The sequence below is a fragment of the Erinaceus europaeus genome, chromosome 2, assembly GCF_950295315.1.
Source record: "Erinaceus europaeus chromosome 2, mEriEur2.1, whole genome shotgun sequence".
NCBI classification, from domain to species: Eukaryota; Metazoa; Chordata; class Mammalia; order Eulipotyphla; family Erinaceidae; genus Erinaceus; species Erinaceus europaeus.
Genome location: NC_080163.1, coordinates 186972694 through 187044782, shown reverse-complemented (window position 1 = coordinate 187044782; position 72089 = coordinate 186972694). Strand labels below are relative to the sequence as shown.

At 42.0% G+C, this 72089-nt stretch overlaps 4 protein-coding genes across 4 annotated transcripts; 3 read left to right on the top strand and 1 right to left on the bottom strand.

The window, feature by feature from the left end:
• Positions 1-302: 302 nt before the first annotated feature.
• On the top strand, positions 303-2339 carry LOC103127895 (vomeronasal type-1 receptor 4-like). The gene is made up of 3 exons (XM_007538786.2): positions 303-315; positions 1064-2136; positions 2268-2339. Exons 1-3 carry the CDS (start codon positions 303-305, stop codon positions 2337-2339), a joined length of 1158 nt encoding a protein of 385 aa, XP_007538848.2.
• An 11627-nt stretch (positions 2340-13966) lies between these two features.
• On the bottom strand, positions 13967-14968 carry LOC103127894 (vomeronasal type-1 receptor 4-like). The gene has a single exon (XM_007538785.2). It carries the CDS (start codon positions 14966-14968, stop codon positions 13967-13969), a length of 1002 nt encoding a protein of 333 aa, XP_007538847.2.
• Positions 14969-29702: 14734 nt separating this feature from the next.
• LOC103127893 (vomeronasal type-1 receptor 4-like) lies at positions 29703-30986 on the top strand. Its single transcript, XM_060172269.1, has 2 exons — positions 29703-29721; positions 29929-30986. The coding sequence occupies exons 1-2, from the start codon at positions 29703-29705 to the stop codon at positions 30984-30986; spliced, it is 1077 nt and encodes a 358-aa protein (XP_060028252.1).
• Positions 30987-44845: 13859 nt separating this feature from the next.
• Positions 44846-48505, top strand: LOC103127892 (vomeronasal type-1 receptor 4-like). The gene is made up of 2 exons (XM_016195098.2): positions 44846-44892; positions 47371-48505. Exons 1-2 carry the CDS (start codon positions 44846-44848, stop codon positions 48503-48505), a joined length of 1182 nt encoding a protein of 393 aa, XP_016050584.2.
• The last annotated feature ends 23584 nt before the right edge of the window (positions 48506-72089 follow it).

The window sequence follows — 72089 nt, the reverse complement described above, 5'->3', positions numbered from 1 at the left end:
ATATAAATAACATTATAAGCAACTCTTTATACTAAAAATAAAAAAGGCATTTCCTGTTCTTCATGTTAATTTCCTGACTGGTTTATGATGCTACCAAACATGTAATTGTTTATTTTATTTTTGCAATGACAAAGTTGATTATTTTCACTGAAAACTTCATTGAAACTCTGGGGTGGCAATAGATAGCATAATGGATAGCATTATGCAAAGAGACTCTCATGCCTTAGGCTCCAAAGTCCCAGGTTCAGTCATAAGCCAGAGTTTATCAGTTCTCAGGTAAAAAAAAAAAAAGGAGCCCGGTGATGGTACACATGGGTGAGTGTACATGTTAAAGTGCACAAGGACCCAGGATCAACCTGGTCCCCCCCCCCCTGCTTTGCGAATGGTGAATCGGGGCTGCAGGTGTCTCTCTGCCTCTCTTCCTCTCTATCAATTTCTGACCATCTCTATTAAATAACTAATGATAATAAAAAAAATCAAAGAAAAATCTGATGAGAAGCATAGCCAGTTTTCCCATCGGGGACAAAGTTCTCTCTTCCTGTCCTCTTATTCTTGCTCATCTTTCTCTACTTCCTTCTCTCTTCATTCCATCAACTCGCCCTGCCTCCATTTCTCTTCCCTTCTCTCTCTCTCACTCTTTGTTTCCTTCTCTCCTAGTGTATGCATATCTTTTGATGAGTAATAGCTCTTTATTTTAAAATAACTCAATTTATCATTTCAACCATATTGTTAGTAATCCTGGCTGAGAAGTTAATGAAATATTTTCATATTCTAAGGACCCAGAATTATTCCCTTCTTTCTCTTCAAAGTAAGTCAACATTTATATTTAGTTAGAGAAGAAATCTATTTAATATTGATGGATCATCTGATGTAAGAACTGGAGTGTTTCTTTTTCTCATTATGACTACCATTCAGGAGAATTTTCTTAAAATGACAGCTCCTGCCTTCTTTCATTTTGCTTTTGCTTGTCATGACTTAACCCTGCTAAGATCACTTCACCATAGAACTGACATTGCCATGATATTCACTGGGATAATTCTCCATCTCTTCCTGTCTCTGCCAGTCTTTGGTGACCCCACAGGATCAAGGAACCAAAGCAACCACTGGTGTCAGAAATCTATAGTGAGACTTCTTACTGTGAAATATGATTGCTACAGTAACTTAAAGGAAAGCACAATAAACAACAGGATATCTCTCTGGGCTATGTCAATAGGAGCACTCTTCCTAGCACAGATTGTCACTGGAATCATGGGAAATTTCTCTCTTCTTTACCATTACCTCTTCCTTTACTGCATTCAGTCCAGGTTGAAGGCCACAGACTTGATACTCTCGCACCTGACACTAGCCAACTTCTTCCTCATTCTCTCCAAAGCTGTCCCCAAGACAATGGCAGGATTGGGGCTGACAGACTTCATGAGTGGTTTTACATGCCAATTTCATTTGTATGTCTACAGAGTGGCCAGGGGGGTGTCCATTGGCACCACCTGCCTCTTGAGTGTCTACCAGACCATCACGATCAGCCCCATGAACTCCTGCTGGAAAGAGCTGAAAGTCAGAGCTCCAAAGTGTGTTGGCTGCTCCCTTTCCTTCTGCTGGATTCTGTACATCTTGGTCAATTTGATTTTTCCTACATATGTGTCCTATGTATCTGGCCAATGGAGCAACATAGACACTGTGAAGAAAATGGATTTGCAAGACTGTTTTTCTGTAGATCATGAGAAAATACTAGGCTCAATCTATTCAGCAGTAATAGTATTTCCTGAGGTTTTGTTTTCTGTGCTCATCATCTGGTCCAGTGGTTTCATGGTTTTCATCCTGTTCAGGCACAAACACCGGGTCCAGCACATTCACAGGACTAACCTTTCCCCCAGACCCTCAGCTGAGTCCAGAGCCACACAAAGCATCCTCCTTCTGCTGAGCACCTTTATATGTTTTCACACCCTTTTCACCATGTTTAGTATTTGCTTGTCTCTTTATCAAAATACAAATGAATGGCTGGTAAAGATCACAGATCTAATTTCTCTGGGTTTTCCCACTGTGAGCCCCTTTCTTCTCATGAGCCGTGAGTCCACTCTATGCAGGGTCTTCTCTGCCTACATCAGGACTAGGAAATCCCCTGTTCTTATGAGAAACATGGTAGGTTTATGCACAACTTCAGTTGAAAGCCACACTTCATTCTCAATGTATAGAGTGTGAAGAGTAAGTGAGTCATTCTAAAAGTAGATCCCATAGTGAATGAGGTTTTGTCACCTTGTGGAATGTTGAAGCTCCCAGGTCATACAGGTCAGGAGCAACAGCCTGAGCTCATCTTGATGACACTCATCTTTGTCAAATGTTAGCTGAAGAAATCTAAAAAGAAGGAATCCTAGTTCCCATATCTATGATGTGCGTGGGTACCAAATGGTGTAGTCCTGGGGAAATGATCCAGAAATGAGTGCAGTGTGAAATAATGACTATGTTGTCCTGGACGTTGTTGGAAGACAATTTTTTGTGAGTTTTCTTATGACCATTTAATTATGACCATCATTTTCTTATTTTCTTTTTCTTTATTGGAAGGATTAATGGTTTGTAGTCAGCAGTAAAATACAATCGGTTGTATATGTGTAACATTTCTCAGTTTTCCACATAACAATTCAGTTGCCTCTAGGTCCTCCTCTGTCATCACGTTCCAGGACCTGAACTCTCCCCCACCACTACCCCAGAGTCTTTTACTTTGATGCAATACACCAAACCCAGTCTAAGTTCTGCTTTGTGTTTTCTTATTTTTCAACTTCTTTTTTATTATTATTAGTGCTTTAATAATGATAGACAAGATTGTGGGATAAGAGGGGTACAATTCATACAATGACCACCACACCAGAGTGCCATATCCCATGCCCCCAATGGAAGATTCCCTATTATCTTTTTCATAGTTTCTTTTTTTAATTTTTATATTACAGAATTACATGTCAACAGGAGTTTGAATCTACACCAATCCCACCACCAGAGTTCTGAATCTTCATTCTCCCCACTGCAATCTACCATAGTTCCCCTAAAGTTTTAGACATGGGCCAACCATCATCTCTACAACTGTCCACATTTATACATAGTTGGCCCTTCTTTTACTGATTCAATCCTCTCTTCCCCTCTAAGCCACTTATAACATCATAGCTACCTCCATATGTCCCTCTCCTTTTCCTTCTCTCTCTCTGGGTGCTGATAGAGCTGGAGTGCAGAGTCCTCTTATCTTCGTCCTATCACTTCTCCCCCATTGAGAGTATGGATCAGGGTTGTTTATGGGGAGCAGAAGGCAGGAGTTCTGGCTTCTGTAGCTGCCTCTCCTCTAAGCATGGGTGTTGACAGGTCAATCCATACCCCCAGACTGTGTATATATATATATATTACTTATAAAAAGGAAACATCGACAAAACCATAGGATAAGAGGGGTACAACTCCACACAGTTCTCACCACCACCAGAACTCCATATCCCATCCTCTCCCCTGATAGCTTTCCTATTCTTTAGCCCTCTGGAAGTATGGACCCAAGGTCATTGTGGGATGCAGAAGGTCTGGCTTCTGTAATTGCTTCCCCACTGAACATGGGGGTTGACAGGTCAGTCCACACTCCCAGCCTGCCTCTCTTTCTATAGTGGGTCAGGGCTCTGGAGAAGCAGAGCTCCAGGACACATTAGTGGGGTTGTCTGTCCAGGGATGTCTGGCTGGCATCATGCTAGCATCTGAAACCTGGTGGCTGAAAAGAGAGTTAACATATAAAGCCAAATAAGTTGTTGACTAATCATGAACCTAAAGACTGGAGTAGTGCAGATGAAGAGTTGTGGGGGGTCTCCATTTTGTAGATGGCTAGTAGGCATGTTTTAGTTATATTCCAAAGGGCCTGTGGCTATACTAGTTTTTTCCCCTGAGCCTAAAATCTTATATGTAGGTGAATCCAAGTTATTGTCTGAGAAGATGATGTCATAGCTGGGAAAAGGGCCTGAAAGCTGGATCAGGAAATAGATAGAGTAGCTCCCTAATATGGGAAAGGTGTATAGATATTGTTGACTGTAAACCCCATCAACTTGATGTGATTTGGGGCCCATATTCAGCATAGGAGCCTATGTGACCTCTGCATCCCTGTAGATCTGAGTTCACATTCTGTGGTCATAAGTAGGAACATTCCAAGCTGCCCAATATTGGGACCCATCTTCCTCAAGTGTAGCATAGAGTATGTTGTTCATCCTCCCTTTGGAGGATGGAACATTCTTACCATTGTTGATCCAAGTTGAGGGCAAGGTCCAGTGGGGGCCACAAAGAGGTCTATTTTGTTGTTCCTGATAGAGATGACCTGTTACAATGGAGAAAAGGATTTACTTGAGGTCCAAGCCCATTATGTCTGTTTGGGAATCTCAGGACTCCCCGAATAGAGCCCCAGTTGATAGAGTGGCCTGATAGTGACTAAAGAGTCATCGTTAAAGTATGCCAGTCTCTTGCCCTTATTCAGCTTTTGCAGTCCTTGCTTTGATAAGGTTAGCTTTGGAGTGAGTGAGGGAAGTGTAATAGGAAGCAGGTGAGGAAGGTATCTAAGTAGACACTATTTCATTATGAACTTTATACTGACTCACTACAGACAATTGTGTACTTTTGCTTTCAGGTATATATATATATTGCCCTAATTTATGATACATATGAATCTCTGCTCTGTCTCATGGAACCTGGTCTATATCTAGGTTTTGGGACTTTGTTAGGAAGTGAGCCACCTGGAATGGAACTAAAGAATACTATGAAAGGAAAGATCTCACCTGAGTAATGAGGGTGAAGGGTTGACATTCCATGCCTGATGTCTCTGGACACAGTCTGAAGTGAAGTATGCTGAGGTGGTGCTCATTGTGTTGATTAGGTTGGGATTGGCGGATGCAATATTATTTGGTATGAACTGAGAGAAGCATGCAGGAAAGTGAGCCTCACCCTAGAGGTTCTAGGCCACCCAGCCTGTTACTATCTTTCCCTAGTGGACCAAGCTCTGGAGATGTGAAGGTACAGGATACACTGGTGAGGTCATCTGCCCAGAGAAGTTGGGGTGGAGTCATGGTAGCATCTGTACCTTTGTGTCTAGAAGGTCACATGACCTAAGCTGAGACAATATGGTTAATGAACAGGAACAAAAAAGTAGGATTAGAGCCCATGAGATTATGGATTTTAGGTAGGAGAAAGCTAGGAAAACCATATTAGGCATGTTCCTGGGGGCACCCAACTTATGGTAGTTTTGCTTGAGTTTGGTAGCTAGTCTGAGGTTGGATAAGAATGTTGTCTGAGAGTGGTATCAGAGTAGAGAAAAGGGGCTACAAAGTTGAATTAGGGCAGGAAGTAGGCCCTGTTCTTATAGAAAAAAATCTGTGGCTAAAATTGACTGTTTACCTGCTCCAGGGCCTATATATATTTAGCACCAGAGCCTGTGTAACCTCGAAGTCCCTATTGGAAGCTTCCTCATTCTTTATCCCTCTCTGGGAATATGGATCAAAATTCTTTTTGGGGTGCAGAAGGCAAAAGATCTGAATTCTGTAATTTCTTCTCAGCTGGACATGGACTTTGGCAGGTCGATCCATATCCTTAGCCTGTTTCTATCTTTCCCTAGTGGGGTAGGTTCTGGAGAGCAGAGGTTCTGGGACACATTGGTGAGGCTGTCTGCCCTGGGAGGTCAGGATAACATCATGGTAGCATCTGCAAATTGGTGGCTGAAAGGCGGTAAGATATGTTTAGTAAACAGGAACCCAAAGATAGTAATAGAGCAAATAAAACTAGGGATCTTCATGTGGGAAGTTCAGCAAGCAGGTAGAAAGAACTAAAAACACCATAAAGTACCTAATCAAATACTTAGTACTTAGGGCTAGATACCCTCCTCTCCTATCCCCTACTTCACTTCTCTCAGTCACTTTAAGTCTAACCTTGTCAGATAAAATAAGGACTACAAAAGCTGGCTATAGACAAGAGACTAACAGACTTTAATGATGGCCTTTTTTGTCACTACCAGGCTGTCATCTGAGGCTCTAATCAGGGAATCCTTGAATTCCCACAGAGATATGATTAGCCTAGAGCTGTAATATATATATATCTCTCTCCACCAACATTGGTCACTTCCATGAGGAACATTATTATAAGCCCTCTTGTGGGCCTATCCAGGACATTGCCCTCAATGTAGAACAACAAAGGTATGAACTGGCCCCATTATCCAAAGAGGGATTGGGTCAACCTACTCTTCCACTTGAGGAAGACTGGTCCTGAAATGAGTGCAGCCTAGAATGTTCCCAGATGTGACCATGGAATGTAAGCTTAGATTGACAGGGATTCACAAGTTACAAAGGCTCCTGTGCTAAATATAAATAGATAGGGACTGTAGGTCATATCAATAGAGTTCACAGTTTGTGGTATTTGTATACTTTCCTCATATTTGGGAGCCACTCTCTGCCTTAATCCAGCTTTATAGTCCTATTCTCAACTCTGACACCATCTTCCTGGACAATACTTCTAGCCCACCTACATGTTAGCTATCAGGCTCAGGCAAAAACTACTGAAGTCATGCACCACATGGAACATATCTAAAATAGACTTCATAGCTTCTTCCCACAAGCCCAGAGCTTTATTTATGAGCTCTAGGGATTCTGAAACTGAGATGAGTCAGAGAGACAGTGGCCCAAAATTGTGAAAGCAGAGTTTTTATCTTCTATTTAAAGCATTTATGCTATTGGTCTCTGTTGTTGAATCCCTAGAAAATAAATATGAAAGTTATGTCTATTCCTTTTTGGTTCTGATGCTTCCAAGACTTGTATTTGATCTGTATTCTGTGGGCTCCAGCCACCCTTTTCTGAGGATGTGTCTGTAGATGCCTAAGGCTGTCAGATAGCTGAGCTCTCATAGGATAGTCGGAATAAGGGACAGAACCTAGCAAACATTCCCATTCCATTTTCTTCCTGTTTACTAGAAAGAATGGAGAGTACAGTTAGCAAAGGAATTTTAATTTTTATAATTTATTTATTATTTATTGGATATAAACAGAGAAAAATTGAGAGGAATGTAGAGAGAGACCTGCAACACTACTTCAATGCAAGTGAAGATTTCCTCCCTGCAAGTGAGGACAGGGGTCTTGAATCCAGCTCCTTGCACACTGTAGCACAGGCACTCAAGCAGATGCACCACCACCTGACCCAATAAAGGATGTCCTCATAGGAGATTGATTGTTCCTAAAAAAAATAAAAATAAAAATAAAAACTTGTGTACGAAAGCAAATTACTCTGGAGAGGGAGGGCAGGATGGTTTGGTTGGGGGGGGCACTTTGGGGGGTTCTGGTGCATAATGGTGGAGAGGAGCTTAAGTTGGGGATGAGAATTTTTTTTAATTTTTGTTAGTGATTTAATAATGATTCACAAAATTATAAAATAACAGGGATACAATTCCACACACTTCCTACCACCAGAGTTCTGTATCCCATCGCCTCCATTGGAAGCTTCCCTATTTTTAATCCCTCTGAAAATATGGACCAGAATTATTAATTTTTTTTCCTTTTTTTACCTCCAAGGTTGTCACTGGGCCTGCACTGAAAATCCACTACTCCTGGTGGCCTTTTTGTTTTTCATTTTTTATTGGATAGGACAAAGAGAAACTGAGAGATAAGGGGGAAATAGAGAAAGAGAGAGACAGAGAGACACCTGCAGACCTGCTTCACCGCTTGTGAAGAGAGCCCCTTGCAGGTGTCGAACCGGGATCTTGAACTGTGATTTTTGAGTGCATCCTCACACTTCATACTAATGGCACTTAACCCAGTGCACCACTGCAAGCCCCCAAAATTCTTTATGAGGTGCAGAGGTGGAAGATCTGGATTCTGTAATTTTTTTCTCCAGTGGACATGGGGGGTGAAAATGTTTTGAGGAAACCATTGCCAGATGAAAGCTATCACAGCAATAAGAAACTATACCCATATGTCAACAACTGCGCTGTAAATGATTAACACCCCCCATAAAATGTTCTTTTAAAAATCCTAGATTTGAAGAAAATGAAATTTAAAATGTTTATGGTTTTCTCCTTCTATAATTATGACTGAAGAAGCTTCTCTCTAGATTTGATCTCTCAGATATTCTCAAATAAGCAATTGAATCTCAGTTAAATAAAACAAATATACAGCCATCAATTTACCCATTTTCAAATGCATTACTCTTAATTACAACATTAACCAGAATTCCTACTGCAAAGCAACTGAAGAAAGGAAAAATGTGGCAGGGTGTGGGGGGCAAGAGATGAAGCAAGTACTATAGGTGTTGTTAGGTCCCTTACCCTCTCTATTTCTTTTTATTTATTTATTTATTTATTTATTTTATTTATTTATTCCCTTTTGTTGCCCTTGTTTTATTGTTGTAGTTATTATTGTTGTTGTCATTGTTGGATAGGACAGAGAGAAATGGAGAGAGGAGGGGAAGACAGAGAGGAGGAGAGAAAGATAGACACCTGCAGACCTGCTTCACCGCCTGTGAAGCGACTCCCCTGCAGGTGGGGAGCCGGGGTTCGAACCAGGATCCTTATGCCGGTCCTTGTGCTTTGCGCCACCTGCGCTTAACCCGCTGCGCTACAGCCCGACTCCCTCCCTCTCTATTTCTTCCTCCACTATTTTTAGAAGTGGTGCACCTGATTAAGTGTACACATTACAGTGCTAAAGGACCTGGGTTCAAGCCCCCGTTCTCCACCTACAGGGGTAAGCTTCACGGGTGGTGAAGCAGAGCTACAAGTGTCTTTCTCTCTGTTACGTTCCCTCACTACCCCCGTCCCCTCTCAATTTCTCTCTGTCTTTATCCAATAATAAATAAATAGATTTTAAAATTTAAAAAAATCTTTTTAAAAGGGGAGGAGGAATGGCTTCCAGGAGTTGTGGATTGAACCCGCAGGAGCCAAGCTCCAATAATAACCCTGGTGGCAATAAAATAATAATAATATTTTTTGACTTTTGTTTTGCCTCCAGGGTGATTGCTGAGGCTTGGTGCCTGCACTACGAGTCCACTGCTCCAGGAGGTCATTTTTTCCCACATTTGTTGCCCTTGTTATTGTTACTATTGTTATTATTGCTGTTGTTGTTGAATAGTACAGAGAGAAATTGAGAGAGGAGGGGAAGACAGAGAGGGGGAGAGAAAAATAGACACCTAGAGACCTGTTTCACTGCCTGTGAAGGGACCCCCCTACAAGTGGGAAGCCAGGGGCTTGAATTGGGATCCTTGAGCCCATCCTTGTGCTTTGCACTATGTCTGCTTAACCCGCTGTGCTACTGCCTGACCCCATATTTTGACCTTTGTATTTAGTCATCAATGTCTATCAGAGGAAAATGAAAGACATACAAATACAGAAATCACAAGACAAACATACACAAACTGAGACTTTGGTTTTATTCATAAGGTTTCTGTAACGTTGATTCAAAATATTTTTCTTTAATTTTGCTTTGAGAAACTTCTCCTTAAATTTGCATCTCTCTTAAGCCAGAAAGAGAAGGATGAATATGGGATTACCTCACTCATACAAGTTGAGAAATAAGAACAGAAAGGGAAACACAAGGCATAACTTGGACTGGGTTTGGTGGATTGCACCAAAGTAAAGAAATCCGGTGGTGGTGAGGCCAAAAAGGTTCAGAACCTAGTACACAATGGTGGAGGAGGAGCTAGATGGGGGGGGGGGCGAGAGTGTTTTGCGTAAAACTGAGTAATTTTACACATGTACCAACAACTGTATTTACTGTTAACTATAAACCATTAATCTCCCCAACAACAACAAATGACATCTCTCAAATTCTATAAGGAACGAATCCAAACTTAATTATTAACAAGTAAGACAGACACATAGCATACAAATAGAATCAGTTTACCAGTTTGCATGGTTCAGAGGGTGGTACATTGGATAAGGTGTTGAATTCTCAAGCATGAGGTCCTGAGTTTGATTCCCAGCAGTACATGTGCCAAAATGATATCTGGTTCTTTCTCTCTCCTTTTATTCCCTCATTAATAAATAAATAAAATATTTTTTTAATTTTACCGGTTTGCAATTGCATTAACTCTTCTTGGTTTTAGATAGTCATAGATTTTTGCTAGAAGAGTTTTCAAAGGTCCCTGAGTCTCAGGTGGCTAGAAAAACCTCCTGTTTATAAAGATCACTAATAAACATTTCAGACTACTTTAAAACTGCTGAAGACAAAAACTAATAAAGTCATGGGCCCTTTGAAATACACCTAAAATAGCCCTACTAGCTATTTCCAAAACAGAGACCCCAAATCTTCATCTACAATATTCCAGCCTTTAGGTTCATAATTAGTCAAAAATTTGTATGGCTTAAATGTTAACTCTTTTTCAGCCACCAGGTTCCAGATGCTACCATGATGCCAACTGGACTTCCCTGGGTAGATGACCCCACCAATGTGTCCTGGAGCTCCGCTTCCTCAGAGCTCTGCCCCACTATGGAAAGGGAGAGACAGGCTGGGAGTATGGATCAACCTGTCAATTCACATGTTTATTGGGGAAGCAATTACAGAAGCCAGACCTTCCACCTTCTGCACCCTATAATGACCCTGGGTCCATACTCCCAGGGAGTTAAAGAATAGGAAAGCTTTCAGGGGAGGGGATGGAATCCACTGCTCTGGTGGTGGGCATTGTACCCCTCTTATCCTATGGTCAGTGTTTCCATTTTATAAATAAAGTTTTTATATTTTATTTATTTATTTATTTAATTTCCCTTTTGTTGCCCTTGTTGTTTTAGTTATTATTGTTGTTGTTATTGATGTCATCATTGTTGGGTAGGACAGAGAGAAATGGAGAGAGGAGGGGAAGACAGAGGGAGAAAGAAAGAGAGACACCTGCAGACCTGCTTCACCGCCTGTGAATCAACTCCCCCGCAGGTGGGGAGCTGGGGGCTCAAACCTGGATCCTTAAGCAGGTCCATAGTGCTTTGTGCCATGTGCGCTTAACCCGCTGCGCTACTGCCCAACTCCCTAAATAAATTAATTTTTTAAAAACTGCTGAAGTGGGGGCTGGGTATTGGCACACCTGATTGAATAATATATATATATGTAATTGTTTTGCCTCCAGGGTTATCAATGGGACTCAGTGCCTGCACTACAAATACACTGCTCCTGGAGGCTATTTTTTCCATTTTGTTGCCCTTGTTGTTATTGCTATTGTTGTTGCCGGACAGTACAGAGAGAAATCAAGAGAGATGGGGAAGACAAGAGAGGGGGGGGAGAAAGACACATGCAGACTTGCTTTACCACTTGTGAAGCTCCAAACGTGATCCTTATCCCTGACCTCGAGTTTTGTGACATGTGCACTTAACCCGCTTGTGCTACCACCAGGACCCTGAGCACATATTTTGTATGCTTGAACCCAAGGACTGGGATTCAAGCCCCTGGTCCCCAGCTGCAGGTGGAAATCTTCACAAGTGGTGAACCAGTGCTGCAGGTGTCTCTCTGTCTCTCTCCCTCTCTGTTTTCCCCTTCTTCTCAATATCTGGCTGTCTCTATCCAGTAAATAAATAAATAATATAATACAAATAAAGAAATAAAAACTGCTGAGGAATGAATGGAGGTTAGGGAAACCAGGATAAGAGAAAAAATGTATAGAGGGAAGGGAGAAGAGAACAAAGTGCTCAAATGGTGTCACTCTATGATTTGAGTTTTCCAGCAAGGAGCTGAAGCTCCATCTATTTCTGGGACCCATTGCCAACTGAGGTGGCTAAACCACACCGACTAAAACTGTTGAGGACTCTTAAGACCAGATTCCCACATATGTTAACAGATTTAGCAGGGAGGAGAGAAAAGAGAATAGGGCTATTCTGAATGTTTAGTGCGGAAAGAGAAAGGAAAGAGAGTAATCAAACCCCATTTTCTTCCTTGAGAGTGGTGGAGTACCCCAGATTTTCTCTATATCTCTTCATGGTTTAACCCAAGTTTGCTACTGTGGAGCCCTAAGTCCCCAGAATTCAAAGAGTTCTTTATGCTCCAACTTCATAGCTATGTTTACCACAGATTTTACTGTAGGAAATAAGACAGAGTTGGGAGCAGCCAGTAGACAGAGAAGCCCAGACAGATACTCCCCACAGATAGGCTGGAGTTCTGAGAATCAACATACAAGATCATCCTTCAGGATGTCTCCTTGTCTAATCATCTCACTTGTGTTTTTATTTGAAAAGGGTTTTCCTGTCTTTATTTCTTGGAGCAATGTTCCCTGGGACATGGAGTCTTCTCTCTCTCTCTCTCTCTCTCTCTTTTTTTTTTTTTTTTTTTTTGCCAGATGTGGAGCCGTGTCTGTTGACAGGTGTATTGAAAGTGGCCAGCAGATAGGCTTTACCTGTGCAAGTGTTTTATGCTCCACCTAAGGGCTGGGGGTTTCTTAAACTAGTTCTGGGGATTCATTTCACCAGCCTGGCAAAATGCCATCTTCTTCAATTTTATGCCCCAACAAACAGGAAACACTTCAGAATTCATTCCTCAATTTTCTCCTGATCTCAGTCTCCTAAGTCCATCTCTCCCTGAAGTGATGACTGAATTCTACTCTTGAAAGTGTCAACTCCTGCCCTTTGGAACTCGCAGCTCTCTGGAGCACAAGCTTCCAGATGCCAGCTGCATCCTCTCTCCTCCGTGGACACTCTCAGGAGCCTGAAACTCAGCCCTGCTGCCACCATGCACAGTTAGAAAATGTGGCAACAGTCTCAGGTAGAAGGCCCTCTGTTCAAAGTAAGGTCAGTGTTGAGAACAAATTCAAACTTGCTTCTTGTCCTTGACTTGCAGTTTCATCTCAGCTCAGCAGTAGGTTCCAAGAGTTATCTCAGCACCAGAGCACTGAACTTGCTTGTTTGAAGCCTCTAAGACCCATGTTTCAATCCATGGCTCCAACCTAAACCAGAACTGAGAATTTACTTGGAACAATGGTAAAAATTTACACTCCTAATGGAATGAGACAAAACTTGGGAAGCTTAGGGTTCCGTTATTATTTTTCTTAGTCAAGTATGCATACACTAGGCTTGTATAGTATAAAATCTCTGTTTGCTTTAAATAAAAACAATTTTTTAAAAAGGGATGCTGTGTTTCTATTAAGTTTAAGGAGATCATAACCATTTCTATGGAAACACCTGTGAGAGAGAGCATATGTTCACACATATCCGTAAACTACTGCAAAATATATGCCTGAAAGCAGAAGTGCACTAGAGTTTGCAATGAGTACCCCCCTAACACTTCCTCTCCTCTATTCCAAGCTTTGGGTCCATGATTGCTCAACAATTTGTTTGGCTTCGTATGTTAACTCTCTTTTCAGTCACCAGGTTCCAGATGTCATCAGGATGCCGGCCAGGCTTCCCTAGACTGAAGACCCCATCAGTGTGTCCTGAGCTCCGCTTCCCCAGAGACCCACCCTATTAGGGAAAGAGAGAGGCAGACTGGGAGTATGGACCAACCAGTCAACGCCCATGTTCAGCGGGGAAGCAATTACAGAAGCCAGACCTTCAACCTTCAACAGAAGTTGAGTAAGAAGATCTGAAAGGGAAACTAAAAGCAGGACCTGACCAAATTGTAAGTAGGGCACCAAAGTAAAAACCCTGTGGTGAGGAGTAGACTTTACAAATTTTTGCCTGAGTCTGACAGCTAATACGTAGGTGGACCCAGGTTATTGTCTGGGGAAATGGTGTCATAGTTGGAATACCCATTTATATTTATGTTTAAGGACCTAGGCTGCAACCCTTTCAGATTTTCTCATCCAACATTTGACAAAGGCATCTGGGCTCTCATCAGGATGTTTGTTGTCTGGATGAACTCAAGCTGTTGCCCCCCACCTGTGTGACCTGGGGGCTTCAGTACTCCACTAGCTGACAAATCCCAGGGCCTCTAGGCTCCACTTCAGAATAAGTAACTTTTTCTTAAAACCAAGACCATTGTTTGAGAGTGAAAAGTGAAGTTTGTGCACAAAAGAAAAAAAACAGTTTATGTGTTTTGCTTAAGAACAAGGGGTTTCTTAGTCGTAGTGCAGGCAGATAAGATCCTGTACAGAATGGGGTCACGGCTCATGAGAAGAAAGGGGCTCATAGTGGGAAAACCCAGAGCAATAAGTTCTGTGATCTTCACCAGCCATTTGTTCAGATCCTGGTACAGAGCCAGACAAATATTAAACATGGAGGAAAGGGTGTGAAAACATACAAAGGTGCTCAGCAGAAGGAGGATGCTTTGTGTGGCTCTGGACTCAGCTGAGGGTCTGGGGAAAAGCTTAGTCCTGCAAATGTGCTGGACCCGGTGTTTGTGCCTGAACAGGATGAATACCATGGATCCACTGGACCAGATGATGAGCACAGAAAACAAAACCTCAGGAAATACTAGTAATGCTGAATAGACTAAGGCTAATATCTTATCATGATCTACAGAAGAACAGTCTTGCAAATCCGTTTTCTTCACAGTGACTATGTTGCTCCATTGGCCAGATACATAGGACACATATGTAGGAAAAATCAAATTGACTAAGATGTACAGAATCCAGCAGAGGGAAAGGGAGCAGCCAACACACTTTGGAGCTCTGACTTTCAGCTCTTTCCAGCAGGAGTTCATGGGGCTGATCGTGATGGTCTGGTAGACACTCAAGAGGCAGGTGGTGCCAATGGACACCCCCCTGGCCACTCTGTAGACATACAAATGAAATTGGCATGCAAAACCACTCATGAAGTCTGTCAGCCCCAATCCTGCCATTGTCTTGGGGACAGCTTTGGAGAGAATGAGGAAGAAGTTGGCTAGTGTCAGGTGCGAGAGTATCAAGTCTGTGGCCTTCAACCTGGACTGAATGCAGTAAAGGAAGAGGTAATGGTAAAGAAGAGAGAAATTTCCCATGATTCCAGTGACAATCTGTGCTAGGAAGAGTGCTCCTATTGATATAGCCCAGGGAGATACTCTGTTGTTTATTGTGCTTTCCTTTAAGTAACTGTAGCAATCATATTTCATAGCAAAAATTCTCACTATAGATTTCTGACACCAGTGGTTGCTTTGGTTCCTTGATCCTGTGGGGTCACCAAAGACTGGCAGAGACAGAAAGAGATGGAGAATTATCCCAGTGAGTATCACGGCAATGTCAGTTCTATAGTGAAGTAATCTTAGCAGGGTTAAGTCATGACAAGCAAAAGCAAAATGAAAGAAGGTAGAATCTGTCATTTCACGAAAAAAATCTCCTGAATGGTAGTCATAATGAGAAAAAGAAACACTTTTGTAGTTACCCACATCATATAATCCATCAATACTTTTTAATTTTTTAATTATATTTATTTATTTATTTATTTATTGGATAGAGACAGACAGAAATCAAGAGGGAAGGGGGATACAGAGAGGGAGACAGAGAGACACCTGCCATCCTGATTTAACACTTGCCCTTCCAGATGGAGACTGGAAGCTTAAACCTGGGTCCTTGCATGTTAAAACATTTGCATTCAACCAGATGTATCATCACCTGGTCCCTGATCCATCAATACTTAATAGACTTCTGCTATACCTTTAAATATAAAGGATAAATTACTATGAAGTAAAAGAATGGAATAATTCTTTGTCCTTAGTATTTTAAAATATTTCACAAACCTTTCAAACAGTGTTACAACAATATGGGTAGAATAAAAATTTTAGTTGTTATAACATTAAGAACTGTTTTTGTGGGCTGGGTGGTGGCACACCTGGTTGAGTGCACATGTTACAGTGCACAAGGACGCCGGTAGGAGCCCCTAGTCCCCACCTGCAGGGGAAAAGCTTTATGAGTGGTGAAGGGGGGCTGCAGGCATCTGTGTCTCTCTTCCTCTCTATTTCCCCTACCCTCTGGATTTCTAGCTGTCTCTGTCCAATAAATAAATATAATCAAAATTTTTTCAAGGAATTGTTTTTGTCAAAAGAAATATTGCGATAGAGAGCAAGAAAATAAGCATGAAGAGAGGGAGAGCAGACGGAAAGAACAGAGAGAGAAATGAAGATAAGGAAGAGCAGGAGAGCAGAGGAGAGTGAACTTCTGTGCAGGCAAGTACTCACAAAAAAGCAAAAAATATGAAAAAATGCATAAAGCCCTTACTGTAAACTTCAGTAAGAGAATTTTACAGTGCAAATAGTCAGTGTAATAGCCACTTAATTTAGTCATCAGGATAATAAAATAAACAATTACATGTTTAGTAGCAGCATACACCAACCAGAAAGCTAACATAAGGGAGAGAAAATACTAACTTCTTTTTTAGTATAAGGAGTTGTTTGTACTATTATTTCATACACCTCATTAATATCCCCATTTTTACTAAAATTAAATAGTCCTAGATATTCAGGAAGTTATATCCATAGTAAACTATTCTGCAGACAGTCAGTAGAGACCCAGATCTCATCATCAAGAGGTTGACATAGATTGGAGGAATACTGATGGTGTTTGTGGTATATGACAGCTTGGTTTGGAGTCATAATGTCCTGGAGATGACAAAAAAAAAAAAAGCAATCAAACAAAAATTCCATTGTTTTGACAAGGATGTGGAAAATCCATGATGGACATACACACTTGTGTGTGTTAAATTTGTGTACCCACTTCATAAAACTATATATTTTAACAACCATGTATTTCTGATGTCCCAACAATTCCAGCTCTGTGAATATATTCAGGTGATGGCACACTTGGTTGAGTGCATATGTTATAGTTACAGTGTGCAAGGGTCTGGGTTCTAGCCCTGGTCCCCACCTGCAGGGGAAAAGCTTTGTGAGTGGTAAAGCAGAGTTGCAGGTCTCTCTCTCTCTCTCTTTCTCTCTCTCTTTCATCCCCTTCCCTCTTGATTTCTGACTGTCTCTATCCAATGAATAAATAAAGATAACGAAACTATAATAAAAAAGAAAATATTCACTAAATATAAACATTTATATCCAGGAGACATATGATAGAGTTTATGGATCAGAATTACTCACTACTCATTAAAACCCTAAATCAAAATGACACTGTTGCACATTAGCAGATAAATGAATGAGTTCATTGATAATACACAATGGCATCTTGTACAGTGTAGTAATGAATGATGGGAATTTCACACTGTAACAGGTAATTCACAGTTTCACATGAACTGGGGAAGAATGGCCAATACATGAGAGCTCATAGGACACAAATTATCTTTGTAAAATGCAAACCAAGCAAAAGTGATGTATTCTCTCAATGTTCAGACAATTTGAAACCTTTTTTCAACTTCTCAACTGTTACATTCCTATAAACATTTATAGAAAGGCACTTCTGTCTTGGTAGGGACTTAGAACTCAGGAGGAATCTAAGGACTAAAGCATTCTGTCTTTGCTCTAGGAGTTGTGGACAGGGTTGTGTTCTCTTATGATATGCTACTAGCTGTGAACATATGGTCTCTGTATGTAGGTAATAAAACTACATCTCACAAAGCTTATTGAAGAAGATGGGGAACATGACGTGTGTGTGCGTGTGTGTGTGTGTGTGTGTGTGTGTGTGTGTCAGTCAGCCCCTGCATATGTGTGTATATAGGATGGAACTAAAAATCCAGTCATGAGTCCTCAGTGTTGAGTTCAGCTCAGCACTGCATGCATTTCTGTCTGTATTTCTGTCATGAAACCAGCAGAACACTCCCCCAGATCTTTGCGCCCTTGATATGTTTTTATTGCTGCAACTCATAATCAGGCAATAATAAAAACTATAAGTACCAGTTTGTAGAGACTCCAGCATTGGGCATTAGAAAACCTGTCTCCTTGGGACCTTGTACTTTATGTCGTGCCCACCAGGAGCTGCCCCAGGTGATGGTGATGGTGGAGACTCTCAAAAGCAGATCCTGCCAACGAATCACCTGTCAGCTCTGTGTGAATAAACAAAGAGACTGAAAATCAAGGAAAAAAACAATGCTTCCACTTAAAGAATGCCATTAATTTAACTGCTCATTAAGAAGGTGGATTTCAAGTGCTCTGATCATTATAACATAAAATAAAACTAGAATGGACCCTGACTCCTGTCTGAAACCCACTCAGAGAAATTTATTGTTGCCTTCAGTGCTGCTTCCCTGAGTTGAGGAGAGAAAGCAAACTCTCCATGATCTTCATAACTCAGACCTTTTCATGGAGATGTGATAACTGTCCCCAACCAGTGCATCCTATCCCCCAAGCTCAATGAAAATGCTGTCATAAAATTATCTATAAAATAAGGCTATCTGTGAAATAGCCCCCAGGCTCAAGGCATTTACAAGGCAAAAGTTTAACAGTTATCTTCTAGCTTCAGTTCTAACTTCTAGCTTCTGCATCTCAAAAGATAAGGCTTCCACACCTAGCTATGGAAGTAGAAATCTGCCCACATTCCTGCCCCCCAAAACACACATTCAGTCTCCAGAGTAGCAACTGACCAGTTCCTTAGCCCAGTTTCCCACAGACCAAATTTTCACTAAAATATGTATGTATATATATATATAATATGTATCTATATAGTGACTAAATTAGCTAAGATAAAAATTATAGAGGTAAACTGAGACAGAAATTTGCTAGGCATCAAGAAAAAGAGGAAGAAGGGAGGGGGGACCCAGCTCCCCCCCCACACACACAATGATAGTCAAGAAGGGAAGCAGATGTCAAGAAAAACAGGAAGATAGAAGGGGGTGGGGGACCCCAGCCTCTCTGATTGTTAGGTCAAGATGGGAACCAGATACCAAGAAAATCAGGAGGAGAGGCAGGGTCTCTGAGTCAAAGAAGGCAAGTAGGTACCTGTGAAGAAAAAGACCCCCACAAGGAAGGGGGGCTGACTGCCTGTTAAAAAGAAAAAGTTCTGCTTGCTAGATCATATATAAAGGCTATACTGCAAATAGTTGGGTGTAGTCTTCTTGTGGATAGATCCAGACTTTAGCCCTCCAGAGGGAGAGAATCAACTTCTCCCCATTTTGCACGTCTGCCTCTCAGTCTGTGTCTGATTCTGATGGTCTGTTCCACAACAATATAACCAAGGCATTCCTAGTTCTCTCCTTGCTGACAGGCCTCCCTCTGTCTCATCTTTGAGGTAGATGGCTCCTTTTGACTGTCTACTATATCCTTCCCTCAGTGACTATTTCTTAACTTTATTCCAATAGACTTTATGAAGCCTTTGCTGCTGCCTTATTCTCTCTCCCTGACCTCCCTGTGTATCGCTGGCCATAAAAGGTAAAATATGGGTGGAGGGTAGATAGCATAATGGTTATGCAAACAGACTCTCATGCCGGAGGCTCCAAAGTCCCAGGTTTAATCCCCCGCACCACCATAAGCCAGAGCTGAACAGTGCTCTGGTTAAAAAAATAAAAAGGTAAAATATGTCTTCAGAAAACATATTCAGTACAGGTGCATATTTAAATTATTAAAAATGTATACACAGAAGAGGAAGTCATACTTTGTATTTCATTCTTTTCTATATTATAAACATGGAAGTACTAAAGGTGTACTTGTAGCAAAACTTGTAATTTAATCCATGATCTCTGTAAGGTAATAGCAGATACATTCGATAACTGACATTTAAAAACAGTTTAAAATCAATCTCTTTGTCACAAGGATTCTTCTTCAAAAACCATAGTCATCCAGATTACACTAAATTATGCTGGAAACAGAATGGTGGGGCATGTAGAGCCACATTCCTATAGCAGCTCAGCTCATCACTTTCCTCCTGCTCCTCTGATTTCACTGCTGACTCTGTCTCTACCCCAGACAGGAGCACTTACTCAGACTGGTTTTCCTTGCAGACTCTTCCTCACAGACAGACACGCAGAGCCGCCAGTGCTCTCCTTGCCACTGCCAGGATGGGGACTAGGTGAGCAGGTCAGGGTGACAGGTGCATATGCAGGTGGCAGGCACGGACCCTGAGATATGGGCTTGTGATCTGTGACCTCCCCTCAAAACTGCAATTATCACTTTAGCTCTAGTGGCAGTAGCAATGAAGGCTTGGGGAACTGAAGTCAATTTTGAAAAACTTTTTGCCTGTTGCTAATTAATTAAAAATAATTAGAAGTTTCCTTTGATTTCCCTCTGAAGAGACCACTCACTGTCTTTGTTAGTTACTTTTGTTTTTGTCTAATGCCTCAAGTCAGAGATGGTCACAGAAAGAATTTAAGAACTAGGTTCACACAGAGGACCTAGTGGGGGTTGTACTGTGATATGGAAAACTGAGAAATATTATGCATGTACAAACTATTGTATTTACTGTTGAATATAAAACATTAATTCCCCAATAAATAAATTTAAAGAAAGAAAGAAAGAAAGAAAGAAAGAAAGAAAGAAAGAAAGAAAGAAAGAAAGAACTAGGCTCACCTGCACGAGAATGAGGTTGGGGTTTCCATAATGAAACTTACAAAAACTAACCAAATTATATCTAGGAGCTAAATGTATGACCTCAAACAAAATCAGGAAACTAGATGTCAAAGTGATTTCTTTTAAGAACAACACCAAAGATGGAGTAGATGTGATGACATGTATTTTGGAGAAGTTTGAAATTGTGCTCTGAAGACAACAGCTTTTTTTTTTTTTTTTTTTTTTTTTTGTAAAGCAACATCCCTCCAGTAAAATCAAAACCCACCAACATCCAGTTAACACAGCAGCCACCTTGTGGAAGCATCTCAAGTGAGTGAACTAATAGATGATAAAGGGGTGGAATTAGCAAGTGTGGTCTCTGCAAACAGTCTTAGAAAAGAAAGATTACTCTATAACAGGGATGAGCCTAGAGGCCTTTATGCTAAGTGAACTAGGCTGGAGGTCATGATACTAAGTGACCTAGGCTAGAGGTCATTATGCTAAATGAACGAGGCACTCACAGAAAGATGCATGCTATGTGATTTCATTTATGAAACACCTAAAATAATTACACTTAGTCAACAAATAATGCATTGTTGGGTCAAATAATTCTGAATTAAAAACATTGAGTTGGGAGGCCAGGTAGCGGCACACCCACATCATACTTCGAAAGGACCCAGGTTCTAGCCCCCAGTTCCCACCTGCCCTGAAAGCTTCATGAGTGGTGAAGCAGGGCTGCAGGTATCTCTCTCTCTCTTTGCTTCTTCATGTCCCCCTGCCTCTCAATTTCTGTCTGCCTCTATCCAATAAACAAATAAAGATAATAAAATTAAAAAATACATCGGGAGTCGGGCTGTAGCACAGCGGGTTAAGTGCAGGTGGCGCAAAGCACAAGGACTGGCATAAGGATCCCGGTTCGAACCCCGGCTCCCCACCTGCAGGGGAGTCGCTTCACAGGCAGTGAAGCAGGTCTGCAGGTGTCTATCTTTCCCTCCTCCTCTCTGTCTTCCCCTCCTCTCTCCATTTCTCTCTGTCCTATCCAACAATGACAACAACAATAATAACTACAACAATAAAAAAACAACAAGAGCAACAAAAGGGAATAAATAAATAAATAATAAATATTTTTTTAAAAAGATATCATTTAAAAAATACATTGAGTTGATAAAATGCGTTATATTGGTTTTTAAGTAGAGATTGGTTTCAAAAAAAAGTTTTAAGAAAAACTGCTATAAAACCTACATCTTGAAATATTTAGGGAAGAAAGCAGAGTTGAGGAGACAGCTTAATGGTTCTGCAAAAGACGTTCATGTCTGAGGCTCTGAAGTCCCAGGTTCAATCTCCAGCATGGCCATAAGCCAGAGCTGAGCAGTGCTCTGATCTTTCTCACTATGTCTCTATCTCATTAAAATAAAGGACATATATATAAGTATACATACATATATTAATTTTAGGAATGAATACACAGGTGAGAAGAGCACAGATGAATGAGAATATATAAATTTCACATGTAGGCTGCTTATCAACACCAAAGCATGTCAGACCAACAAATACCTCTAAAATGAGCAGACAAGAACTATTAAGACTGAAAAACACCCTTACCTCTGCTCAGCCACAGGCCCAAAAACTCACATTTCCAAATTCCACATGGGGAGGAAGAATGGAAAACAGTTACAGGAAATGAGCCAGAGCCTGGATATAATTTTTTTGCCTTTATAAGAGGAAATGTTATTGTTAATTATTTACCTTAATCGTTTCAGAAAGAGGAACAGATTAGCTCAACCCAATATGATTGGCAGTTGGCAAAATCTAGTGAAGCAAGTATTCTGATTGCTAAGGATTTAATTTGGATGGTTTTTAATACTTAGTCATCTAGCACTTCAAACATAATCCAGAATAAATGTATCATCTCCTTTACTTTCATGTTAATACCCAACCTACCTCACTTCAATATGGAAATATATTTGTTAAATATGAATCCCAGAGGAACAAGTTCCCTGGAGAGTATAGCCTTGAAGACAGTGCACAGAAATAAAATGCAAAATAAAACTCTGTATGATAATTTACTAGCTTAAGGAAACAAAACCTTCCAGTATATTAAGAAATAAATCCAGTTACAAATGCACTACTAAGTCTATGTGAAGAAGGTTTGGTATAACTGAAAATGACCAGCTATTTACTGTTAGATGCAGTAGTTTTAAAGTTTTAAGTGTAGTTGCTTTTCTGCTTAGTGTGAGATGGAAAATTCCCTGCCCTTTTCCCCTTGACAAACAGGACCTAAACAGTGAAGGCCATCAGTTATTTTGCAAGCTGCTTGAAAGACCCTGCATCTGGCAAGCCTTATCAGGGCCTTTGCATAGGGTTTAAGGAATGCTGTTACCGAATAGTTACAGCAGATGGCCGGATAAAATTGCAAACAGATGGCCAGGTGGTCCCAGCAGATAGCAAAAGAATGTGGTGACCCCCACTTTGGCAGGGTCCTATTGGCCTGGGTCATGGTGTGATGTTTAGAACTAGCTCATGCTTTGCTCTGAATGGATCATGCTTTTGCTGAGTTTGAAATGATTGGATTTTGCTTTTTCTATAGCATGTTATTGGATATAGGCTGATAAGGTGATGTGTTCCCCCTCCCTGAGTGTAGTCTGAATTCCTATAAATTGTGTGGTTTGAGCCTTGTTCAGGGTCGAGCTGGTAGACTGCTGTCAGTCACCACTCGGCCCGGATTCGAATTCGTGAATAAACATCTTTTGCTTCCTTGCAGTGGATGGTGGTTTGATTTCCGCTCACTAACATTTACAAGATACACAAGCAGAAACAGTACACCTAGACCACTATTGTCCCTCAGATGCTGAGAAGTGTTCTCTCCACTGTAGGCCCCATACAAGAATCCATCTTCATCTTTTTCTTGCTCATAATATTGTCCCATAGTTAGGCTGGACTATGGAGCTGTCTTATCCACAAACAGGGAGATTGCCTTTTCAGAAGGAAGCTGAATCTTTTCCTGATGATCCACATGAACTGAGCCACAGTGATGTCTGATGGAACTAGATACTTCCGTTTGTCAATATCAACAATCTGAGAGCTAGAGACTTTTCCCACAATCACCCAATGAGTGATCCTCCTTAAACATCCACTTCATGGCGACAGCAGTGAAGGGACACAGCCAGCTCTCAGAGCCACGGAGCTCAGCTCACCAACCACAACAACCCAAAGGGTTTCTTTCTTTCTTCTTGTCTTCCCTCCTCTCTTTCTTTCTTTCCTCCTTTCTTTCTCTCTTTTTTAGTATTTATTTATTTATTTATTTGGTAGAGTCAGAAATAGAGAGGGTAGGAAGAGAGACAGAGAGACACATGCAGCCCTGCTTCACCACTAGCAAAGCCTTCCCCCTGCAGGTAGGGACCAGGAGCTTGAACCTGGGTCCTTGTGCACTGAATCATGTGCGCTCAACCAGGGCACCCATGCCACCCACCCCATACAAGGGTTACATTTTTCCCTTTTTTTAATTTTTTATTTATAAAATAGAAATATTGGCAAGACTATAGGAAGGATAAGAGGGGTATATTTCCACACAGTGCCCACCCCCAGAGCTCCATATCTAATCCCCTCCCTTGATAGTTTTTCTATTCTTTATTTTCTAGGAATATGGACCTAGGGTCATTAGGATGCAGAAGGTGGAAGGTCTGGTTTCTGTAATTGCTTCTCTGCTGAACATGGCCATTGACAGGTCGATCCGTACTCCCAGCCTGTCTCTCTATTTCCCTAGTGGGGCAGGGATCTGGGGAGGTGGGTCTCCAGGACATATTGGTGGGGTCATCTACCCCAGGAAGTCAGGTTGGCATCATGGTAGCATCTGGAACCTGGTGGCTGAAAAGGAGTTAAGATAAAAAGCAGAACAAATTGTTTACTAATCATGAACCTAGAGGCAAGAATATTTGGGGTCTCCATTTTGGAAAAAGCTAGTAGGTCTCTTTTAGGTATATTCCAAAGGACCCATGACTTTCCTAGTTTTTACCTGAGCCTGACAGATAATATGCAGGTGGACCCAGGTAATTTTCTGGGGAGTTGGTGTCATAGTTGGATTAGGGAAGAGAGTAGCTGGATTAGAAAGCTGGATTAGGGAAGAGAGTAGCTCCCAAATAGAGGAAACTATATGAATGTTGTTAACTGTAAACCTCATCTATTTTATCTGGGGCCCATATTCAGCACAAAAGTCTATATAACCTCTGCATCCCTGTAGGTCTGAGCTCGCAGTCTGTGGTCACGGCTAGGAACAGTCCAGGCTGCACTAATTTCAGGACCCATCTTCCTTGGGTGATAGGTAGAGTATGTTATCCAACCTTCCTTCAGATAATGGAACATTCCCTACAATGCTGACCCACATTGAGGGCAAGGTCCTACAGGAGCTCACAAAGGGATCCATTATGTTGTTCCTGATGGAAATAACCAGAGACAATGGCGAATGGGATCTGTTAGAGGTCTTTACCATCTGAGGAGGTATCTTCATTGAAAGTATTTATTCCTCATATATTATTATGTATTTTTATTCTATGGACTCTATTTTTCTCTACTTTGTCTATCTGTTTTATTGTGTTTATATGGGTAGTTTTAGTTTAATTTTATTTTTATTTATTTATTTATTTTACTCCAGGCTTATCTCTGGGCCTCAGTGCCAGCACTATGAATCCACTACTCCTGGCAGCCATTCATTTCCATTTTTATTTGATAGGACAGAGAGAAAATGAGATGGAAGGGGAGATAAAGAGGGAGAAAGACAGGAAGACACATACAGACCTGCTTTACCACTTGTGAAGCAGCCCCGCTGCAGGTTGGGAGCCAGGGGCTTGAACCAAGATCATTGAGCAGGACCTTGTGCTTCATACCATGTGTGCTTAACTTGGTGTATCACTGCCTGGTCCCTGGTAGTTTTTCATTTTATTAGGGAAATGGTTTTTAAGAAAGATTTTTGTCTGCAGTATCAACTTCAAACTCTCCAAAGTACATGTCTGTACAACTGTTCCTTATTGGGTGTTATATTTAAGAAACCATAGTGAATCTAACTTGATCAAGGAAAAAACAATATTCTCTGAGTTGTTTGTTTACTTGGTGTTTTTTTGTTTGCTTGTTTTGTTGTTGTTGTTGCTATACATCCCAATCTTAAATATAATTTGTTAGTATGTGTAAATATCATTATTGAAACTCCAACTTCATTCTCTTGCAAGTCAACTGAGTCCTCCCTTAGATTCATTCTGTGACCTTCTCTGACTTAGGGATTAGACAAAAACAAGTGTCTTTTACAAGACTCTTTTACAAAAACAAGAGTCTCTTTAGAAAGAAAATACAATAAAACTTTTAACTGAGGGGGCCAAGCTGTAGTGCAACGGGTTAAGTGCACGTGGCACAAAGCACAAGGATCGGAGTAAGGATCTCAATGAGCCCCCAGCTCTCCACCTGCAGGGGAGTCACTTCACAGGCGGTAAAGCAGGTCTGCAGGTGTCTATCTTTCTCTCCCCCTCTCTGTCTTCCCCTCCTCTCTTGATTTCTGTCTATCCAACAACCAACAATGACAACAATAATAGTAACAACATCGATAAACAACCAGGGCAACAAAAGGGGGAAAAAATGGCCTCCAGGAGCAATGGATTTGTAGTGCAGGCACTGAGCCCCAGCAATAACCCTGGAAGCAAAAAAAAAAAAAAAACTTTTAATTGTTTTCTTTACTTATTAGCAACAGACGAAAAGTTTTTTTTAAATAGTGATTAGCTCCCCAAGCCTTCATTGTCATTGTCACTAAAGCTGAAGTGATAATTGCAATTCTGGGGGGAGATGAGGTCACAGATCACAAACCCATATCTCAGGGTCTGTGGCTGCCCACCTGCACATGCATCTGATGCCCTGACCTGCTCACCTAGTTCCCATCCTGGCTGCGGGAAGGAGAACACTGGCAGCTCTGCGTGTTTCCTCTGTCTGTGAGGAAGAGTCTTCAAGGAAAGCCAGTCTGAGTAAGTGCTCCTGTCTGGGGTAGAGACAGACTTCCAGCTAAACCAGAGCAGGAGGAGGAGAAATGCATCCTCAGTGATGAGCTGAGCTGAGCTGCTAAAGGAATGTGGGTCCACATGCCAGACCCATCTTAAATTTTTACTGTAATGTAGTGCATTCTGAACAAGGATGATTCTAGAGTAAGAATCCCAGTGACAGAGAGACCGATTTTAAGCTACTTTAGAACTGCAGCTACAGGGTGGCTGGGTGGAGGTGCACTGAGTAGAGCACAGATGTGGCAGTGAGCAGGGGCCTGAGTTCAAGTGCACCACACCCACCCCACCTCCAACTGCAGGAGGGTAAGTGTCAACATGCTGCAGTTGTCTCTTTTCCCTGTCTTCCTCCCCACTCCCTCTCCATTTCTCTCGTCCCTGCCCAAAATATCTTCTAAAAAATAAAACCCTGCAGTTATCAAATCTATCTATTGATTACTATGCAGGAATGATGGATGAAATGATCAGTTATGTGGGGGCAGTGTGGTGGAGCACATGATTGAGAGCACATGTTACAATGCAAAAGGACTCAGGTTCAATCCCCCGTCCCTATCTGCAGGGGGAGAGCTTCAGAAGTGGTAAAGCAGTGCTACAGGTGTCTCTTACCTCTCTCTGTCTCTATCCCTCACTTCCTCTCAATGCCTGGCTATTTCTATCCAGTAAATAAATAAAGATAATTTTTAAAAAAAGAATTATCAGTTTTGCTACAAGTGTACCTATAATGCTTTAATGCTTAAAATATAGAATGAGATGCAAAGTATTATTTCATCCTGGGTAGAACTTTTTAATAATCTGAGTATGCTTCTGTTATATTTTTATTGAGCTTGGGACATAGGATGCACTTGATGGGGACAGAAGTCACATCTCCATGAAAAAGTCTGAGTCAAGAAGGTCAGGCGATGGTGCACCAGGTTAAGCACATATAGCACAAAACACAAGGACCCACGTAAGGATACTATGTTCGAGTCTCCAGCTCCCACCTGCTGGAGAGTCACCCCACAAGCGGTGAAGCAGGTCTGCAGGTGTCTATCTTTCTCTCACTTTCTCCATCTTCCCCTCCCTTCTCAATTTCTCTCTGTACTATCAAAAAAAAATAGGGGGAAATGGCCACCAGGAACAGTGGATTCATAGTGCTGGCACCAAGCCCCATGATAACCAGGGAAACAACAACAAAAGTCTGAGCCATGAAGACCATGGAGAGATTGCTTTCTCTCCTCCGCTCAGAAAAGCAGCACTGAAGACAAAAGTAACTTTCACAGAGTGGGGTTAAGACAGGAGGAGTCAGGGATACATAAATTATCAAGGGAAGCCTTTAAGATGAAGCAGCGCTTTTCCCCTGATTTTCAGTCTCTATATTTATCCACACAGAGCTGACAGGTGACTCATTGACAGGATGTACTTTATAGCATCTCCACCTTTACCATCAGCGAGGCAGCTCCTGGTGGGCACAATATAAAGTATGAGCTCTCAAGGAGATGGGTCTTCCAATGCCCAATGTTGGAGCCTCTGCAAACCGGTATTTACCATTGTGATGGTTACATGACTGCCAGTGGCAGCAGTAAAGATCAGACAAGGGACCAAGGATCTGGGGGAGTTCTCTGCTGGTTTCATGACAGAATCACAGACTCATTGCACACAATGCTGAGCTGGGTTCATGATAGGGAACACATGACTGGATTTTTTAGTTCCATCCTGTAGACACACAACTAGAGTCTGGCACAGACACACACACACACACACACACACACACACACACACACACACATCATGTCCCCATACTTTTAAATAACCCCTGTGCGGTTATCTATCATTTATTACAACCACTTTCACAGGTGCTGTGTTCATAGATAGATGCATTAATAAACCATAACCCTGTACACAACCCCTTGGGCAAGGTCTGAATATTGTTGTTCTGAGACTCCTCTTGAGCTCTAAGTCACCACCACTAAGAATGAAGTGGCTTTGTGCATGTTGATGGGGCTGAACAGATGTGAAGGGGTTTCAAACTGCTCCTATATTTGAGAAAATGCATCACTTTGGTTTGCTTTGTATTTTACAGGGATGACTTGTGCACTATGAACCCTTTGTGTTGGCCATTCTACCCCATACATAGAATTCTATTCACTTTCTGTATTACTGTGAAACTTCATCGTTTACTAGCATTGCTGTGCAAGATGCCATCATGAACAGGGTTTCCATAGTGTAGTGGTTATCACGTTCGCCTCACAAGATACCATCATGTGATGTCAATTAATTCTTTCATTGTGCTGTTATATGCAGGAGTGCTGCTTTGGTGTGTGTGCTTTCCTGAGCAGTGAGTAGTTCTGAAACATAAACTCTGTCGGGTTCCTCCTAGAGATGATATTTACCTTTGGTGAATATCTTCATAGGAGTGAAATTGTTGGGGTATTGGAAATATTTGATTGCTAAGTGAAGTAGTTTTAGAAAGTGATTGTACTAATTGAACACATTCAGGAAATGCATAACAATCATGCATTTTTTTCATGGCCTTGTCAAAAATTGGAATTTGGGGTGTAGATAGCATAATGGTTATGAAAAAGACTCCCAAGCCTGAAGTTCCAAAGTCCCAGCTTCAATCCCCTACACCACCATAATCTAGAGTTGAGTAGAGCTGTGGAAAAAAATCTAAAAATGGTATTTTTTATCTCTCATTTTAGCTTTCTAGTTGGTGCAAGATGCTATTTTCTTGATGAAGAAATCAAATAAATTTACCCTGGTTACTTATGCTATAAACTTTTTTACTGGGGGCTGGCTGGTGGTGTAGCTAGTTGAGCACACATGTTACAGTGATCAGTTTCAAGCCCTCAGTCCCCACCAGCAGAGGGAAAGCTTTTTGAGAGATAAATAAGGCCTGAAGATCTCTCTCTGTTTCTATCTCTGTCTCCCTCTTCTCTCTCAATTTCTGTTTGTCTCTATGCAATAAATAAATAAAGATAATAAAATTAAAATAAATAAATTTTAAAAATAAGCTTCTTTATTGAGGTTTCCAATAATATGCTTTTACATTTTCTCATTATCATATAGATTTTATTTCTTCATGTCTGGCACTAAAACTTTCGTTGCTGTTTCTCTTACTCTAGCTCAGCATTCTTCCTTCCTTCCATCTACTTTTATTCCCTCAATCTCTATTTATTCTTTCTATCTACGTGTGTGTGTGTGTGTGTGTGTGTGTGTGTGTGTGTGTGTGTGTGTGTATCCTTTGATTATAAATAGCTCCTTCTTTAAAAAAGAACTGAATTTGTCTTTCCAAACATATTGGTAGTAATCCTGAGATGTTTATGAAATATTACCATATCCAAGGAACCCAGAAATAATCACCTTTATGTCTCCATAATAACACACCATTTATCTTTAAATGTAGAGAAAAATTCTACTCAGTATTGATGGATCATATGATGGGAGGTAACTTCTGCAGTGTTTCTTTTTCTCAATATGGCTACCATTCTAGACACTTCTGAAAATGATACTCGCTTTTCCTTTATTTTGCTATAGCTTGCCATGTTTTAACCCAATTAAGATCACTTCATCCTGGGACTGACATTGCCAAGATCTTCACTAAGACATTTCTCCATCTCTTCCTGCCACTGAAAGCCTTTGGTAACCACATAGGATCAAGGAATCAAAGTAGCCACTGGTGTCACAAATCTTTAAGGGAACTTCTTGCTGTGAAATATGATTGCTACAGTCATTTCAATGAAAGCACAATAAACACCAGAATATCCCCCTGGGGGTTGTCATCGGTATCTCTCTTCCTATCACAGGCTGTCATTGGCATTCTGGGAAATTTCTCTCTTCTTCGTCACTACCTCTCCCTTTACCACAGTCGTTGTAGGTTGAGGGACACAGATTTGATTCTCATACACCTGACACTAGCCAACTTCTTCCTCATTCTCTCCAAAGCTGTTCCGAAGACAATGAGAGCATTGGGGTTGACAAACTTCATGAGTGGTTTTGCATGCCAATTTCATTTGTATGTCTACAGAGTGGCCAGGGGGGTGTCCATTGGCACTACCTGCCTCTTGAGTGTCTACCAGACCATCATGATCAGCCCCATGAACTCCTACTGGAAAGAGCTGAAAGTCAGAGCTCCAAAGTGTGTTGGCTGCTCCCTTTCACTCTGCTGGATCCTGTACATCTTAGTCAATTTAATTTTTCCTACATATGTGTCCTATATATCGGACCAGTGGAGCAACAGTGACACTGTGAAGCAAGCAGATTTTCAATTCTGTTCCAATGTAGATCACCACAGAATTTTAGGCTTAGTATATGTGACACTAATAGTATCTCCTGAGGTTTTGTTTTCTGTGCTCATCATCTGGTCCAGTGGCTCCATGGTTTTCATCCTGTTCAGGCACAAACATCGAGTCCAGCACATTCATAGGACTAGGCTTTCCCCCAGACCCTCAGCTGAGTCCAGAGCCACACAAAGCATCCTCCTTCTGCTGAGCACCTTTATATGTTTTAACACCCTTTCCTCCATGTTCACTATTTTTTTGGCTTTTTATCAGAATCCAAAGAAATGGCTGGTGAACATCACAGAATTAATTTCTCTAGGTTTTCCCACTGTGAGTCCCTTTCTTCTCATGAACCATGAGTCCACTCTATGCAGGGTCTTATCCAGCTGCATCAGGACTAGGAAATCCCCTGTTCTTAGGAGGAACATATGAATTGTTGTCTTTGCTAAATTTCAGCTGATTGTTGACCATACTGAAAGAATAGAGTTTTGAGAATAAGCGAGTCATTCTGAAGCAAACTCTACAGGCCCCGGGGTTTACCACCTGGTTGAGTTTGGAAGCTCTGTGGCCACACAGGTGGGGAGCAACAGGTTGAGCTGCTCCAGACACCAAACATCCTGATCACAGTTGCCTTTGTCAGACGTGGGCTTGAGCTCATTCTGACAACAGACATCCTGTAGACAGTCGCCTTTGTCAAATGTTGGCTAATGACATCTCTGAAAGAGTTGCATCCTAGCTCTTTAGAATAAAAGGTGTTCTCCTGGGAAATGCAACACAGTGAGAACAGAGAACTAGGTCTTGTTGAAAGACAGTTCTTCATGAGCTCATCTAGCATCTGCACTCATTAACAGAGACAAGGACAAAGTTATTGGGTTAGTTTACATGGATGTTTTGTCTTAAAAGCAATAGGAAGACAAGGAGGGTTCAGTCATGATCAGTACATGTTGCTTCATAGTGTCCTGGAGCTCAGCTTCCCCAGAGACACACCCTACTAGGGAAAGAGAGAGGCAGACAGGGAGTATGGACCGACCAGTCAACGCCCACGTTCAGCGGGGAAGCAATTACAGAAGCCAGACCTTCTACCTTCTGCAACCCTCAATGACCCTGGGTACATGCTCCCAGAGGGATAGAGAATGGAAAAGCTATCAGGGGAGGGGGTGGGTTATGGAGATTGGATGGTGGGAATTGTGTGGAGTTGTACCCCTCCTACCTTATGGTTTTGTTCATTAATCCTTTCTTAAATAAAATATTTTTAAAAAAAAAAGAGAAAAAAAAGAAAAATATTTTAGGGGAATACATATACATAATAAAAATAATATCAATAATATAAAATGTGGAATAAAATTTGAAGATAGAATGAAACGTCAAGGTTGAAACTGCCTTTAGCTACAGCAAGTCTGAGACTTCATGTGTTGGAAATCACTGTGGTTAATAAGGTGCCTGACGCCCTCAGCAATGTGTCCTAGAGCTGTGCCTCTCCAGAGCCCTACCCCATTAGAGAAAGACAGAAACAGGCTGGGGTATGGATCAATCTGCCAACATTCATGTCCAGTGAAGAATCAATTACAGAGCAGAACTACAACCTTCCATACCCCAAAAAGAGTTTTGGTCCATACTCCCTAAGGGGAATATTTCTTTTTCTTATTTATAAAATGGAAACACTGACAAGACCATTGGATAAGAGGGGTACAATTCTACACAGTTCCCATCATCATAACTCTGTATCCCATCCCCTACCCTGGTAGGTTTCTTATTCTTTAACCCTCTGGGAGTATGGACCTCAAGTCATTATAGGGTGCAGAAGGTGGAAGGTCTGGCTTCTGTAATTGCTTCCCCACGGAACTGGGTTTTGGCAGGTTGATCCACACTCCCAGATTGTCTCTCTGTTTCCCTAGTGGGGCAGAGTTCTGAGGAAGCAGGGCTCCAGGACACATTGGTGGAGTCATCTGCCAAGGGAAGTCCAGTTGGCATCATGGTAGCATCTGGAACCTAGTGGCTAAAAAAAACGAGTTAACATATAAAGCAGAAAAGATTGCTAACTAATCATGAACCTAAAGCCAAGAATATTGCTGATGAAATTTGGGGTCTCCATTTTGGAAATAGCTATTAGGTCAATTTTAGGTATATTCCAAGGAGCCCATGACTTTACTAGTTTTTTTTTCCTGAACCTGACAACTAATATGCAGGTGGACCCAAGTTATTGTCTGGGGAAATGTTGTCATGGATGGAAAAGGAGCTAGAAAGCTGGATCAGGGAAGAGAGTAGCTCCAAAATATGGGAAAGTGTATAAATATTGTTGACTATAAACACCATCAATTTGATCTGAGGCTCATATTCAGTATAGGAGCCTATGTAACTGCTGTGTTCCTGTAGGTCCAAGCTGACATTCTGTGGTCATGAGTAAGAACATTCCAAATTGCCCCAATTTCAGGACCCATCTTCCTCAGATGGTAGATAGAGTATCCTCCATTCAGAGGATGGAACATTTCTACATGCAAAGAATAAAACTGGGGAATCAGGCAATAGTGCAGCAGGTTAAGCACACGTAATGCAAAACACAAAGACTGGTGTAAGGATCCCGGTTAGAGCCCCCGGCTCCCCACTTGCAGGGGAGTCACTTCACAGGCAGTGAAGCAGGTCTGCAGGTGTCTATCTTTCTCTCCCCCTCTCTATCATCCCCTGCTCTCTCTATTTCTCTCTGTCCTCAATAACAACAACAATAAAAAGGGCAACAAAAGGAAATAAAGATATAAATAATTATTTTTAATAGGATTAAACTGAACCACTTTATATCACCAGAAACAAAATCAACTCCAAATGGATTAAGGACCTGGATGTTAGACCAGAAACTATCAAATATTTAGAAGGAAACATTGGTGGAACACTTTCCCACCTAAACCTCAAGGAAATCATTGATGATACACACCCAAATCATTGGGACGACATCAAATTGAAAAGCTTCTGCACAGCCAAAGAAACCACCACCCAAACAAAGAGACCCCTCAAAGAATGGGAGGGGAAGAAATTTTAGGGGGGAAAGACTAGAAGGCTCTGCACCCCAATCCCATCAGGACACTGAGAAAGAAGATGAAAAAAAGGAAGGCTGCACAGAAGTAGTAATAGGAATAGGGGTGACTTAGAAAGGAAGGAAATGTAAGACCATAGAAAAGATTGGGGTAGGTGAATACATAGATTACATAGATGATAGACAGATAATACAGAATAAGCCTATATCCATAAGCTTGGGAGGACTACTGCAGTTCTAATGGAGGGGACTGGATGCAGAGCTCTGTTGATGTGTATGAAATTATACCCCTGGTTAATTGTAAATCAATGTTAATTGTAAATCAATGTTAAATCTCTAATAAACACAATAAAAAAAGAAAAATGGAGATATAGATATATAGAAGTAGTAATCAAACCTATCTGTGACCCTGGGAGAACTACTGCTACTCCACTGGAGGGGATGCTTATGCACAACTCAATATTAAATCCTTTATTAAAAAGAGAAGGAAGGAAAGAAGGAAAGAAGGAAGGAAGGGAAGAAGGAAGGCTCTCATCCCACAACAGAACTTAAGACATTTGCAAGTGCAAACACTCACTACATCACTAATCATTCTGAATAAGAATATTAACATACAAGGCTCCACACCTGGCTATTGAATAAGACAGGAAACAAGCCCTGAAGCCAGTCACCCTTCCAATTCTGTGTTGGGATTAAATTAACTTGTTCAACCCAAGAACAGGCATAATTGTGAAAAAGGACATGGGTTGGGAGGGGAATGCTTTGCAGAGATCTATCGGAGGGAGGTGAGAAACTGTACCATGTGTCAACAATAGTGCTGTGAACCGTTAATCCCTCAATAAAATGGTAGTAATATAAATAAACAAAAAAAGAAAACAGCTTCCTGATTCTCTCCCTCTTACCCTGGCTTTCACAGCTAAGGCCATGCCACCATCTTCAGGGGTTTCTTGTAAAGTGTGGGGATCCCTCCCATTCCTCTTTATCTTTCCTCTTTGCTCTTGGAGACTATTTCTAACAGTTCTCTGGGTCCAAAACCATGCTGGTGGTTGAATCTCCCTCCCTGACTTGTCTGTCACTCTTTGTCTCATGTGACTAAGCTTTTATCAACTTCCTTTCCCTACAACTTTGTATGCTGACTTATTCTCACTGTCCTCTGAACTTACCCATCCTACCACCAGCTAAGCTCATAGGTCTTCATCTGAAGTCTGTTGGATCCAGTTCTGGTTTGCCATTTGTACTTGCAATTTCATTTCCCTAGTGACTAATGATTCAGAGCTCCATCTAAGTGTTGAGTTGTCACCCTCTTTGCAGGAATGTCTACTCAAACACTTAATGTTTTCTAAAGATTTGTTTATTTTAAGGAGAGTCCCAGAAAGAGCACACTGAACACTGCACAGCTTTGGCCTATGGTGGTGCTGGGCTGTTGGTATGCTTCTAAATTCTGCTGCTAAGACCCCTTCTGTTTCATTGGTTTGATCCCCCCTGCTTAACACTGTATTCTATTTGCATAGCCACTGTTGACTGAGCACCCCTCTGCCTCTAGGACATTGGTTTAATCCTCACTGGTTCTCGATTTTTCTTTCTCCCCTCCCCCTATCCTACTTACATCCTTTACGGACCTGACTCTTCCACCTCAGGATAGAGAAGAAAAAGATTGTGATTAGAGATAGCTTAGATTGTGCTGAGTTCCACATGAATAAAGATTGAACTGCGTACCACTCAGCCATGAATCTCTGGTCATCTCTGTCTCCCGCCCGTGAAGCTCAGCCCGGCACTGGGCACTGGGCATCACAGCTGAGCCTTTAGCAGGCAAATTCTGTGCTCTATAGGTTGACTCCACAAATCTTTGGTTAAGTGTGTAATGGCCTGTTGTTTTGACTTTTCCTCTAGAATTCACATTAGACACTCCAGTTTTTTCAGCGTCATTTAATAAAGAGGTTTTCCCGTCTCCATTTTATCTTCCTGGTTCCTTTATCACAAAATTCTTGTTACCTAAGTGTGGCTTATTCTCTGCTCCCTCGATTCAGTTCTACTAGCCTGCATTGTACTGTGAACTATTAATTCCCCAATCAAATGGCAGTAACATAAAGAACAAAAGAGAGAAAGAAGAGAGGAAGAGATAAAGAGAGAAGGAAGGAAAGAAAGAGAGAAAGAAAGAAAGGAAAGGAAAGAAAGCGAGAGAGGAAAGAAAGAAAATGGTTTCCTGTTTTTCTCTTTCTTACCCTAGCTCTCTGATGCTATGGCCAAGCCACCATCTTCAGGGTGGTCGGGTAAACTGTGGGGATCCCTTAGCTCTTTTTTACTCGTCATTTAATTTTTTATTGTGAAGATTAATGGTTTACATTAAACAGTAAATGCAGTTGTTGCTACATATATAAAATGTCAGTTTTCTGGAAGATAATGTAACCCCCAAGAAGTCCTCTTCCACCATCTTGGAACTTTTCAAAGCCCCTCCCCACCTAGCCACCTAGCCCAGTCCAAGTTCTGCTTTGTGTTTCCCCCTTCTGTTCTTATTTCTCAACTTCTGTGTATGAGTGAGATCATCCCATATCCATCCTTACCTTTCTGGATGATTTCACTTAACATGATTCCTTCAAGACAGATCGAAGATAAGGTGAAGAAGGTAAATGCATTATTCTTAATAGCTGAGTAGTACTCCATTGTGTATATCTACCACTACTTACTCAGCCACTCAACTACAGTTGAACACATAGGGTGCTTCCAGATTTGGCTGTTAAATTGTGCTCCTATGGAGAGGTATACACAGATCTTTTTGGATGTGTGTGTTTGGTTCCATAGAATAGACCCTAGGAAAGGATTTCAAGGTGTCAGAGTAGGTCCATTTCTAGCCTTCTAAGAGTTCTCCAGACTGCTCTCCACAGGGGTGGGACCTATATACTTTCCCACCAGCAGTGCAGGAGGGTTCTTTTGTCCCCACTTCTTCTCCAGCATTTCTTGTTGCTGTTGTTTTGATGAATGACATTCTCATGGAGATGAAGGGGTATCCCATTGCTGTCTTTATCTGCATTTCCCTGTACATGTCTGTTTTTATTTCAATACCATATGCCCAGGATTATTGGGTTTTTCCCCATCTTTGTTCATTATTCTCAAGATTACTTTTGAAATTTTGGTTATTGTATATTTCCAAATATACTTTAGAAAATTTTATATCTGAATAACACCATGAATGCTTTATTATTTTTATGCTTATTTTTAGTATACATTTTTATTTTATTTATAAAATGAAAGTGTTGACAAGCCCATAGAATAAGAGGAGTACAATTCCACATGATTCTCACCACCAGAAATCCATATCCAATCCCTTCCCTTGATAGCTTTCCTGTTCTTTATCCTTCTAGGAGTATGGACCCAGATCATGAAAACTTTAATAGGAGTTGTGGACCTGTTTATTGCTGTAGGCATTAGAACCACCTCAGGGTTTTATGATCCCCTACATAATCTTATTTAAATTCTGAATAAATAAACATTATTTGGGCAGTATATTTTTGGTTTATATATTTTTTACTCTAATGGATTAGTTTTTCTATAAATGTACTTTTGTTGTTTATTTATTTTAGATAGAAACAGAGAGAAATTGAGAGGGAATGGGGAGATAAAGATGGTAAGATGAGAGAGACACCTGCAGCACTACTTCACCATTTGTGGAGCTTGTCCCCTGCTATGGAGACCAGGGGTCTGAACCCAGGACCTTGTGCACTGTGATGTTCACTTAACCAGATCCACCACCACCTGGCCCCAGATGGTTTTGTCTACATTGTCCATATCATGTGTTGCCCAGATAGTCGTTTTTTAAACTTTTCTTGGGAAAATGTTGCCTCATAAAAAATAGTTTTAATCTCTGGAATATAAGTTCAAACCTCCACAAATCAATGTCTGTACATATATCCCAAATTTACTCTTCTTGTAGAGAAGCTATTATGACATCTGATTTCATAAAGACCAGAACTATTTGCTCTGAGTTTACTTAGTTGTATGTGTTAGGACATAGCATTAGACCTTAGATAAAATTTGTCAAATTTTTATTTTATTTTATTTTATTTTATTTTGTTTATAAAAAGGAAACATTTACAAAACCATAGTATAAGAGGGGTACAACTCCACACAATTCCCACCATCAGAACTCCATATCCCATCCCCTTCCCTGATAGCTTTCCTATTCTTTAACCTTCTGGGAGTGTGGACCCAAGGTCACTGTAGGATGCAGAAGGTGGAAGGTCTGGCTTCTGTAATTATTTCCCTGCTGAATATGGGCGTTGACAGAGGTCAATCCATACTCTGAGCCTGCCTCTCTCTTTCCCTAGCAGTAAAGGGCTCTAGGGAAGCAGAGCTCCAGGACACATTGGTGGGGTTGTCTGTCCAGGGATGTCTGGTTGGCATCATGCTAGCATCTGGAACCTGGTGGCTAAAAAGAGAGTTAACATATAAAGCCGAACAAATTGTTGACTAATCATGAACCCAAAGGCTGGAGTAGTGCAGATGAAGAGTTGGGGGGGTCCTCCGTTTTGTAGATAGCTTGTAGGCATATTTTAGTCATATTCCAAAGGGCCTGTGGCTATAGGAGGTTTTTTTTTTTTCCTGAGCCTGAAATCTGACATACAGGTGGCTCCAAGTTATTGTCTGGGGAGATGATGTCATGGCTGGGAAAAGGACCAGAAATCTGTATCAGGGAAGAGAGTAGCTCCCAAATATGGGGAGGGTGTATAGATATTGTTGAGTGTAAACCCCATCAAGTTGATGTGATCTGGAGACCATATTCAGCATAGGAGCCTATGTCACCTCTGCATCCCTGTAGATCTGAGTTCACATTCTGTGGTCATGAGTAGGAACATTCCAAGCTGCCCCAATATCAGGACCCATCTTCCTCAAGTGTAGTATAGAGTATGTTGTCCAGCCTCCCTTCAGAGGGTGGAACATTCTCTACCGTCGTTGATCCAAGTTGAGGGCAAGGTCCTATGGGGGGCCCAGAAATGGGTTTGTATTGCTGTTCCTGATAGAGATGACATGTAAAATTTGGTGAATTCTTGTCTCTCTCATGGTGCAAGTTACAAATTCACCTCTTGCAAGTGAACTCACTCCTTCCATCCATTCTTTCTGTGACCTTCTCTGACTTAGGGTTTGGATAACACCAGAGCCTCTCCCAAAGACAATAACCTCTTTAAAGAAATTCACAAGAAAACTTTTAATGGCTTTTTTTTTCCTAATTAGCAGCACACAAAAAGTTGTTCATAATTGTCTTCAACTTCCCAAGCCTTCACTGTCATTGTCACTAAAGCTGAAGTGATAATTGCAATTCTGGGGGGAGGTGAGGTCACAGATCACAAACCCATATCTCGGGGTCTGTGGCTGCTACTTGCACATGCACCTGGCACCCTGACCTGCTCACATAGTCCCCATCCTGGCTGTGGGAAGGAGAGCACTGACAGCTCTGTGTGTCTGTCTGTGAGGAAGAGTCTGCAAGGAAAGCCAGTCTGAGTAAGTGCTCCTGTCTGGGGTAGAGACAGACTTCCAGCTAAACCAGAGCAGGAGGAGGAGAAAAGCATCCTCAGTGATGAGCTGAGCTGAGCTGCTAAAGGAAGGTGGGTCCACATGCCAGACCCATCTTAAATTTTTACTGTAATATAGTGCATTCTGAACAGGATGATTCTAGAGTAAGAATCCCAGTGACAGAGAGACTGATTTTAAGCTACTTTAGAACTGCAGCTACAGGGTGGCTGGGTGGAGGTGCACCGAGTAGAGCACAGATGTGGCAGTGAGCAGGGGCCTGAGTTCAAGTGCACCACACCCACCCCATCTCCATCTGCAGGAGGGTAAGTGTCAACATGCTGCAGTTGTCTCTTTTCCCTGTCTTCCTCCCCACTCCCTCTCCATTTCTCTTGTCCCTGCCCAAAATATATTTTAAAAAAATCTTCATTATCAAATCTATCCATTGATTACCATACGGGAATGATGGATAAAATTATCAGTTTTGGGGGGGCAGTGTGGTTGAGCACCTGATTGTGTGCACATAGTACAATGCACAAGGAACCTGGTTAAATCCTCCTGTTCTCATCACAAGTAGAGAAGCAGTGCTGCAGGTATCTCTCTGCCTCTCTCCATGTCTATCTCCCCCTTCCTCTCAATTTCTGGCTATTTTTATCCAATGAATAAGGAAAGATAATTTTTAAGAAAGAATCAATTCTCATGCAAGTGTACCTATCATGCTCCAATGCTTAAAGTATAGAATGAAATGCAAAGTTCTAGTTCATCCTACGGATAACTTTTTAATAATCTGGGCATGCTTTCTTTATTAGCATATTTTTATTGAGCTTGGGACATAGGATGTAATGGATGCACTGGATGGGGACAGTAATCACATCCCCCTGAAAAATCCTGAGTCATGAAGCTCATGGAGACATTGTTTTCTCTCCTCAACTCAGAAAAGCAGCACTGAAGACAACAGTAAATTTCTCTGAGTGGGCTTCAGACAGGAGTCAGGATACATCCTTTTTTAAATTTTTTATTTATAAAAAGGAGACATTGACAAAACCATAGGATAAGAGGGGTACAGCTTCACACAATTCCCACCACCAGAACATTGTATCCCATCCCCTCCCCTGATAGCTTTCCTGTTCTTTAACCCTCTGGGAGTATGGACCCAAGGTCATTGTGGGATGCAGAAGGTTGAAGGTCTGGCTTCTGTAATTGCTTCCCCGCTGAACATGGGCATTGACAGGTCAATCCATAAGCCCAGCCTGTCTCTCTCTTTCCCTGGGGTGGGGAAGGGCTTTGGGGAATCGGAGCTCCAGGACACATTGGTGGAGTTGTCTGTCCAGGGAAGTCTGGTCGGCATCATGCTAGCATCTGTAACCTGGTAGTTGACAAGAGAGTTAACATACAAAGCCAAACAAATTGTTGACCAATCATGGACCTAAGGACTGGAATAGTGCAGATGAAGATTTGGGGGGTCCTCCATTTTGTAGGTAGCTAGTAGGCATATTTTTGTTAAATTCCAAAGAGCTTGTGGCTATACTAGGTTTTTTTTTCCTTTTTCTTTTTTCCCCTGAGCTTGGAATCTGGCATGTCAGTGGATCCAAGTTATTGTCTGGGGAGATGATGTCATGGCTGGAAAAGGGACCAGAAAGCTGGATCAGGGAAGAAAATAGTGCCCTAATATGGGAAAGGGGTATAAATATTGTTGACTGTAAAACCCATCAATTTGATCTGATCTAGGGCCCATAATTAGCTTAGGAGCCTATGTGACCTCAGCATCCCTGTAGATCTGAGCTCACATTCTGTGGTCATGAGTAGGAACATTCCAAGCTGCCTCAATATCAGGACCCATCTTCCTCAGGTGTAGCATAGAGTATGTTGTCCAGCTTCCCTTGGAGGATGGAACATTCTCTACCATTGTTGATCCAAGAGGAGGGCAAGGTCCTGTGGGGGGGGCACAAATGGATCTATTGTGTTTTTCCTGATAGAAATGACCAGTAACAAAGGACAGAGGGATGTATTCGAAGTATAGGGCCATCAAGTCTGCTTGGGAATCTCAGGACTCCCCACTTAGGGCCCCAGCTGATGGAATGGCCTGATAGTGACTAAAGAATCATAGTTAAAGTATGCCAGTCTGTTGCCCTTATTCAGCTTTTGCAGTCCTTGCTTTGATAAGGTTAGCTTTGGAGTGAGTGAGAGAACTATAATAAGGAGTAGGTGAGGAGAGTATCTAAGTCTAAGTAGACACTATTTCATTATGAACGTCATACTGACTCACTACAGACTATTGTGTATTTTTGCTTTCAGGTATATATTTTGCCCTAATTTATGGATACACGTGAACATATGCTCTATATTACGGGACCTGGTCAATATCCAGGTTTTGGAACTTTGTTCAGAAGTGACCCTCCTGGAATGGAATCAGAGAATACCCTGAAAGGAAAGGTCTCACCTGCGTAATGAGGGTGAAGGGTTGGCATTCCATGCCTGACGTCTCTGGACACAGCCTGAAGTGAAGCATGCTGAGGTGATACTCGTTGCATTAATTAGGTTGGGATCGGCGGATGCAATATCATTTGGTATGACTTGAGAGAAGCATGCAGGAAAGTGAGCCCCACCCCAGAGGTTCCAGGACTGGAGGAAATATAGGCTCTATAGAGAAAGCAGGAGGTTCCTGCTGTCTTATGGTTTAAGAAGACAATAGATAGTTATTGTTATAATCACATTGTTTGGCAAATGGGTTAACTTTGAAAAATCCTTTTGTTAGGATTTGCTGTATCATACACACCATCACCAAATTTTATGTCCTTTGACATTATTTGTACATAGCTATACCACCAGTTGATTCTGTTCTCCCTGGACTAAGCTTTTTTATTTATTTTTTATTGAATAAAGGATAAATTAACAAAACCATAGGGTAGGAGGGGTACAACTCCACACAATTCCCACCACACAGTCTCCATATCCCATCCCCTCCCCTGATAGCTTTCCCATTCTCTATCCCTCTGGGAGCATGGACCCAAGGTCATTGTGGGTTGCAGAAGGTGAAAGGTCTGGCTTCTGTAATGCTTCCCCGCTGAACACGGGCATTGACTGGTCAATCCATACTCCCAGTCTGCCTCTCTCTTTCCCTAGTATGGTGGGTCTCTGGGGAAGCAGAGGTCCAGGACACATTGGTGGGGTCTTCAGTCCAGGGAAGCCTGGCCGGCATCCTGATGGCATCTGGAACCTGGTGGCTAAAAAGAGAGTTAACATACAAAGCCAAACAAATTGTTGAGCAATCATGGACCCAAAGATTGGAACAGTGGAGAAGAAGTGTTGGGGGGGTACTCATTGCAAACTCTAGTGTACTTCTGCTTTCAGGTATATATTTTGCACTAGTTTATGGATACGGGTGAACATATGCTCTCTCTCATAGAACCTGGTATATATCTAGGTTTTGGGACTTTGTTAGAAAGTGAACCACCTGGGATGGAATTAGAGAATACTATGAAAGGAAAGGTCTCACCCGAGTGATGAAGCTGAAGGGTTGTCATTCCACACCTGAAGTCTCTGGACACAGTCTGAGCTGAAGCATGTTGAGGTGGCAATCATTGCGTTGATTAGGTTGCGACCGGCAGATGCAATATTATTTGATATGGATTGGGAGAGGCATGCAGCAAAGTGGGCCCTATCCTAAGGTTTCAGGACTGGGGGAAATATAGGTTCTATAATGGAGATGTGAGGTTCCTGCTGTCTTAGGGTTCAAAAAGAAAATGGATAGTTAATGTTATCATCACATTATTTGGTAATTGGGTTAACTTTGAAAAGTCCTTTTGTTAGGGTTTGTTGTATAGTACCCAGTATCTTATATAGCTGTGCCACTGGTTGCTTCTGATCTACTTGGTCTAGGCTTTTGAGAGAGTCCGCATATCAAATACACAGCCTATATATTAAAAAGACTCAGTCTGTGTTTTAAAAACTTCGAGACATACAATTAATTTCCCCCCTCATATTAATTAACTAGTGATTTATATGACTACACTTTACTAGGAGTGTACATAAACACCATTCCACCACCAAAAGACTGTGTCCCATCCCACCCAGCCACCCCCACCCCCCACCGGCCCAGGAAGCCACATTGCACTAAGCTTTTAAGAGAGTCAACATATCAAAGACTCAGCCTATGTATTAAAAAGACTCAGTCTGTTCTTTAAAAAGTTTGAGACATTCAGTTTTTCCCCTCTCATATTACTTAAATAGTGACTTATATGACTGCAAATTGATAGGAGTGTACATAAACACCATTCCCACCACCAAAATATTGTGTCCCATCCATCACCCCTCCCCCCTCCACCCTATGAAGCTGAACATCTACCCTCACCCTCACCCCAGGGTTTTGCTTTGGTGCCCTACTCCAAATTTAGTCAAATCCTGCTTTGAGTTTCCTTCTCTGTTCTTCTTTCTCAACTTCTGTTGATGAGTGGGATCATCCCATACTTGTCTTTATCTTTCTGACTTAGCTCACTTAGCATAATTCCTTTTAGCTCCATCCAAGAGGGGTCAGAGAAGGTGGTTTCATTGCTCTAAATAGCTGTGTAGTATTCCATTGTGTGTATATACCACAGCCCTGCCTAGTCCCCGATCTGAGGGAGAATGCTTTCAGTTTCTTTCCATTCAGTATGATGTTGGCTTTAGGTTTGCTATATATGAGCACCACTATCTTGAGGAGTTTCCCATCTATTCCCAATTTTGTAGTGTTTTGAGCATGAATGGGTGTTGCATTTTATCAAAGGCATTCTCTACATCTATTGAGATAATCATATGGTGTTTGGTTTTGCTTTTATTGATGTGGTGAATGACACTGATTGACTTACGTATGTTGAACCAGCCTTGCATTCCTGGGATAAATCCCACTTGGTCGTGATGAATAATCTTTTTGATATACTGCTGTATCGGTTGGCCAGGATCTTGTTTAATATTTTGTCATCTATGTTCATCAGAGATATAGGTCTGTAGTTTTCCTTTTTTGTTGTGTCCCTATCTGCTTTTGGTATCAGGGTGATGTTGGATTCATATAAAGTGGGAGTGTTCCTGTTTCTTCAATCTTGTTGAAGAGCTTTAGAAGTATAGGTATTTACTGTTTCCTGAAGGTTTTGTAGAATTCGTTTGTGAAGCCATCTGGTCCAGGACTTTTGTTGTTGGGAAAACTCTTAATAACTGTTTTGATTAATTTGTCTGTGATTGGTGCATTTAGGTTTTGTAGTTATTTTTGGTTCAGTTTTGGAAGGGCATATGTTTCTAGGAATTCTTCCATTTCTTCCATATTCTCTAGCTTGGTGGCATATAGTTCTAGTTCTTTGTAGAAGTTTCACATGATTTTCAGGATTTCTGTGGTGCCAGTTGTGATATCTCCTTGATCTTTTACAATTCTATTAATTTGAGTCTTCTCCCTTTTTTTAGTGAGTCTGTCTAGAGGTTTGTCAATCTTGTTTAATTTTTCAAAGAACCAACATTTGGCTTCATTGATCTTTTTTATGGTTCTCTTATTTTCTATGTTGTTTATTTCTTCTCTAATTTTAGTGATTTCTGTCCTCCTGGTTGCTTTAGGGTTCCTTTGTTCCTCTTCCTCTAAGTTCTTAAGGTATGCAGTAAGGTCGTTTATTTGAGCTTTTTCTTGTTCTTTAATATGTGACTCTATGGCTATGAGTTTCCCTCTCAGAACTGCTTTATCTGTGTCTCCCTGAGAGCTCTTTGTTTATCCACACAGAGCTGACCGGTGATTCATTGGCAGGATATGCCTTTGAGAGTCTTCACCATCACCATCAGCTGGGCCAGCTCCTGGTGAGCACAACATAAACTACGAGCTCTCAAGGAGATGGGTCTTCCAATGGCCAATGCTAGAGCCTCTGCAAACCAGTATGTACCATTGTGATTGTAAGATGACTGCCAATTGCAGCAGTAAAGATCAGACAAGGGACCAAGGATCTGGGGGAGTGCTCTGCTGGTTTCATGACAGAATCACAGACTCATTGCATGCAATGCAGAGCTGGGCTCATGCAGGGAACACATGACTGGCTTTTTTAGTTCCATCCTGTAGACACACAACTACGGGGTCTGATACACGCACACAAATCATGTGCCCATCCTTTTAAATAACCCCTGTGAGGTAGCGTATCATTTATTGCAACCACTTTCACAGGTGCTATGTTCATAGATAGATGCATTAATAAATAATAACCCTGTACACAACTCCTCGGGCAAAGTCAGAATATTGTCATTCTGAGACTCCTCTTGAGCTCTAAGTTACCATCACTGAGAAAGAAGTGGCTTTGTGCATGTTGATGGGACTGATAAGTGTGAAGGGGTTTCAAACTGCTCCAATATTTGAGAAAATGCATCTTTTTGGTTTGCTTTGTATTTTACAGGGATGATTTGTGCACTATGAAGTCTTTGTGTTGGCCATCTGTCCCACACATAGTATTCTATTCCCTTCCTGTATTGCTGTGAAACTTAATCACTCACTAGTATTGCCGTACAAGATGCCATCATGTGATGCCAACTTATTTTTTCATTGTGCTGTTATATGCAGGAGTGCTGCTTTGGTGTGTGTGCTTTCCTGAGCAGTGAGTAGTCCTGAAACATAAGCTCTCATAAGTTGGGTTTCTCCTAGAGATAATATTTACCTTTGGTGAATATCTTCATAGGAGTGAAATGTTGGGGTATTGGAAATATCTGGTTGCTAAGTGAAGTAGATTTATAAAGTGATTGTATGAATTTAACATGTTCAGGATGTGTATAACAATCATACATTTTTTTCACAGCCTTATCAAAAACTGGCATTTGGGGGGATAGATAGCATAATATTTATGCAAAAAGATTCCCATGCTTCATGCTCCAAAATCCCAGGTTCACTCCTATATACCACTGTAAGTTAGACTTGAGAAGTGCTCTGGAAAAAAATAAGCCAGAAATTAGTATTTTTCTATGCCTCATTTTAGCCCTTTAGTAGACAGAGGCTCCTATATTCTGATGAATAAGTCAAAAATTTTACATTGGCTATTTATGCTATAAACTTGTTTATTGAAGTTTCCAATAATTTTTTCCATTTTTTAATATCATGAAGTTTTCATTAGTTTGTGTCTGACATTAAATCTCTCTGTTCCTCTCCTTTATTATCTAGCTCATCATTCTCACTTCCTTCCATCTACTTTTATTTCCTCAATCTCTCTTTCCTTCTTTCTATCTACTTCTATCTTTGGCATATCTTTAGATATTTTTTCTTTTTTATATTTTTATATTACAAAATTACATGTAGACAGAGGTTTGAATCCATACCATTCCCACCACCAGAGTTCTGAATCTTCATTCTCCCCCCTGAAATCCACTACAGTTCCCCTAAAGTTTTAGACATGGTCCAACCATCATCTCTACAACTATCTGTCCACATTTATACATAGTTTCCCCTTCTTTTTCTGATTCAATCCTCTCTTTCCCTCTAAGCTACTCATAACATCATAGCTACCTCCATATGTTCCTCTCCTTTTCCTTCTGTCTCTCTGGGTGCTGATAGAGCTGGAGTGCAAAGTCCTCTTATCTTCATCCTATCACTTCTCCCCCACGGGAGTAAGGATCAAGGTTGTTTATGGGGAGCAGAAGGTAGGAGTTCTGGCTTCTGCAGCTGCTTCTCCACTAACCGTGGGCATTGACAGGTTGATCCATACCCCCAGCCAGGTTCTGTCTTTCTCTAGTGGACCAGAGCTCTGGAGATGTGAGCGTCCAGGACACATTGGTGAGGTCACTGCCCAGAGAAGTCGGTGGAGTTATGGTAGTGTCTGCAGCCTGGTGTCTAGAAGGTGGCATGACCTAAGCTGAGACAAGATGGTTAATAAAGAGGAATCAGAAAGTAGGATCAGAGCAGATTAGATTAGGGATTTTGGGGTAGAAGAAAGCTATGAGAACCATTTTAGGCATGTTCCTAGGGATATCTTTAGATTTAAAATAACGTTACTTTAAAAAAGCAAATGAATATGTCATTCCAAGCTTGTTCTTAGTAATCCTGAGATGTTTAGACAATGTTATCATATTCAAGGAACCCAGAAATAATCACCTTTATGTTTCCATAATAACTCACCATTTAGTTTTAAATGTAGAGAAAAATTCTACTCAGTATTGATGGATCACATGATGGGAGGTAACTTCTGCAGTGTTTCTTTTTCTCAATATGGCTACCATTCTAGAGACTTCTCTGAAAATGATAGACTCTCTTTTCTTTTACTTTGCTATGGCTTGTCATGATTTAACTCAACCAATTCATCCTAGGACTGACATTTCCAAGATCTTCACTAAGATATTTCTCTATCTCTTCCTGCCACTGAAAGCCTTTGGTAACCACATAGGATCAAGGAATCAAAGTAGCCACTGGTGTCACAAATCTTTAAGGGAACTTCTTGCTGTGAAATATGATTGCTACAGTCACTTCAATGAAAGCACAATAAACACCAGAATATCCCCCTGGGGGTTGTCATCGGTATCTCTCTTCCTATCACAGGCTGTCATTGGCATTCTGGGAAATTTCTCTCTTCTTCGTCACTACCTCTCCCTTTACCACAGTCGTTGTAGGATGAGGGACACAGATTTGATTCTCATGCACCTGACACTAGCCAACTTCTTCCTCATTCTCTCCAAAGCCGTCCCCAACACAATGATAGCTTTGGGGTGGAAACACTTCATCAGTGACTTAGGTTGTCAAGTTATTTTCTATGTTTACAGAATGACCAAGGGAGTGTCCATTGGCACCACCTGCCTCTTGAGTGTCTACCAGACCATCACGATCAGCCCCATGAACTCCTGCTGGAAAGAGCTGAAAGTCAAAGCTCAAAAGTATGTTGGCTGTTCCCTTTCCCTCTGCTGGATTCTGCACATCTCGGTCAATTTGATTTTTCCTGCATATGTGTCTTATGTATCTGGCCAGTGGAGCAACAGGGACACTGTGAAGCAAGCAGATTTTCAATTCTGTTCCAACGTAGATCACCACAGAATTTTAGGCTTAGTATATGGGACACTAATAGTATTCCCTGAGATTTTGTTTTCTGTGCTCATCATCTGGTCCAGTGGCTCCATGGTTTTCATCCTGTTCAGGCACAAACATCGAGTCCAGCGCATTCACAGGACTAAGCTTTCCCCCAGACCCTCAGCTGAGTCCAGAGCCACACAAAGCATCCTCCTTCTGCTGAGCACCTTTGTATGTTTCCACACCCTTTCCTCCATGTTTAGTATTTGTTTGGCTTTTTATCAGGATCTGAACATATGGCTGGTGAATGCTTCAGAACTAATTTCTCTAGGTTTTCCCACTGTGAGTCCCTTTCTTTTCATGAACCATGAGTCCACTCTATGTAGGATCTTATCTGCCCACATCAGGATTAGGAAATCCCCTATTCTTAGGAGGAACATGTAAATTATTGTTTTTGCTAAAATTTCTGCATATTATTCACCCTTCATACTGAAATAATAAATAGATTTTTGGCTTTTTTATTTTTATTTATAAAAAGAAAACACTGACAAAAGCCATATGAAAAGAGGGGTACAACTCCACACAATTCCCACCACCAGAACCCCATATCCCATCCCCTCCCCTGATAGCTTTCCTATTCTTTAGCCCTCTGGGTGTATGGACCCAGGGTCATTGTGGGGTACAGAAAGTGGAAGGTCTGGCTTCTGTAATTGCTTCCTCGCTGAACATGGGTATTGGCAGGTCGATCCATACTCCCAGCCTGTTTCTCTCTTTCCCTAGTGGGTTAGAGCTCTGGGGAAGCAGAACTCCAGGACACATTGGTGGGGTGGTCTGCCAAGGTAAGTCTGGTTGATATCATGGTAGCATCTGTAACCTGGTGGATGAAAAAAGAGTTAAGATATAAAGTCAAACAAATTGTTGAATAATCATGAACCTAAAACCAAGAATGCTGCAGATAAAATTTGGGGGTCTCCATTTTGAAAACAGTAGGCCTATTTTAGTTATATTCCAATGGGCCCATGACTTTACTAGTTTTTTCCTGAGCCTGACATCTGATATGCAGGTGGACCCAAGTTGTTGTCTGGGGAGATGATGTCATGGATGGAAAAGGGGCTAGAAAGCTGGATCAGGGAATAAAGTAGCTCCCAAATATGGGAAAAGTGTATAAATATTGTTGACTGTAAACCCCATCAATTTGATCTGGTACCCATATTCAGCATAGGAGCCTATGTAACCTCTGCATCCCTGTAGGTCTGAGCTCACATTCTGTGGTAATGAGTAGGGACGTTCCAAGCTGCCCCAATTTCAGGACCCATCTTCCTTAGATGGTAGATAAAGTATGTTATCCAGCATCCTTCCAGTTGATGGAATATTCTCTACTATTGTTGATCCACATTGAGGTCAAAGTCCTCTGGGGGCCTGCAAAGGGGTCCATTGTGTTGTTCCAGATGGAGATGACCAGTGACAATGGAAAGAGGTATCTATTCGAGGTCTAGGCCCATCATGTCTGTGTGGGAATCTCAGGACTCCCCAACTAGAGCCCCAGATGATGGGGTGACCTGATAGTGACTAAATAGTCATCATTAAAGTCTGCCAGTCTCTTGCCTTTATTAATCTTTTGTAGACCTTACTTTAATAAAGTAAGTGACTGAGGAAAGTCTAATAGAAAGAGGTTTATTTATTTATTTATTTACTTATTTATTCAAAAAAGAAGACATTAACAAAAACTGTAGGATAGGAGAGGTACAACTCTACACAATTCCCACCACTAGATCTCTATATCCCATCCCCTTCCCTGATAGCTTTCCCATTCTCTATCCCTCTGGGAGTATGGACCCAAGGTCATTGTGGGTTGCAGAAGGTAGAAGGTCTGGCTTCTGTAATTGCTTCCCTGCTGAACATGGGCGTTGACTGGTCGATCCATACTCCCAGTCTGCCTCTCTCTTTCCCTAGTAGGGTGGGGCTCTGGGGAAGCAGAACTCCAGGCCACATTGGTGGGATCCTCTGTCCAGGGAAGTCTGGTCAGCATCATGCTGGCACCTGGAACCTGGTGGCTGAAAAGAGAGTTAACATACAAAGCTGAACAAATTGTTGAACAATTATGGACCTGAAGGCTGGAATAGTGCAGATGAAGTGTTAGGGGATACTCACTGCAGACTATTGTGTACTTATGCATTCAGGTATATATTTTGCCCTGGTTTATGGGCATATGTGAACATATGCTCTATCTTAGGGGACCTAGTCTATATCTAGGATTTGGGACTTTGTTAGAAAGTGAACCACCTGGAATGGATTTAGAGAATACTATGAAAGGAAAGGTCTCACCAGCGTGATGAAGCTGAAGGCTTGTCATTCCACACCTGAAGTCTCTGGACGCAGTCTGAAGTGAAGCATGTTGGGGTGGCACTCGTTGTGTTGATTAGGTTGCGATCAGCAGGTTCAATATTATTTGGTATGAATTGAGAGAAGCAGGCAGAGGAGTCGCTTCACAGGCGGTGAAGCAGGTCTTCAGGTGTCTTTCTCTCCCCCTCTCTATCTTCCCCTCCTCTCTCCATTTCTCTCTGTCCTATCCAACAATGACTTCAATAACAATAATAATAATAACCACAACAATGTTAAACAACAAAGGCAACAATAGGGAAAATAAATAAATAAATCACCAATTAAAAAATAAATAAATAAATAAAGCTACATGATCGTCTAACTCCATGCATCAAAGTCAGGTCAAAATGGATCAAAGATCTAGATATTAGTCCAGAGACTCTAATTTTAAAATCTTTATTAGTTATTTAATAATTGTGAGAGATGATTAGCTCTTCTCTTCAAAGAAACATGAATAGAGTTCAGTAACAATTTTTTTCCAGAGCCATGCTCAGCCCAGTGTCATAGTGTTGTGGGAACCTTAGAGCTTCAGGTATGAGAGTCTCTTTACATCAGCATTATGATATCTACCCCCTCACTCTCTCTGTATTTTCCTCTCTGTATCTCTACCTCTCCTTTCAAACCAAAACAATTAAATAAAATATAAGATAATAAATAAAAAGGAGAGCTTGGGTGAAAGTGACTGCCTAGTAGTTATCATCTTTCTCTCTTTAAAACTATCTCTCATTACTCAAAATATTAACACAGTAAAATAAAAGTATTTTAAAAGAAGACCTGGGTTGTGAGACTGCTTAGTAGCTAGCATAATCTCTCGCTCTCGCTCTCTCCCTCTCCTCATAGGTAAATATACAATAAATTACAAATATTTAAAATAAGAAGACCTTGGGACTAGGAGTTATGTTAGGAGTTCTATCAAGTACTTTCATGCCTGTGGCTTCATGAACCCAGTTTCAGTCCCCAGCACCACCTTTAGCTTGAGCTTACTGTGTTGTGGTGTTTCTCTGTATGCTTTTCTCCCTGGATCTGTGTCTGGAAAGGAAAAGGAAAACAATATTTGTAGAAATATGGGGGCCTTTTGATTGTGTCTAGTCATAAGGTGCATTCTGTTCCATGTCCACAAGGTGGCGACATAACACAACAGGGCCTCTGCTGGGCAGGTCTTTCTACCACTGGCCCGCCTCTTGGACTGGACTAGTTGTTGCTTTGGGTAGGGTGTTTCTTAACTGTCCAGAGGATCTATTCTGGAAAGGTTCCTTCCCAGGAGCTAGACCGAGGCAGGAGACAGGGTTCTCTAGGAAGAGCACCAGGCTTGCATGGCTGAGGAGCCAGGTTCCCTGACCTGCTGGGGTGGTCACAGAGACAGGGGAGCCTGGATCTCAGCCTTTTCTCTCCCTGTCTCTGTGCCATGGGTCAGTCCGCTTCTATTTCCTGCACTGCCCCAACCCACTTCCATAAAAAAAACTATTTGAGCACACGTGCTGGGCTGCAGGGCGGTGAGGAATTTGCTGGAGTTTCCAGACTTCCATGCACAAGGAACTGGGTTGAAAGCCTGTTCCCCACCTGCAGGGGGACGAGAGATGAGGCAGCTCTTCAGGCATCTCTCTTTCTCTCCATCTCTCGATCTCACCCCTTCCTCTCAATTTCTCAGTGTACTTTGAAATCAAAGAGAAAGAACAAACAGGATGGGTTTAGGGGGAGTGATAACCCCTGGCACCCCTGTATTCCTAGTGCTGGCACAGAGCCTCAGCAATCTACCTAGTGGTATCCAAACTAGAAAAGGGGGTGAGGGCGGGGACAGGGGTTGATACCATAATGGTGATGCAAAGACGCTCTCATGCCTGAGGCTCTGAAGTCCCAGGTCCAGTGCCCCACAACACCATAAGCCAGAGCTGAGCAGTGCTCTGGTTTAAGGAAAACTAAATACAATAAAAGGAAGGAACGAACAAACGAATGAATGAACAGAAAGGGGGAAAATGAAGTACAAAGGATCGTGTATTGCAGCAAAGTAAAAGACTCCAGAGTGGGGTAAAGGGTTCAGGTCCTGGAACATGATGGCAGAGGAGGACATCAAAGGGGTTGAAATGTTATGTGAAAAAGTAAGAAATGTACAATCTTCTGTATTTTACTATCCACTCTAAATCACTATTTCCCCCATAAGGAAAATAGTTAAATATTTGACAAAAGAAAACACAATAAAATGGATATGGAGAATAATAGATAATTTACAAACAAGAATAGATGAAAGAAAGTAAGGAGAAAGGAATAGAAAAAGTGGGGAGCACATATAAAGGAACCCTCACAGGTGGTGCTGGGGATTGAACTGGTAGAATGAGAAACAAGGCTGGTGTTTCTCATTGGACCAAAAATCAGAATTGGCATCAAAGTTTCCAAGCTGTGCACAGTGCCTGGGGTCAGGGTGGAGGTCACCTCAGCAGGAATCCTTCTAGGAGATACATTTCCTTGCAGCTGCTGACCCAGGAAGGCTCTGAGCTGCCTCCCCCCCCCCATTGATACAAACGTCTGTCGTGTCCAGGTCAGTGCACATGGCCTTCGATGGGGATGTCTTGAGTTCCTCAGACTTGTCTGAACAAGAAATGCTCTAAATACCTCTCTATGTCTCCGTGTGTCTCTATTTCTCTCTATCTCTCCCCATTGGGGTGTGATAAATAATGAATAAGATCTTGAAAATGTTGCGTCTTAAATTTATGCCATTTTGAAAAAAAATCAGAGAAAGTGTGAGAGAGAGACAGATGGAAATCACGTTGGTTTGAGGATTGTTCATTTCTAGGGAAATGGAGACTCCAAGCGCAGGAGCAGAGTTTTGCTCACTGCAGGGGGTGGAGGGGTGGTTGGGATGAGTCTCCTCTTTGCCCTGGGATGTGGAGAGTTTGCATTTGATGTGCTTCACAGGAGGCCATTGTTTTCTACAGGTGGTAAATAAGTTTGTGTATTTAGCCAAGTAAGTCAAGAGAAGGGGGTCATAGCAGTTGGGGTTGGGAAGGGCAGGGAATGGAACAGGGGCTTTCAGGTGTAAGAATCACTGCCCTACATTGAGTCATTTGGCTGGTTCCTCCATTCTTAGCCTGAATCTACAATCTGTGGGCTCATGTTGAAAGAGGACTTTGCGGGGGTGGAGAGATGGTTTCATGGTTATGTAAAAAACTTTCATGCCTGAGGGTTCAAGGCTTCAGTTTGAATCCCCAGCTCTCCAGCATAGCTCTAAGCTAAGCAGCGCTCTGCTTTCAGTTCTGATTTCTTTCTTTCTTCTTCTTCTTTTTTTTTTTTTGCAGAGCTATGCTCATTCTTCTGTCATGCTGTTGGTAGAACCTCAGAGCTTCAGGTATGAGAGTCTCTTTGCATCAGCATTATTATATCTAGCCCTGCCCATCTCACTCTCTCTGTATCTCTAACTCTCCTTCCAAAAAAAAAAAAAGGAGAGCTTTGGTGGAAGTGACGGCCCAGTGGTTATCATCTTTCTTTAAACCTATCTCTCCTTTTTATAAATAAATGAAAGAAGAAAAGAAAAAAAAACCTATCTCATTACTCAAGATATTAACAAAGTAAAGTAATATAAGATTATTTTTAAAGAAAACCTGGGCTTTGAGACATCTTAGTTGCTAGCACTTCTCTCTCTCTCTCTCTCTCTCTCTCTCTCTCTCCATAGATAAATATATAATAAATTACAAATATTTAAATCTGAAGATGTTGGGCTGAGGAGCTATCTTAGGAATTCTGGCAAAGACTTTCATGCCTGTGGCTTCAGAAACCCAGTTTAAGTCCCCAACATCACCTTTATCTTGATATGACTGTTTTTCTTCCTGTATCTGTGTCAAGAAAAGAAAATATTCAGAGAAGTGTGGGAGCCCTTCAGTTGTGTCTAGTCTCCCATAAAGTGCACTCTACTTCATGTCCACAAGGTGGCAACATAACACAGCTGGGCCCCAGTTGGACCGCGTCTTGGACTGGATTAGTTGTTGTTTTGGGCAGGGTGTTTCATGTCTGTTAGGAAGATCTATTCTTGGACGTTTCCTTCCCAGGAGCTAGAGAGAGGCAGGAGACAGGACCCACTAGGCAGAGCACCAGGCTTGCGTGGCTGAGGCGCCAGGTACCCTGGTGTGGTGGGGTGGCCACAGAGAAAACGGTCCTGGAGCTCTGCCATTGCACCCCTGTCTCTGTGACATGGGTCAGTCCCCTTCTATTTCCTGCACTGCTCCAACCCCCTTCCAGGAAAAAAGCGATTTGAGCACAGGTGCTGGCGTGCTGGGAATTGCTGGACTCGCTGGAGTTCCCAGACTTACATGCACAAACACCAGCTTTGGAGCACCGTTTCCCATCTACAGTGCTACAAGAGGTGAGGTAGGTCTGCAGGGGTCGCTCTTTCTCTCTGTCTCACCCCTTCCTCTAAATTTGTCAGTGTACTTTCAAATCAAAGAGAAAGAACAAACAGGATGGGTTTGTGGGGAGAAATAGCTCCTGGCATCCCTGTGTTCCTAGCGCTGGTTCAGAGCCTCAGCCACGCAAGCCTGGTGGTATCTAGTGGTATCCAAACTAGAAAATGGGGTAGGGGCAGGGACGGTTGATACCATAATGGTGACACAAAGACATTTTCATGTCTAGGGCTCTTATCCCAGGTTCAATGCCCAACACCACCATAATCCAGAGCGCTGTGCCCAGGTTAAAAAAAAATGAAATAGATTAAAAGAAAGGAAGTATGGGGCTAGGCACAGCAGGTTAAGTACACATGGCGCAAAGTGCAAGATGGGCATAAAGATCCCAGTTTGAGCCCCTGGCTCCCCACCTACGGGGGGGGGGTGTCGCTTCATGAGCGGTGAAGCAGGTCTGCAGGTGTCTATCTTCTCTCTCTCCTCTGTCTTCCCTTCTCCTCTCAATTTCTCTCTATCCTAGCCAATAAAATGGCGGGGGGGAATAGCATCCAGGAGCAGTGGATTCATGATGCAGGCACCAAGCCCCAGCAATAACCCTGGAGACAGAAAAAGGAAAAAGAAAAGGGGGAATAAAGGACAAATAATGGTGTATTGCAGCAAAGTAAAAAACTTTGGTGGGATGAGGTGGAGGGCTCAGGTCCTGGAACATGATGGCAGAGGAGGATTTTGAGGGGGGTGAATTGTTATGTGGAAAATTAAGAAATGTACAATCTTCTGCATTTTACTATCCACTCTAAATCACTATTTCCCCCCCATAAAGAAATTAGTTAAATATTTGACAAAAGAAAACACAATAAAATGGATATGGAGAATAATAAATTACAAACAAGAATAGATGAAAGAAAGTAAGGAGAAAGGAATAGAAAAAGTGGGGAGCACATATAAAGGAACCCTCACAGGTGGTGCTGGGGATTGAACTGGTAGAATGAGAGACAAGAAAAAAAAAAGAATGAGAGACAAGGCTGGTGTTTCTCATTGGACCAAAAATCAGAATTGGCATCAAAGTTTCCAAGCTTTGCACAGTGCCTGGGGTCAGGGTGGAGGTCACCTCAGCAGGAATCCTTCTAGGAAATACATTTCCTTGCAGCTGCTGACTCAGGAAGGCTCTGAGCTGCCCCCCCACATTGATACAAACGTCTGTGGTGTCCCAGGAGGTGGGTCAGTGCACAGGGCCTTGGATGAGTTCCTCAGACCTCTATCTGAGCAACAAATGCTCTAAATACCTCTCTATGTCTCTGTGTGTCTCTATTTCTCTCTATCTCTCCCCATTGGGGTGTGATAAATAATGAATAAGATCTTGAAAATGTTGCATCTTAAATTTATGCCATTTTCAAAAAATCAGAGAGTGAGTGAGAGAGATGGAAATCCTTTTGGCTTGGCGACTGCTCATTGCTAGGAAACTGGAGACTCCAAGCACAGGAGCAGAGTTTTGCTCACTGCAAGGGGTGGAGGGGTGGTTGGGATGAGTCTCCTCTTTGCCCAGGGATGTGGAGAGTTTGCATTTAATGTGCTGCACAGGAGGCCACTCTTCTCTACAGGTGGTAAACAAGTTTGTGTATTAAGCCAAGTAAGTCCTTGTGACAGAAGTTGGGGTTAGGAAGGGCAGGGAATGGAACTGGGGCTTTCAGGTGTAAGAATTGTTAGAAGGTAAAAATATTGTTCCAGAAATAAAAGAGTTAAAAAGTAAAAATTAGAGAAAATGGGCCCCTGGAGGGGGGCCGGTAAGCCATTTGTTTGACAAGAATCAGTTGAGGAAACATTTCCTGCTGACCAGGCAGAAGGGGAGATAACCAAAAGGTCACAACCCCTACCCCGCTTCCTCCTGCTGTTGCTTGGGAAAAGAAATTTTTTTAACTACTAATAAAGCTGACATGCCACTTGTCACGTAGAACCCTTGTCCTGAGCCCTATTTAAGCCCAGTAGAAATTGTAATCAGGGTTGAGCACCCAATACAGCTGTGGGTTCTCGGCCCTAGCCCTATCCCGGGCTAGTAAATAAAGCTCTTTGTCTTTACATCACCCTGGTCTCTTGGTGAATTTCTTGGATTACCAAACCTAACAGAATCACTGTCCTACATTGAGTCATTTGGCTGGCTGCTCCATTCTTGGCCTGAATTACAGTCTGTTGGCCCATGTTGAAAATAGCTTTTGGGGGCTGGGGAGATGGCTTCATGGTTATGTAAAATGCTTACATGCCTGAGGTTTCAAAGCTTCTGGTTGAATCCCCCGTTTTCCAGCGTAAGTCTGAGCTAAGCAGTGCTCTGCTCTCACGTTGATTTTTCTTTTTTTCCGGAGCCTTGCTCAGCCCTGTGTTATGGTTTTGCAGGAACCTCAGAGCTTCAGGTATGAGAGTCTCTTTGCGTCAGCATTATGATATCTACCCTAAGGGCCTGGTGATGGTGGTGAACCTAGTTGAGTGCACTTGTTACAATGATATCTAGCCTTCCCATCTCACTCTGTATGTATCTTTCTCTCTGTATCTCTAACTCTCCTTCCAAAACATAACAATGAAGTAAAATCTGATAAAAATAACACATAATAAATAAATAAATAGAGCTAGGGTGTAAGTGACTGCCTAGTAGTTATCATCTTTCTATCTTTAAACCTATGTTGTAAATGACATCCAATTAAAATTACTTGTCAAGACAAAAAAAAAGAAAAAAGAGTCGAAGCAAGGCATTTATTCTTTTGCAAAAGAGTGGTCATCAGGCCTCAGGTTGTGTCTCTTGAATCTTTGTTGAGGGTAACTATTTCTGCCATAACCTTTCCTGGAACAGCCTAAGTTTCTGTTTTAGTGCTGTCGAAGTCAGAATACCTTGTACTAGGTATTGGAGTTGTGTAGACTTTAGAATTGTCCACCAAACCTCACTATAATTATAATAGTAAGGGGGGTTACCTGTCCTGCTGCAAAGCTTTGGTGTCTCTCAGTGTCAGAGAATACATTTTTCTCTGGACAAGATAGCCATCTGTGATAATTAATATCTAAAGAATATTCACATCAAATTTCAGTAGAAGGGGAAAATTGGTTTTGGTAACATTAATGCCTAAATTCATACCCATTTCCGTCTTCATTGGGCACATATTTCTCATCCTAGTTATCACCCCTTTCTCATTTTCCTTCTCACTTGTCTCAGCAAATAATAATATGATGAGAAAACAAAAGGAACAAAAAGTTCATGATTTCTTGAAAGTCACTTTCAGGGGGCATTGAAGTGTCACTGGAAATCTCCCATCTTGGAGAGCTGTTCTTAGCTGAGATGTTGTAGTCTGTTGGGTCCACCGGCCCCTTCCCTCCAGTGTAATAGGTCTGTCTCTTTTTTGTCATTTCAGCTGTATTGGCCTCGATCGATAATACCAGAAAGTGTCCATCCCAACTAGGCTGCAGCTTATAGCTTGTAGCTTGTAGTCTTTATCGGCATGTAGTTTTCAGGGCCAAATGTGTAGACTGTGAGTTCTACTGGCGGTAGCTAGGCTAGAATCCCTCTTTCCTGAGGGACATTAAAGCAGAAGAAATGGCCTGCACACAATTTTTTATTACCATGTCATCATATAAGAGCTTATATATATATTTGGTAAACCAATAGATAGAGTTAACCATAACTTATTTTGAATATCTTTATTGAAAGGTTAATATGGGATATCTTTACTTAGATCACAGATAGGATCAGATTTTTTTATTTATTAGGCCTGAGATTATAAATAACTGAAGTATTAAATTCTCAGATCTAATTGACCTGTTAACTCCCAATATTCAGAACCAGTTGGTTCAAGAATGTCATTATACTTTATTGTTAGAGGCAAAATTTTTATAGCAATTGAATAATGTCTTCACTATTGAGTCTCCTTTTTAATATCTTGTGTAGAAAATTGAAAAATCATTCTATCTAGGCATTGAACAAGGACTGAGACTCTGAAAGACATGAGCAAAGCAAAAGTTTTATATATATATATATATATATGTATGTTAGTGCGTGTGTGCGGGGGGAGGGGGGTAATCCAGCAAGCACGCCAAAGGCAGTCTTCAGGGCCTTTTATACATTGCTAGGAAATAGCAACAACCTGTCTTTTTCCCAGTTGGCAAGTGGGATTTGACTCACAATCTAACCATATTCTGGGAAAGGAGAGGAGTGGATGTATGGGAAGTGAGGAGGGAGTCGGTGGTCTAAGCTGACTTTGAGGAAAAACAGGATGTGGTTGTAGTCATGTAGACATGCAAGGGTCAGGGATCTGCAGTCAGATGGGATGGCTAAAAAGTGAAGGGCTACAACCAAATGGACATCTCACATCTTACAAATTTAACATAGCTTTATTGTATTCTGTATTCTGTCAGTGTCTTATATTTGTAAAACACTCTATAATTCCTTTATGATTGCTGGTTTGGGAGGGCTAGGTTAACTTTGAAGAAAAACAAGACAAGGCTGCAGTCACACAGACATGCGTCAGGGCCTGTAACCAAATGGCCCCTGATAAGAACCAGGAGCTGTAGACAAAAGGGGCCATTTCTCACAGTCCCATTTCCTTTCTCTGGCAGCTGGCCTGCTTGGCTTTCATGATTAGCTATTTAGGTTTAAAATGTCCAAGTCCCCACCTTATATCTCACTCTTTCCCCATTTAGATTTGTCTGATAAGAATGCAGCCTCAAAGTTACTTCCACTTTTAACTTTTTCAACAATAGCAAGCCAGGCCTTTTTTTAATCCTTAAAATTAATGTTTCTCAAGCCATAAGACCAAATTCAAATGATTAAATAAAACAAACATACAAAACATATACATAATCATTGCCAGTTTGCAGTTATATTAATTCTTAATTAATAGTTGGCATATTCAATCTTTTTTATTTGTTTGTTTTATTTTTTTTTAGGTTGATCCATACCCCCAGCCTGTTTCTTTTTCTTTTTTAAAAATTTTTTATTGGGGAATTATTTTTTTACATTCAACAGTAAATACAATAGTTTGTACATGCATAATATTTCTCAGTTTTTCCACATAACAGTAAAACCCCCACTAGGTCCTCTGCCATCCTTTTTGGACCTGTACTCTCACCCCCCACCCACCCCAGGGTCTTTTGCTTTGGTGCAATACACCAACTCCATATTCAATCTTTATATGGCTGAATTCCATCTAGAAACCTGATGGTTATGTTATCAGTTATTGTTGCCTCAGCAGACAATACTGAATTTTTTACTTTTTTATCCTGGCTTAGAGGACCTGGTTTAGTGTATAGATAGAGCTGACTATGTTGTCCATCCTCCCTTCAGAGGATGGAACATTATCTACTATTGTTGATCCAAGTTAAGGACAAGATCCTATGGGGGTCCACAAAGGGGTCTTTTTTGATATTCCTGATAGAGATGACCTGTAACAATGGAGAGAGGGATTTATTCAAGGTCTAGGCCCATCTTGTCTGTTTGGGAATCTCAGGACTCCCCGAATAGGGCCTCAGCTGATGAGGTGGCCTGATGGTGACTGAAGAGTCATCGCTAAAGTATTCCAGTCTCTTGTCCTTATTCAGCGTTTGCAGTCCTTGCTTTGATAAGGTTAGCTTTGGAGTGATGAGGGAAGTGTTGTTCCTGATAGAGATGACCTGTTACAATGGAGAAAAGGATTTACTTGAGGTCCAAGCCCATTATGTCTGTTTGGGAATCTCAGGACTCCCCGCATAGGGCCCCAGCTGATGGGGTGGCCTGATAGTGACTAAAGAGTCATCGTTAAAGTTCTTCTTCTAGCGTTTGCCATTGTTAAAGTATGCCAGTCTCTTGAGCTTATTCAACTTTTGCAGTCCTTGCGTTGATAAGGATAGCTTGGGAGTAAGTGAGGAAAGTATAATAGGAAATAGGTGAGGAGGGTGCTACATCTAAGTAGACACTATTTCATTATGAACTTCATACTGACTCACTACAGACTATTGTGTAATTTATGCTTTCAGGTATATATTTTGCCCTAATTTATGAATACACGTGAACATATGCTCTATCTTACGGGACCTGGTCTATATCCAGGTTTTGGGACTTTGTTCAGAAGTGAACCTCCTGGATTGGAATCAGAGAATACCATGAAAGGAAAGGTCTCACCTGAGTAATGAGGGTTAAGGGTTAGCATTTCATGCCTGATGTCTCTGGACACAGTCTGAAGTGAAGCATGCTGAGGTGACACTCGTTGCGTTGATTAGGTTGGGATCAGCAGATGTGATATCATTTGGTATGAACTGAGAGAAGCATGCAGGAAAGTGAGCCCCACCCTAAGGTTCCAGGACTGGGGAAATATAGGCTCTATAGAGGGTGGGAGGCTCCTGCTGCCTTAGGGTTTAAGAAGGCAATAGAGAATGATTGCTATAATCAAATTATTTGGCAATTGGGTTAACTTTGAAAAATCCCTTTGTTAGGACTTGCTGTATCATACACAACATCACCATAATTTATGTCCCTTGATATTATTTGTATATAGCTGTGCCACTGGTTGCTTCTGTTCTCCCTGGTCCAAGCTTTTAAGAGAGTCAGCATATCAAAGACTCAGTCTATGGTCTGTGCATTAAGAAGTGTGAGACATTTAATCAATTTTCCCCTCTCATATTAATTAAATAGTGATTTATATGACTCCAAATTAATAGGAGTGTACATAAGCACCATTCCCACCACCAAAAGACTGTGTTCCATCCCACTCCGACAACCACCACCACCGTCCCCCTCCCCATGAAGACGAACGTACACCCTCACCCTCAACCCAGGGTTTTTACTTTGGTGCCCTACTCCAAATTCAGTCAAGTCCTGCTTTGAGTTTCCCTCTCTGTTCTTCTTTCTCAACTTCTGTTGATGAGTGGGATCATCCCATACTTGTCTTCATCTTTCTGACTTAACTCACTTAACATAATTCCTTCTAGCTCCATCCAAAATGGGTCAGAGAAAGTGAATTCATTGTTCTTAATAGCTGCATAGTATTCCATTGTGTATATATACCATAGCTTTCTCAGCCACTCATCTGTTGTTGGGCACCTGGCTTGCTTCCAGGTTTTAGCTATTACTAATTGTGCTGCTATGAACATAGGGGTACACATTTCTTTTTGGTTGGGTGTTACAGAGTCCTGGGAATATATCCCTAGGAGAGGCACTACTGAGTCATATGGAAGGTCCATGTCTAGCCTTGTGAGAATTCTCCAGACTGCTCTCCACAGAGGTTGGACCAATTCACATTCTTTGTTGATTCTCTGCTTTGATCTGTCTAAGTGTGAGAGTGGCGTGTTGCAGTCTCCCACTATTACTGTGTTACTATTGACGTAGTTTTGTAGTTCTTTCAGTGGGTGTTTCATGTATTTAGATGGTCCCTCACTGGGTGCATAGATGTTAATAATTGTTAAATCTTCTTAGTTGATTGATCCTCTAATCATTATGTAATGGCTTTGCCTATCTTTAATTACTTTATTTAATTTAAAGTCTATGGTGTCAGAGATGAGAATGGCTGCTCCTGCCCTTTTTTGTGGTCCATTTGCCTGTATGTTAGTTTTCCATCCTTTCACTTTAAGTCTGTGTTTGTCTTGTTGGGTCAGATGGGATTCTTGCAAGCAGCATATGGTTGGGTTGTTTTCTGATCCATCCTCCCACTCTGTGCCTTTTAATGGGTGAGTATAAACCACTGACATTTATTGATATTACGGATTTAATGTATTGTAGTGCCATTATTCAACAATTTCTTATTTTCTCTGATATATAGCAAGTAGTATGGTGATGTTCTTGTTTATAAGAGGTCTTTAAGAACCTCTTTCAGGGCAGGCTTGGTGATGGTCCAGACTCCTTTTTCTTTTAGGGAGTTCCAATTTTACTCATTTTGTCATATATATATATATATATATAGAGAGAGAGAGAGAGAGAGACAGAGAGAGAAAGAGAGAGGTTCTCCTAAAGTGTGCAAGATGTATACTGCCCCAGCCTATCACCCTCCACCCAGAGGCTTCTTGTATTCTAGATGAATAGAATGCTCAACGTCATTCCCCAAACTGGGGGTTTCTTGTATGTCCCCAGTATGTCCACCTGGAGGTTTCTTGTCCACTGACAGCTGCTCAACCAGTAAATCTTGCGAGCTGTGCCCCAGACCATTCAAGCTCTACCCATAAGTTTCTTGAGTGAATGCTCAACCCCCCATACTGGAGGTTTCTTGCATTTCTGGCTAAGGCATCTGACCAGTCACACCCTTCTCTCTGTCTTTCTGAGATCAGAGAGTATACTCAGTGTCCAGTCTACACTGTCACACACAAGAGGAGAAAAGCTTTATTGCCAAGGCATATAATCTTACCTTGATATGTGCACAGTCACCTGGTTTCTGTAGTATCTTTTGTCCCAATTTAACAGGCTTTTTCCCCCTTGCATTGCTGACCAACTCCTCTGTCTCAGGTCCCTTGAAGAAGCCAGGGAGGAAGAGTCTGTCCTACTCCAGGTCACCCAAAACTAAGGCAAGACATGCCTCTGGCATCCAGGACATACCCAACTCATTCCTGACCTTAGGGTCATTCTAGATGAGCCCCCAAATTGTTGTAAATGATGTCCAAATAAAATTACTTGTCAAGGCAAAAAATAAGGGGTTGAAGCAAGGCATTTATTCTTTTGCAAAAGAGTGTATGCCAACAGTGGCTGTCAGGCAGCAGTGCGCCACCCTCACCCTTCTCCCATCTTTTATACCTGATGTGGAACTGCCTCCTCCACCCCTGGGCTGGGCCTCAGAGCTCTCAGTCTCCCCATTGCTTAAATAAGGAGAGGAGGGAGAGAATCTGTGGGTCTCTGCTGGGGGATTAGCAAGCACTGCAAGAAACTGATCTGACCTAAAGAATACAAAACTACTGGCCACAAGTGGTCATAGATAACAATTTATAAACAGAATTTTTGTACTAAACAGATGTTCTATTTGTGTTCCTTTGAAGAGAAGACCAAACCATCTCTCACACCTATAATTCATTACTCAAAATATTAACAAAGTAAAGTAAAATAAATATATTTTTAAAAAGAAGACCTGGGCTGTGAGACTGATTAGTAGCTAGCATCATGTCTCTTTTTCACTCTCTCTTTCTCTCTTGCTCCCCCTAGTTAAATACACAATAAATTAAAAATATTTAAAATCTGAAGACCTTGCGCTGAGGAGCTATCTTAGGAGTTCTGCCAAAGACTTTCATGTCTTTGGATTCAAGAACCCAGTTTCAGTCCCCAGCACCACCTTTAGCTTGAGCTGACAGTGTTGTGGTATTTGCTATGTGTGTTTTTCTCCCTAGATCTGTGTTGGGAAAAGAAAATGAAGTGAATATTCAGAGAAATACGGTAGTCCTTTGGATGGGTCAGCTCCCATAAGGTGCATTCTGCTGCGTGTCCACAAGGCGGCAACATAACACAAAAGGGAAACTTCTGTGTGGGCCTTGCTCCCACTGGTTTGCCCCTTGGTCTGGACTAGTTGTTGCTTTGGGCAGGATGTTTAGTCTGTTCACAGGATCTGTTCTTGGAAGGTTCCTTCCCAAGAGCTAGAGAGAGGCAGGAGTCAGGGTTCACTGGGCAGAGCACCAGCTTTCATGGCTGAGGAACCAGGTTACCTGTCCTGCTGATGTGGCCACAGAGACAGAAGGTTCTGGAGTTCCACCTTTGCTCCCCCTTTCTCTATACCATGGGTCAGTCCCCTTCTGTCTCCTGCACTGCTCCAACCCCCTTCCAGGAAAAAAAGCGATTTGAGCACCTGTGCTGGGTTGCTGGGCAATAACAGACCTGCAGGAGTGCCCAGACTTCTATGCACAAGCACCAGGGTTGGAGCCCCATTCCCCACCTGCAGGGGCATGGGAGGTGAGATAGGTCTGCCGGGGTCTCTCTTTCCATCGCTCTATCTCACCCCCCTCCACAAAATTCCTCAGTATACTTTCAAATCAAAGAGAAAGAACAAGCGGGATAGGTTTAGGGAGAGGAATAGCCCCTGGTATCCCTGGATTCCTATTGTTGGCACAGAGCCTCAGCAGTCTACCTAGTGGTATCCAAACTAGAAAAGGGCTGGAGGGCAGGGGGGCGTGTGCTGGGTAGATACCAAAGTGGTGATGCAAAGACACTCTCATGCCTGAGAGTTTAGTCCCAGGTTCAATGCCCCGCATCACCAGCATTACCATAAGCCAGAGCTAAGCAGTGTTGTCGTTAAAAAAAATCAAATAGGGTGGAGGGTAGATAGCATAATGGTTATGCAAACAGACTCTCATGTTTGAGGCTCCAAAGTCCCAGGTTCAATCCCCCACACCACCGTAAACTTGAGCTGAATAGTGCAATGACCAAAAAAATAGAATAAAAGAAAGGAAGAAAGAAAAAGAGACAAAAGAGAAGGGAGGAAGGGAAAGGGTGAATGAAGTACAAAGAATTCTGTATTGCAGCAAAGTAGAAGACTCCAGAGTGGGGTAGAGGGTTCAAGTCCTGGAACATAATGGCAGAGGAGGACTTCAAAGAGGTTGAAGTGTAGTGTGGAAAACTAAGAAATGTACAAACTTCGAATTTTACTAACCACTCTAAACCATTATTCCCCCCATAAAGAAATTAGAAAATGTTTGAAAAACGAAAACTCAGTAAAATGGCTATGGAGAATAATAAATAAGTTACAGACAAGAATAGATGAGAGGAAGAAAGGAAGGAATAGAAAATGGGGTAGGGGGAAAGCACATATGCATGAAACCTCTTAGATGGTGCTGGGGATTGAACTGGTAGAATGAAGGACAAGGCTGGTGTTTGTCATTGGACCAACTATCAGAATTTGCATCAAAGTTAACAGACTGTGCACAGTGCCTGGGGGCAGGTGGAGGTCACCCCAGCAGGAGGAATCCTTCAAGGGGGTTCATTCCCTTGCAGCTGCTGACTCAGGAAGGCTCTGAGCTGCCCCCCACATTGATACAAACGTCTGTGGTGTCCCAGGAGGTGGGTCAGTACACAGGGCCCCCTTGGATGGTGATGTCTTGAGTTCCTCAGACCTTTATCTGAGCAGAAATGTTCTGGATATCTCTCTATGTCTTTGTGTGTCTCTATTTCTCCCTATCTCTCCCCATTGGGGTGTGATGGGTAATAAATAAGATCTTGAAAATGTTGCATCTTAAATTTATGCCATTTTCAAAAAAATCAGAGAGAGACTGCTCATTGCTAGGAAGATGGAGACTCCGTAGCGCAGGAGCAGAGTTTTGGCCACTGCCAGGGGTAGAGGGTATTTGGGGTGAGTCTCCTCTTTGGCCAGGGATGTGGAGAGTCTGCCTTTGCCGTGCTGCACAGGAAGCCACTCTCCAGGGGAAAACACATTTGTTTATTTAGCCAAGTAAGTCAAGAAAGGGAGGGGGTCACAGCAGAGAGGCCTGGGAAGAGCAGGGATTTGAACCAGGGCTCTCAGGTGTAAGAATCACTGTCCTACATTGAGTCATCTGCCTGGCAGATCCATTCTTGTCCTGAATCTACAATCTGTGGGCTCATGTGGAAAGTAGCCTTTGGGGACTGAGGAGATGGCTTCATGATTATGTAAAATACTTTCATGCCTGAGGGTTCAAGGCTTCAGGTTGAATCTCCAACTCCCGCTTAAGTCTGAGCTAAGCAGTGCTCAGCTCTCACTTCTGATTTTTTTATTCTTTTTCCACAGCCGTGCTCATCCCTGTGTCATGGTGTTGCAGGAACCTCAGAGATTCAGGTATGAGCCTCTTTGCATCAGGATTATGATATCAACCCCTACCCATCTCACTCTGTCTGTATCTTCCTCTCTGTATCTCTTAACTCCCCTTCCAAAACATAACAGTGAAATAAGATATGATGAAATAATAAATAAAAAAGGAGAGCTTGGGTGGAAGTGACTGCCTAGTATTTATCATCTTTCTCTCCTTAAACCTATCTCTCATTACTCAAAGTACTAACAAAATAAAGTAAAATAAAAGTATTTTTAAAAGAAGACCTTGGCTGTGAGACTGTAGCTAGCATTCTTAGCTAGCATTTTCTCTCTCTCTCTCTCTATCTCTCTATCTCTATCTCTCTCTCTCTCCCAATAGATAAATATACAATAAATTAAGAATATTTAAAATCTGAAGACCTTGCGCTGAGCTATCATCTTAGGAGTTCTGCCAAAGACTTTCATGTCTGTGGATTCAAGAACCCAGTCTCAGTCCCCAGCACCACCTTTAGCTTGAGCTGACAGTGTTGTGGTATTTGCTATGTGTGTTTTTCTCCCTAGATCTGTGTTGGGAAAAGAAAATGAAGTGAATATTCAGAGAAATACGGTAGTCCTTTGGATGGGTCAGCTCCCATAAGGTGCATTCTGCTGCGTGTCCACAAGGCGGCGACATAACACAAAAGGGAACCTTCTGTGTGGGCCTTGCTCCCACTGGTTTGCCCTTGGTCTGGACTAGTTGATGCTTTGGGCAGGGTGTTTAGTCTGTTCACAGGATCTGTTCTTGGAAGGTTCCTTCCCAAGAGCTAGAGAGGCAGGAGCCAGAGTTCACTGGACAGAACACCAGGCTTGTGTGGCTAAGGAGCCAGGTTCCCTGTCCTGCTGGTGTGGCCACAGAGTCAGAAGGGTCCTGGAGCTCTGCCTTTGCTCCCCTGTGTCTGTGCCATGGGTCAGTCCCCTTCTGTCTCCTGCTCTGCTCCAACCCCTTTCCAGGAAAAAAAGCAATTTGAGCACCTGTGTTGGGGTGCTGGTCTGTGACAAACCTGCTGGAGAGCCCAGACTTGTGCACAAGCACCAGGGTTGTAGCCTCATGCCTTCTCCACCTGAAAGCGAACAAGAGATTAAATAGGTCCGAAGCGGTGTCTCTTTCTGTCAATCTCTATCTCACCCCTTCCTCTCAATTTCTCAGTGTACTTTCAAATCAAAGAGAAAAAACACATGGGAGGCGCTTGGGGGAGGAATAGTGCTAGTGCTGGCACAGAGCCTCAGCAATCAACCTAGTGCTATCTAAACTGGGAAAGGGGGCCGGGGTAGATAGTATAATGGCAACGCAAAGACACTCTCATGCCTGAGGCTCTGAAGTCCCAGGTTCAATGTCCCACTAAACCATAAGTCAGAGCTGAGCAGTGCTCCAGTTAAAAAAATCAAATAGAATAAAAGGAAGGAAGGAACACAAAGGGGGGATAGAATACAAAGAATGATGTGTTGCACCAAAGTAAAAACTCCTGGGTGGGGTGGGGTGTTCAGGTCCTGGCACATGATGGCAGAGGAGGACTTTGAAGGGGGTGAATTGTTAGGTGGCCAACTAAGAAATGTACACACTTCTGTATTGTACTACCCACTCTAAACCATGATTCCCCCATAAATAAATTGGAAAAAATATTTGACAGATGAAAACACAATAAAATGGATATGGAGAATAATAAATGAATTACAAACAAGAATAGATGAAAGGAAGGAAGGAATAGAAAATGGGGAAGGGCGAGCACATCTGCAGGAACCCTCACAGGTGGTGCTGGGGATTGAACTGGTAGAATGAAGGACAAGGCTGGTGTTTGTCATTGGACCAACAATCAGAATTTGCATCAAAGTTTCCAAACTGTGCACAGTGCCTGGGGGCAGGTGGAGGTCACCTTCAAGGGGATTCATTTCCTTGTAGCTGTTGACCCAGGAAGGCTCTGAGTTGTCCCCCTCATTGATACAAAGGTCTGTGTTGTCCCAGGAGGTGGGTCAGTGCACAGGGCCTTGGATGGGGATGTCTTGAGTTCCTTGGACCTTGAACTGAGCAAGAAATGCCCTGTGTGTCTCTTTCTCTCTATCTCTCCCCATTAGGGTGTGATAGATAATGAATAAGATCTTGGAAATGTTGCATCTTAAAATTTATGCCATTTTGAAAAAATCAGAAAGTGAGAGAGAGATGGAAATCTGGTTGGCTTGGGGACTGCTCATTGCTCGGAAAATGGAGATGCCATAGCGCAGAAGCAGAGTGTTTCCCACTGAAAGGGTGGAGGGGTCGGTGGGTGGAGTGAGTCTCCTCTTTGGCCAAGGCTGTGGAGAGTCTGCATTTGGTGTGCTGCACAGGAAGTCACTCTTTTCTACCAGGGGGAAATAGGTTTGTGTGTTTAGCCAAGTACGTCAGGAGAGGGAGTCAGAGCAGTTAGGGTTGGGAAGGGCAGGTAGTTGAACTGGGGCTCTGAGGGGTAAGAATCACTGTCCTACACTGAGCCATCTGGCACAGTGCTCCATTATTAGCCTAAATCTACTATCTGGGGGTTCATGTTTAAAGTGACCTTTTGGGACTGGGGAGATGGCTTCATGGTTATGTAAACAGCTTTCATGCCTGAGGGTTCAAGGCTTCAGGCTGAATCCCCAGCTCTCCAGCATAATGTCTGAGCTGAGCAGTGCTCTCACTTCCGATTTCTTTTTTAACCAGAGCCATACTCAGCCCTGTGTCATGGTGTTGTGGGAACTCAGAGCTTCAGGTATGAGAGTCTCTTTGCATCAGCATTATGATATCTAGTCCTGCCCATACCACTCTATCTGTATCTTTTCTCTGTATCTCTAACTCTCCTTCCAAAACATAACAATTAAATAAAATATAATGAAATAATAAATATAAAAAGATAGCTTGGGTGGAAGTGCCAATATAATAAATATAAAAAGATAGCTTGGGTAGAAGTGCCAATATAATAAATATAAAAAGATAGCTTGGGTGGAAGTGCCAATATAATAAATATAAAAAGATAGATAGCTTGGGTGGAAGTGCCAATTTAATAAATATAACAAGATAGCTTGGGTGGAAGTTATCATCTTTTTAAACCTTCATTACTCAAAATATTGACAAAGCAAAGTAAAATAAAAGTATTTTAAAAAGACCTGGGTTGTGAGGCTGCTCCCTAACTGGCACCACCACCCCCCCTCTCTCTCTCTCTTCCATAGATAAATATATAATAAACTACAAATATTTAAAATCTGAAGACCAGGGCTGAGGAGCTATCTGAGGAGTTCTGCCGAAGACTTTCATGCCTGTGACTTCATGAACCCAGTCTCAGTCCCTGACACCACCTTTAGCTTGAGCTGAAAGTGTTGTGGTGTTTCTCTGTGTGGTTTTCTTTCTGGATCTGTGTCAGGAAAATAGAATGAAGAGAATATTCAGAGAAATACGGTAGTCCTTTGGATGACTCTATTCTCTTATAAGGTGCATTCTGCTCCATGTCCACAAGGTGGCGACATAACACAGCATGGCCCTTGCTCCCATTGGTTTGCCTCTTGGTCTGGACTAGTTGTTGCTTTGGGCAGGGTGTTTCCAGTCTGTTCACAGGGTCTGTTCTTGGAAGCTTCCTTCCCAGGATCTAGAGAGGCGGAAGACAGGGTTCACTAGGCACATCACCAGGCTTGTATGGCTGAGGCTACAGGTTCCCTGGCCTGGTGGGGTGGCAACAGAGACAGAAAGGTCCTGGACCTCTGCCTTTGCTCCCCCTTTCTCTGTCCCGTGGGCCAGTCCCCTTCTTCCTCCTGCACTGCTGCAACCCCCTTCCAGGAAAAAAAGCAATTTGCACACTTGTGCTGGGGTGCTGGTCCATGACAAACCCGCTGGAGTGGCCAGATTTCCGTGCACCAGGGTTAGAGCCCCGTTCCCCACCTGCAGGGGGATGAATAGTGAGGTACGTCTGCGGGGGTCTCTCTTTCTCACCATCTCTATATCTCACCCCTTCCTCTGTATTTCTCAGTGTAGTTTCAAATCAAAAGAGAAAGAACAAATGGGAGGGCATTGTGGGGAGGGAGTCAGATAGGCACTGACATCCTCAGATTCCTAGTGTGGGCACAGAGCCTCAGCAATCAACCTAGGAGTTTCCAAACTAGAAAAGGTGGTGGCGTAGATAGGACAATGGTGATGCAAAGACACTTTCATACCTGGGTCAGTGCACCACACCAACGTAAGCCAGAGCTGATCAGAGCTCTGGTTAAAAATAAACAAAAACAAAAACCCAAACAAAATTAAATAGATAAATAAATAACAGAAAGGGGGAAGAAGTACAGTCAAGAGGAGATTTAAAATGAGTGAATGAGTGACTGAAAGCAAGAAAGCAAGCAAGGAACGAAGGAATAGAAAATGGAGGGAAAGCACACTCTCTGTGTTTCTAGTTCTCATGACTAAACATAACAATACAATAAAATATGTAAAATAGTAAATCATAAAGGAGAGCTTGGGCCAAGTAGTTATGATCTTTCTGTAAACAAATCTGACATTACTAAAAATATTAACAAAATAAAGCAAAATAAAAATGACTTAAAAAGAAGACCTGGAGGAGTCAGGCGGTAGTGCAATGGGTAATGCACAGGTGGCACAAAGCGCAGGGACCGGCGTAAGGATCCCAATTTGAGCCCCCGGCTCCCCACCTGCAGGGGAGTCGCTTCACAGGCGGTGAAGCAGGTGTGCAGGTGTCTATCTTTCCCTCCCCCTCTCTGTCTTCCCCTCCTCTCTCCATTTCTCTCTGTCCTATCCATCAATAATAACTACAAAAATAAAAAAACAAGGGCAACAAAAGGGAATAAATATTTTTAAAAGAAGGGAAAAAGACCTGGGATGTGAGCGAGCTCAGTAGCTAGTCTCTCTCTCTCTCTGCCTGTCACTATTTCTGTCTTCATATTTCTGGAGCCCTTCCATTGGCTGTAGCCTCCCATAAGGTGCATTCTACTCTGTGGCCACAAGGCGGCGACATATGCAGTGGGACCCCTGCTTGGCAGGCCTTGCTCCCCCTGGATCGTCCCTTGGTCTGGACTAGTCGTTGATGTGGGCAGAGTGTCTGCAGTCTGTTCCCAGGATCTGTTCTTGGAAGCTCCCTTCCTGGGAGCTAGAGAGAGGCAGGAGACAGGCTTCACTAGGCAGAGCACTGGGTTTGGGCTTGCGTAGCAGCTGAAGTGCCAGGTACCCTGCATAGTAGGGTGGCCACAGAGATGTAATATAATAAAACTGTGATAAAACACAAATATTCATAAAATAGATATAAGAATGTAATATATAATACAATGAATATAATAATATAATGGAACAGTAGTATGCTATATATATACAATCTAAGATATTAGTACAATAAATTACAAATGCAATATAATAGTAGTAGAATAAAAAATATATTATAATAATACAGTAATAATAGAATATATAATTTAATAATATAATAATACATACATACAATAAAATTCAAATATTTAAGAAGATCTTGGGCTTAGGAACCATGATATGAGTTCTGCTAAAAACTTTCATGCCTGTAGCTTCAAGAACTGAGT

Bases quoted from the DNA above. Each gene is read 5' to 3' on its own strand.
- LOC103127895 (XM_007538786.2), top strand. The intron at 2,137-2,267 runs GTAGGTTTATGC...GGAATGTTGAAG, and splicing joins CTGTTCTTATGAGAAACATG to CTCCCAGGTCATACAGGTCA.
- LOC103127894 (XM_007538785.2), bottom strand. From the start codon at position 14,968: ATGAAATATGATTGCTACAGTTACTTAAAGGAAAGCACAATAAACAAC.
- LOC103127892 (XM_016195098.2), top strand. From the start codon at position 44,846: ATGCCTTTGAGAGTCTTCACCATCACCATCAGCTGGGCCAGCTCCTG. The intron at 44,893-47,370 runs GTGAGCACAACA...AATTCATCCTAG, and splicing joins ATCAGCTGGGCCAGCTCCTG to GACTGACATTTCCAAGATCT.